Source organism: Cnephaeus nilssonii (genome assembly GCF_951640355.1).
Source record: "Cnephaeus nilssonii genome assembly, chromosome: X".
In the NCBI taxonomy this organism is placed as follows: Eukaryota; Metazoa; Chordata; class Mammalia; order Chiroptera; family Vespertilionidae; genus Cnephaeus; species Cnephaeus nilssonii.
In genome coordinates, this window is record NC_137071.1 from 114,187,978 (window position 1) to 114,260,066 (window position 72,089).

The 72,089-nt window shown below is 40.2% G+C and overlaps 1 pseudogene across 1 annotated transcript; it reads left to right on the plus strand.

Moving 5' to 3' along the window:
- The first annotated feature begins 23,504 nt into the window (after window positions 1-23,504).
- LOC307095196 (glyceraldehyde-3-phosphate dehydrogenase-like) lies at window positions 23,505-33,573 on the plus strand (annotated as a pseudogene). Its single transcript has 2 exons — window positions 23,505-24,341; window positions 33,228-33,573. The product of its transcript is annotated as a glyceraldehyde-3-phosphate dehydrogenase-like (transcript).
- Window positions 33,574-72,089: the final 38,516 nt, after the last annotated feature.

Consider the following 72,089-nt stretch of genomic DNA (forward strand, 5'->3'; position numbering starts at 1 on the left):
TAAAGAATTAAAATTACAATAAATAAGTACCTATCAATAATAACCTTAAATGTAAATGATTTATGCTCCAATCAAAAGACATAGGATAGCTGAATAGATAAGAAAAATTGACCCAAATATATTCTGTCCACAAGAGACCCACCACAGAACAAGAAGACTCACACAGAATGAGAGTGAAGGGATGGAAAAATGTTTTCCATGCAAATGGAAAAGAAACAGATGCTGGGGTAGCAATACTCATATATGGCAAAATAGACTTCAAAATGAAGACCATCACAAGAGACAATAAAGGTCATTACATAACATTAAAGGGATCAATCCAACAAGAGGATATAAAACTGTTAAACATATACGTATGCACCCAATATGGGAGCACCTAAATATATTAAAAAAAAAAAAAAACTTCTGCAGGACTTTAAGGGAGAGATTGAGAACAATATAGTCATAATAGGGTACTTTAACACTCCACTGACTTCACTGGATAGATCTTCCAGACAAAAACCTAACAAGGAAACAGTGACTTCCAAAGGACACACTGGATCAGATGGATTTATTTGACATTTACAGAACATTTCACCACAAAGTGACAGAATATACATTCTTCTTGAGTGCACATGGGTCATTCTCAAAGATAGACCACATGTTAAGACACAAAAGAAGTCTCTAAAAGTTCAAGAAGATTGAAATAATATGAAGCATCTTCTCAGATCACAATGGCATGAAATTAGAAATCTACAGTAAAAACATTCAAAAACATTCAAACACATGGAGCCTAATTTGCATGCTGTTAAACAATGAATGGGTTACCAATGAGATCAAGGAAGAAGTAAAAAACTTCCTGGACACAAATGAAAATGAACCCACTACAACTAAAAATCTTTGGAACAGAGCGAAAGCAGTTTTGAGAGGGATGTTCATAGCACTACAGGCCTACCTCAAAAAATAAGAAACATTTTAAAGAAACTATCTAACCCTACAAATTAAAATATTAGAAAGAAAACCCCATAGTAATTAGAAGAAAGGAAGTAATAAAGACAGAACATAAATGAGTGAGATCATGTGGTGTTTTTCTTTCACTGACTGTCTTATTTCACTTAGCATAATGTTCTCCAGTTTATGGATAATAAAGAACATTATAAACTGATGAACAAAAATAGATACAGAGGCAGAGAAACATCCAACAGACTGTCAAACGACAGCGGGAAGGCTGGGGAGGGTTGAGGGGGGAGGTAAGAGATCAACTGAAGGACTTGTATGCATGCATATAAGCACAACCAAAGGACGCAAGACACTGGGAGGGGGGGAGGGCATGTGCAGGGGGGGAGGGGAGGCTGGGGGAAGGTCAATTGGGAAAAAAAGGAAACATATGTACTACTATTTAAACAATAAAAAAGACAAAACATTAATAAATGCATGAAAACTAAAAAAAACAAAAAAAGCAAAATATCAATGAAACCAAGAGCTGGTTTTTGAGAAGATAAACAAGATTGATGAACCTTTAGCCAGACCCATCAAGAAACAGAGAGAGCCAAAACCGGTTTTGCTCAGTGGATAGAGCGTCGGCCTGTGGACTCAAGGGTCCCAGGTTCGATTCCGGTCAAGCTGATCGATGTTTCTCTCTCATCAATGTTTCTAACTCTCTATCCCTCTCTCTTCCTCTCTGTAAAAAATCAATAAAATATATATTTTTAAAAAAGAAACAAAGAGAGAGTATCCAAGTAAATAAAATCAGAAATGAAAGTGGTGAAGTAACAACTGATACCACAGAAATACAAAAAAAAAAAATTGTAAGAAAATACTATGAACAACTATATGCCAACAATCTTGACAGTGTGGGGGAAATTGACAACTTCCTAGAAAAATGCAATTTCCAAAACTAAATCAGGAAGAATCAGAAAACCTGAATAAGCCAGTAACAAATTATGAAATACAAGCAGTGATTAAAAAAAAAATGAAACAAAACTTCCAGCAAGAAAAAGCCCTACTCTGGACAGCTTCAAAGGGGAGTTTTGCCAAACATTCAAAGAACTAATACCTATCTTCCTTAAACTATTCCAAAAATTCAAAATGAAAGAACACTTCTAAGATCTTTTTATGAGGCCAGCATTATCCTAATTGCAAAACCAGAGAAAGATACTACAAAGAAAGAGAATTATAGGTCAACTAGAGGCCCAGTGCATGATTGAATCATGCATGTGTAGGGTCCCCTACATGCTTTCGCTTTCGATCGTGAGGGAGCTGGGTGCCTGTCTGCTGGTGCCGAGCCGGAGGCTTCCGAAAGGCCTGGTGCCGGAGCAGACAGGCACCCAGCTCCCCCGCTTTTGATAGTCCGCGGCCAGACGTGAGCTCGCTGCCCCAGAGGCAACTTCTGTTCTGCAGCACAGCCATGGTGCAGACGCTGAGCTCGCGCCGCCGCTGGTGACGCGAGCTCAGCATCCCGCTGGCCAAATCGGCTACCCTGGCCACCCCGAGTCCCGCCCCTTGCGCCTCCCGCTGGCCCAATCGTGGGTGTAGCGGAGTGATGGTAATTTACATATTACCATTTTATTAGGTAGGATATCCCTGATGAACATAGATGATAAAATCCTCAACAAAATATTAGCAAATCGGACCCAGCAATATATTAAAAAGATTATACACCATGAACAATTGGAATTTATTCCAGGGATGCAAGGCTGGAACAATATTCACAAATCAGTAAATGTGATACATCACATAAACAAATTAAAAGACAAAAAATCACATGACCAAAGATGCAGAAAAGGCATTTGACAAAATCCAACACCCTGTCCTGATAAACACTCTGAGCAAGTCTGAACAGTGGGATCATAACTCAACATAATAAAAGCCTTATATGAAAAACCTACAGCCAACATCATACTCAATGGGCAAAAACTAAAACCATTTCCCCTAAAAACAGGAACAAGAGAGGCCTGTCTGCTTTTACAACTCTTATTCAACATAGTACTGGAAGTCTTAGCCACAGCGATCAGACAAGAAGAAAACATAAAAGACATCCAAATTGGAAAAGAGAAAGCAAAACTGTCATTATTTCCAGTTTACATGATATTGTACATAGAAAACCCTACAGACTCCACAAAAAAATATTAGATTTAGTAAATGAATTTAGCAATGTAGCAGGATACAAAATTAACATCCAGAAATCATTGGCATTTTCATACACCAAAAATAAATTCTCAGAAAGAGAAATTTAAAAAAACAATCCCATTTACCATTGCAACAAAAAATTAAGATACCTAGGAATAAACTTAACCAAGGAGGTAAAAATTCTGTACTCAGAAAACTACAGGACATTGAAAAAAGGATAGAGAAAGACATAATCAATTGGAAGAATATACCATATTCCTAGGTTGGTAGAAATAGCATCATTAAAATCTCCATATTACCCAAAGCAATCTATAGATTCAATGCAGTCCCTATTAAAATACCAATGGCATACTTCACAGATCTAGAACAAACACTCCAAAAATTTACATGGAACTAGAAAAGACCCCGAATAGCTGCAGCAATCTTGAGAAAGAAGAACAAAGTTGGAGGGATCACAATACCAGACACTATGCTATACTACAAAGCCACTGTAAACAGAACAAACTGGTATTGGCACAAGAACAATCATATAGATTAGTGGAACAAAACAGAGACCCCAGAAATTGACCCAAGTATTTCCCTCAGTTAATATTTGACAAAGGAGACAAGAACATACAATGGGGTACAGAAAGTCTCTTCAATAAATGGTGTTGGGAAAACTGGACAGGTACATGCACAAAAAATGAAACTAGACCACCAAATAACACCATACACAAGAATAACTAAAAATGGACTTAAATGTAGGTCACAGAACCATAAAAATCCTAGAAGAAACCATAGACAGCAAAATCTCAGAGATCTCTTGTAGCAATATGTTTGCCAATACATTTCATAGTGCAAGGGAAACAAAGGGAAAAATAAACAAATGAGAGAAATAAAAATAAAAAGCTTCTACAAAACAAAAGACCATCAACAAAATGAAAAGTATTCCACTGTATGGGAGAAGATATTTGCCAAAAATACAACTGATAAGGGGCTAATACCCAAAATATATTAAGGAATTCATGCAATTTAACAAAAGGAAGACCAATCCAATAAAAAAATAATGGGCAAAGGGCCTGAATAGACACTTCTCCAAAGTGGACATACAGAAGGCCAAGAGACATATGAAAAAAAAATGCTCCAAATCATTAATCATCAGAGAGATTCAAATTAAAATGATAATGAGTTATCACCACACCTGTCAGAATGGCTACCATCAACAAATCAACAAATGGCCAGTACTGGCAAGGATGCGGAGAAAAAGGAACCCTTGTGCACTGCTGGTGGGAATGCAGACTGGTGCTGCCACTGTGGAAAACAGTATGGAGTTTCCTCAAAAATCAAACATGGAACTGCCATTTGACCCAGCGAACTTACTTCTAGGAATCCCAGGTATATTCTAAGAAATCAGAAACACTAATCAGTAAGAATATATGAATCCCTATGTTCATAACAGTACAATTTATAATAGCTAAGATCTGGAAACAGTCCAAGTGCCCATCAGTAATTGAGTGGATAAAAACCAGTGGCACATTTATACCATGGAATACTATGCAGTTGTAAAAAAGAAGGATCTCTGGCCCTTTGATACAACATGGGGGGACCTAGAGAGTATTGTGCTAAGTGAAATAAGCCAGTCAGAGAAAGACAATTATTACTTGATCTCACTCATATGTGGAATCTAAAGAACAAAGGAAACAGATGAACAAAATAGATCCAGAAACATAGAATCATCTAACAGACTGTGAAATCTCAGAAGGAAGGCAGCAGTGAGGTGGTAGGTAGGACGAGATTAACCAAAGAACTTATATATTTACTAGGGGCCCGGTGCACGAAGATTCGTGCACGGGGGGCAGAGGGGTACCTCAGTCCTACCTGCACCCTCTCCAGTCTGGGAGCCCTCAGGGGAGCCCTCTCCAATCCGGGAGTTTCTGTCTGTCTTTGCAATCATATGAGCGAATTGTCTGAGACCCCAACCCAGTTTGGTTTGTTGCTCACAGAATAATAGAGGCATTTTTTTCTTTGCTTTATTGGTGGAGATTTCCTGGAAGTTTTAGGATATCTTCCCTTTAATTTTTCCTAGACACTCTGATTTTACTTGTGTCTCTCACCTTTGCTTTCCCTCCATCCCCCATCACAACAGTAACTTGCTCCAGGCTCACTTTGCTCTAGAGTCTAGGAGATTTGTCTGCCACCAGAACTACTATTCCCAGAATTCCTGGTGCTCTCCGAGCTCTTGGTTTCCCCTTCCTGCTCTGTCTCTGTCCCATGGCCTCCTGCTCTGCCAAGTCCTCCAAGCCGCCAGCTCTCCCTCTCTGCTCTCCATCTGGTGGCTTGGGGAGCCAAGTTCCCCAAGCCACTCCACTCTCCACCGGCTCTCCCGCTCTGCTCTCTGCCTGGCGCCTGTGTATCCAAATTAACTCGCCATATTTGTTTGGTTAATTTGCATACTCACTCCTGATTGGCTAGTGAGTGTAGCAGAGGTACGGTCAATTTACATGTTTCTCTTTTATTATATAGGATAACCCATGGATACAGACAATAGTATGGTGAAGGCTGGGGGGCAGTGTGGGTGAGAGGGGCTTTATGGGGGGGGGAGGGACATCTGTAATACTTTGTACAAAGATAATTTTTTAAAGTAGACACACATAAATGTAGTCCAAAGACAATTAAGTGACAGTCATTTCAACAAATGTGTTCAAACAAGCAAACAAAAAAATATGTTCAAACAATTGAATACCCATAAACCAAGGGGGAGAGAGAGAGAGAGAGAGAGAGAGAGAGAGAGAGAGACTGAACTGAACTTGAAACACACACCTTAACCAAACTAAAAAATTAACTCAAGGTGGATCACAGATCTAACTAAAAAATGTAAAACTATAAAACTTACAGAAATCACAGGGGTTTCTGAGCCTAAGTTAGGCAAATTTTTTGAACATGAGACCAAAAGTATAGTCCATGATAGAAAAAAAATGGTAAACTGTGATTTGTAAAAATTAAAAAATGTTGTTCTATGAAATACATTGATTTAAAAAATGAGAAGACAAGTCACAGGCTGCGACAAAATATTTGCAAGTCACATATCTGATAAGTGACTTTTATCCTAGCCAGCTTGGCTCAGTTGATAGAGCATCGGCCTGCGGATTGAAGGGTTGTGGGTTTGATTCAGGTCAAGGGTACATGCCTGGGTTGCGGGCTTGGTCTCTGGTGGCAGGCGTGCAGGAGGCAGCCAATCAATGATTCTCTAGCATCATTGATGTTTCTTTCTCCCTCTCCCTTCCTCTCTGAAATCAATCAATCAATATATATATATATATATATATATATATATATATATATATATATATATATAATATTTATTGAACTCTCAAAACTCAATAAGGAAATAAACAACCCAATTACAGACATGCACAGAAACTTTTATTCCTTTGAAAATTCTCAAACTGCATTAACTTCCCCTACCATCCAAAGAGAAAGAGTGTCCTATGGTTGGAAGTTTTTGCTGCCATTTTTCTACCATTTGAGTCTTTAATTCTAAAGAAGGATCTTGGTGGTTTATCTTTACTCTCCTACAGTGACTGTTCTCCTTCCTCCTGGAGTCCTTTGCAATGAGAAATGCATTTTCAGGACTTTTGCTATTCTAACCCAGTAGGTTTGTGGAGAATATGTATAGCCTTAAAGGGTTCTACATTCTTGGCTAACCCAGACTTGGATTTTACCAATTTGTTAGCAATTTCAGCTAAAATATCCATACTCATATCTGACTATGTCTACTTCAGGTAAGAAAGTACTTATGTCCTGTCCACTCTTGAAAACATCTGAGTTTTCTTAGATTATAGGTTAATTGCTTTCCTGGTAACCTCAGCTTCCTGATGGGATCAAGAAAATTTTTGAATTTCCAATTTGTCCCTGTTTTTTGTTGGTGTTGAAACTGTGTAAGTCAGTGAAGGGCAACCTTTTGAGCTTGGTGTGTCAAACTTCGCCAAAAAACTGAGCATAACTCGGGCAGTGTGTCACTTTGAGGAAAAAACATTATTTCGCGATATTTATAGTTTAAATAACATAAATGTATAATTGTTATATATAATTGTATTAGTAAACCAAAAACTAAATATTTAACTTACCTGCTTAGTGACTTCTTTGTTCATCCGTCAGTTGGTTTCTTTTGTTGGTCTTGATATTATTTAGCTTGTGTGGGGTGCCGTGAACTAAGATAAGTGAGGGGGAGGGGGATTCTTTAACTAACCTGCCTATTAGTGACTTTTTTGTTGCTGAATTTCATTGGATAAATCTTCAATTGAAGGTTGGTATTTTGTACACTTCAGGCCCAAGCAAGCACTCCTAACTTCATCTGTCAATCTGTTTCTTTTGTTGGTTTTGATATTATTTAACACTGAGAATAAGGCCTCAGTAGAGGGGAAAATTGTGAGTAAAGCCATTGCTATATTTTTCAGGGTGCTAAAAGTGTCTGGTAGTCAGTTCCAGGCACTCCAAATTTCCTGTTCGTAGTGGCACTCCTCTTGATTCTCCAAGCGGCACCTTTCCAGATTCTCAAGCTTTGACCTAAAGTCGACAAACACCTGAGCCCAGATACTGTCTTGAAATTCTGCAAGTTGCATCTCCAAATCATCAATTTGCATCCATTGGAAACCATTTAATTCCAAACTACTGTAGTTAAGTACATCAGGATACTTAATTATTTTCATGGTCTGTTCTAGACTTCTAAATTGACTAAATCTATCACTAAACTGGTCAAGTAACGAGTCTAAAACATGCTGGTACTTCATATGCAAGAGTTCCATTTCATTTTGTACAGCTGCACTGGCCTTCTCAAAATACTTTGTTACTTGAGGAAAATACTTATAAGTTTTAGTTTCCACATCTCACTTGAAAATTTTAACTTTACTTTCAAAAGCTTTTATGTATCCAAACATAACGTCAATACTTTTGCCAAAACCTTGTAACTTTAAGTTCAGTTCATTAATATGAACAGAGAGATCTGTAAAAAACATCACGGTGTTGACCCACTTATCATCATTAAGCTGAGGAAAGTTTCCCAGATCCTTATCGTCAAGAAATACCTTAATATCTTCAAAGCACTCCACAAAGCGCTCAACAACTTTGCCTCGGCTCAGCCATCTTACATTATTGTACATCAGCAGTCCACTGTAGGTGGAATCAACCTCCAGTAAAAGTGCCAAAAATTCTCGCTTGTGAAGGGGGCGAGCAGCTATTAAATTAACTATTTTTGTAACAACTGACATTAAGTCGTTTAAGTCGGTGAATCCTGCCTTGGCACATAAAGCCTCCTGATGGATAATACAATGAAAAGGCACAATCGGATGTCCAATAGCTTCTGTAAACAATTTGACAAATCCGACTTTTCCCCCCACCATATTTGGTGCCCCATCTGTCGTCACTGACACAACTTTAGAGATATCAATGCTTAGGTCACGAAATGTTTGTATAACAACCTTACATATTTCACTTCCTGATTTACTTGTTGACACTGATACTAACTTTATCAACTCTTCTCTCATTGTGAGACCATCAGAATATCGACCAATAATGGCCAACTGAGCATGTGATGTGACATCAGTAGTTTCATCAAGAGAGATCGAAAAATATTTACGCTTCCTTATGTCTCTCTTTAATTGATGTTGTACGTTTGTGTTCAGTCTCATTATTCGGACTTTTATGATATTTCTACTGAGTGATAACTCAGATATTCTCTTAATAATTGCATCTTTATTCTGCATATCGTGAAATAGAACTGGTGCACATATTAGGAGAGTTTCTTTAATAAATTCTCCCTCACTGAGTGCTTGTTCATGCTGAGCTATAGAGTGAGCAATGCTCAAACTTGCAGATGTTAAATTTGTAGAGCCTTTCATAAATTTAAGGATGGAATTAGATTGGCTCTTATAAAGATGTAGCTGCCTGGAAATGTATTCCTTCCTTTCATCCTCACTTTTTTCCAAGAGCTGGGAATGATTAGTTTCAAAATGTCAATTTTATTCCACGTTCTGCTTACTACCGTTTCAGTACATAGAACGCAAAATGATCTGCCATTTTTTTTCTATAAAGCCATACATCTCGGTCCATATCTCTTGAAATGGTTGGCCACTGCTACTACCACTTCCTTTACTTAACCTTAGGTTTTTTATTGTTTGGGTTCTCCATCAAGGGGGCAATGACAGAAGATAGAATTATAGATAGCTTGTTAGGCCTGCAGGCAATTAGGGGTTAACTAGCCTATCTAACCACAAAATGGTGCATATAACTGTCTTTTAGGAAAGGGCAGGGTTAATAAGCAGAAATAGGGGTTAATAAGGATGCACAACAGTAATAGTGGTGAAATGGAGTCTACACTATGGATAAGGTGACCGGTGACCAGATTTTAACATTGGTAAAGCGGGACACCATTGACCAGGGGAAGGGGGGGGTGTCTTTTTTTTAAAATATATTTTATTGATTTTTTACAGAGAGGAAGAGAGAGGGATAGAGAGTTAGAAACATCAATGAGAGAGAAACATCGATCAGCTGCCTCTTGCACACCCCCTACCGGGGATGTGCCCGCAACCAAGGTACATGCCCTTGACCGGAATCGAACCTGGGACCCTTGAGTCCGCAGGCCGACGCTCTATCCACTGAGCCAAACTGGTTTCGGCCCGGGGTGGGGGGGGTTCTTGATTAAAAATTTGGTCCATATTGTAATTGCTTTTGGTTTTTTTAATAAAAGGAAATTCACTTCTTAGAACATTATTGAATTTGCATCCTCTTTTCTTACTCATTATGTTAAAAATCTAAAAAAAATAATTTAAAATTATATTATAAATTATTATATACATATTGCTTAAAAACACAGTAAGTAGGTACATAATTACATGAACATATTTTATTGTTAGTTTATAAATTAAATTAATTTGATTGTTATAAAGTAACTATACTTTAAAAATTATTTTAATCCTATATTTCTTTCTAAATAATAACAATACTAACTTGTATTATTTTTCCTCTGAATTTGCCATAACATAAGTCGTGTCACTTTCAAGGCCTGCGCTAGACTTTTTGCTGCCACTAAAAATATAAATAATACAAGTACTGTCTGCTAAATTCAAGAAAATTTATGTATTTATGAAATAAATAAATAAATTACTTACCTAAATTATCTGAATAGCTGATTTGTAATGACATTACTTGTTTTACTAGCTTACTAGCACGCCGTATGTGTATCGTCTGAGAGACAGTTATAAAATGTTTTCATCGTTGCCAATCCCAAAAAATGCCATTGTTCATTAAGTCCAAACAATGGTGGTCGAATTCTAACAACTGATCACAATGCGAACTTTGATAAGCAGTTCTCGATAATCAGTTCTCAACAATTATTTGTTATTATTAAAGTTTAACATTATAAAATTAACAAAAATAATATAAAACTCATATCCTGGCTAAATAGCCACATGGCCACCGAAAACCATATATTTCCTTCCCGTTCTCCCGCCATTCCCTAGCTTGTCTTGCATTCTTTCCAAAAATCGGGACTTTTTTAAAACACCGTGGGACGCGGGAGAAATTGTTAAAAATCGGGACTGTCCCGCCAAAAGCGGGACGTCTGGTCACCTTAACTATGGAGAACGATGGTGTTCCTTATGTGAATTAAAATGGCTGCTGCTATTTCTAATGGTGGGAAATGGCACCCATAGCACACCACAAACCCTCACCTCTCCCAGCCTCCCCCTCTCTTATCTCAGTAATGATGGATTAGAAATCCATGACACCCCAGAACAGTAGATAATGGTTGCTGTGGTTAACTGTTATTTGGTTACTGGTAATGGCAGGGCCCCCAGAGATGCGTCCCCTGCTGCATTCCACTGCTCCCTGCTCTGCCGGCGGAAGTGAAGGCAAAGATCCCAGCTTAACAGGAAGTCCCAGAACTAGACGCTCTGTGCCGGACTTCTGTTGTTTTGGCCTACAGACCTCTGGCACAAAGTGTCTAATAGGGGAGGATGAAACATTTGCGACTAGAGTCTAACTTCAAGACTCTAGTCGCAAATGTTTCATCCTCCGGAGCAGCAAATGTTTCATCCTCGGCATGCGGCCACAGTGGCCGCATGTCATCAGAAATGGCTACATGTGTCAGTCCTGACATGCGTCATAGGTTCGTCATCACTGGTGTAAGTGATACCCTTCCTAGGTTTTCACATCCCAAATGAAGACCAGAAATTCCACTTAGATTTAAATGTACTTTTTGTATATACTATGCTTCATTTATTGAATACCAGGTACTGTTCAAGGCACTTTAAACATGTTATGTCACTTAATCTTCATAGTAGTCCATAAGTTGGGCCCTATCCCCATTTTACAGATCATTTTATTAAGTTGAGAAAATTTATATAGCTTGTTCTTGCTGGTAGAGGCAATAAAGAGAAGAGCCTAATATCAAAGATACTTCTGCTTAGTTCATGTCTGCCTTTTATTTATCCTCCTTATTACATTATATTGCTTCTCTTTAGGAGTTCAGAGAATTTAAGATCCAGTCTCCTCTACTGCTACTTGGTAAGAAATATAACCTTTTTTTTAGAAATGACAGGAGGCACAGGGGATTGCAAAGGGCTAAGGACTCATCTGTGTTGACAGAGTTTACTCTGGGGGGTTTGCAGTAGGAGGTGGACTTTTGACAGCTTTCTCTAGGTGAGCTAGGAGGCATAGGTCTTTTGAAATGAGAACTTTGCAACATAAAATTGATATGACCAATACTTTACAGATGACTGGTTCCCCCCAAGAACAGGATGCAGTTTGGATTAGTCAAAGATTGGAGAGTGACACAGCAATCATTACAGGGTCTGAGTCCAGCTGCTAAACCTGGAGAGATTAAGGCCACGTCAACAACTGCCAAGTAAAGCTTCCTGTTAGTAAATCTGTGTGACAACCTAGTTTTTTCCCTTCCCTTTAAATGAGTAATAGATTTGCCATGGCCAAAATTGAAAACATATTGGCATATCAAACTGGATTAGAAACCTGGAAAAAATTCCACTGCCCTTAGAGAAAGTGCAGATATACATATATCCTCTCTAATAAAAGAGTAATATGCAAATTAACCATCACTCTGTTACACCAGCCATGCCCACCAGCCAAGCCACGCCCACCATCCAATCAGGGCAAGTATGCAAATTAACCCCAGCCAAGATGGCTACCAGAAGGGAGGCTTGGGTTTCCCCGGCAACAGAAGAAGCCAAGGTTTCCACACACTCTGGCGGGCCCAGGCCTCCAATCAAGGATACAAAGTTTCAATTATAGAAGGTAAACAAATCCAAACGGCAGCCAGGGATCAAGCAGGAGGCTTGGCTCCGCTCCAGGCTACAAAGTTTCAATTGTAGAAGGAAAATAAATTCCAGATACCAGGGCCTCTGCTTGGGTCACCAGGGGCGTGGCTGGACTGCAAACCACCACAGGCCTCTCGTCCAGGCCACTCCACACCTCAAGGGAACCCCACCCTGATCCAGGACACCCTTTAGGGCAAACCAGCTGGCCCCACCCATGCACCAGACCTCTATCCTCCTATCTAATAAAAGAGTAATATGCAGATTAACCATCAATCCAACACACAATATGGCTGCCCCCATGTGGTCAAAGATCCTGCCCCCATGTGGACACAAGTTGGCCACCACAAGATGGCCAGCAGGGGAGGGCAGTTGGGATGCACAAGGCCTGCAAGGGAAGGCAGTTGAGAGGCACCAGGCCTGCAAGGGAGGGCAGTTGGAGGCAATCAACCCTGCAGGGGTTAGCAGTTAGGGGTGACCAGGCCGGCAGAGGAGGGAAGTTGGGGGCAAACAGGCTGGCAGGGTATCAGTTAGACATCAATCAGGCTGGGATGGGAGTGGTCAGTGGGTGATCAGGCTGGCAGGCAGAAGCAATTTAGGGGCAATCAGGAAGGCAGGCAGGCAAGCAGTTGGGAGCCAGCAGTCCTGGATTGTGAGAGGGATGTCCCTCGAGGGGTCTCAGATTGGAGAGGGTGCAGGCTGGACTGAGGGATACCCCCCACCCTCCGTGCACGAATTTCATGCACCGGGCCTCTAGTCTAATATATAAAATGCTAAGTGACCATCGCATCCAAAACAACAGAACAGATGGCCGAACAGGCTGTGTGGGGCGACGAGGCTGGCAGTGGGTTTAGTGAGGGCTGACCAAATGACCAAGCAACAGGCTGCATGGGGCAACCAGGCTGGCAGGGGAGTTAGTGAGGGGCAACCAAACGACTGAGCAGCAGGCTGCATGGGGCAACCAGGCCAGCAGGGGCGTTAGTGAGGGATGACCAAACAACTGAGAAGCAGACTGCATGGGGCTACCAGGTCTGCAGGGGGGACAGTTGGAGGTGACCAGACCGATGGGGGGGCAGTGAGGGGCAACCAGGACAGCAGAGGGGGGCAGTGAGGGGCGACCAGATTGGTGGGGGGGGCAGTTGGGGGCCACCATGCTGGCAGGGGGAGGGACAGTTGGGGATGACTATGCCTACAGGAGGGGCAGTTGGGGGTGACCAGGTCAGCATGAGAGGCAATTAGGTGCTATCAGGCAGGCAGGCAGGTGAGCAGTTAGGAGCCAGTGGTCCCGAATTGTGAGAGGGATGTCCAACTGCCGGTTTAGACTGGGATCGGGCCTAAACCTGCAGTTGGACATCCCCCGAGGGGTCCCAGATTAGAGAGGGTGCAGGCTGGGATGAGGGGACCCCCCCATGCATGAATTTCGTGCACCGGGCCTCTAGTATTAGATAATTTGGGTGGCTCATATTTTCCATTTATTGGCCCTGACTTTATTGATGCACCCTTCTATTTAAATAGACTTTCAGTGGGACCTGTGTTTACACCTGAAAAAAATAAGATCAGGGTAGTAGATCGGGAATAAATGTAGTACATGGTTTAAAATTAATAAGCAGAAGTTCTGGCTGATGTGGTTCCTCAGTTGGTTGGAGCCTTGTCCTGCAAACCAACGGGTGGCAGGTTTGATTCCTGGTCAGGGCACATACCTACATTGCAGTTTTGATCTCTAGTCCCGGTTGGGGCAGAAGAGTTTGATAGATCAATTCAGGAAAACTTAATAATTAGCTGTGAAATTTCATCAAGTTACTTAACCTCTCTGTTATTCCAGTTTCTATAACTCCAGAATAATAGTAGTAATCTACATTGTGGATATTCAAAATTAAAGAAATCAGTACATGTAGAGCACTTTAAAAGAGGCCCTACAGAAGATGGCGACCCACAAGAAGGTAGGGAGGGAGAGGGTGTGAGAGAGTGAGAGAGCGATAGAGGAGTGTGTGGACGTATGTGTTGTGTGTGAGATATGGACAGTCATATCCTACGGGTATTCCAGGGGGCTACCACACCAGGCAGTCTTGGACGGTGAAACTCTACTGCCACCACAAACAATCCCAATCCGGGGAAGACACCGGCAGCACAGAAACCATGCCATCTTGAAGAACAAAGCTGCTTGAGACTAGGAACCTGGACTCACCACCACCCAATCTGGTCTAAGACGCAAACCGGGACCCTATAGCCACTTGAGTAAAAGAGCTGTGACCACAGCTGCAGAACTAGGGACACCAAGACTCCAGGCATCCCAGCCGCAAATTTCTATGAGTCACAGAGCCCATCCCCCTCCCTGCCAGCCCGCTGTAGCAGCATAGGAACTGCTAGATCCTCTCTGTGTAGGCAGGCCTCCTGCCCACACAGGAAGGCTGCGCTGAATTTGAGCCTGGGTGCGCAGACACAGGCAGTTTGTTTCCTGCAGCTCGCACTCCCATGAACAGACCCCAGGCCCACACAGGGAGGCTGCACTGGGTTTGAACCTGGGCACACAGACATGGGGAGTTTGTTTTCCATGGTGCGCACTCCCATGACCAGATCCCAGGCCAACTCAGGGCAGCTGTGCCACCTGACTTTGATTCTGGGTGAGGGAACACAGAAGTCTGTCTCCCACAGTGCAGGGCGGCTGTGCAACCTGATCCCCCAAGCAGACCAGGGACCCTCATTCTCCACGCAAGAGTCAGCACTGAGCACCAATGACTTGACTCTGTTTCTCATCACCAGCGCACAGGATCCCTGATTCCGAGTACACACACACTAAGACCCAGTGACTCCAATACTTAGCGGATGCACACACAGGGACCTAATTCTCAGTGTGAGACTGCAGTAACCTACAGAGACTCAAATACTAGTTTCTAGGTGTGGGCACAGGGGGACACTGACTCCTGGCATGTGTTAGGGGACTCTGATTTTCAGCTCACAACAGCAGGGTCTCTTTTTCAGCATGGCACAGGAGGGGTCCTGGATTCTAGGTGTACACGAGGCTGCACTGAGCACCAGTGACTCTGATCCTGGGCAAGCAGGCCTCCCACAGACCCACAATAGCCATGCATATGGATCTCAGATCTCTTCAGTGACACTTAGGTGGTGCAAAGCATCCATAGCACATGGCCCCGGCCACCACAGCTCGGTGATTGGACCTTCTGGTGATAGTTAGAATGGGGAGACAATGAAAAAATCCCCAGAGGAAAGAAAAAGAGGAATCTCCAAGAAAGGAAATAAGTGAAACAGGGGCATGCAACATGACAGAAAAAGAATTCAGAGTAATGGTTGTACAGTTCATACACGGGATGAACGAGAAAATCAACAACCTATGCAAAAATCAGGAAGAAATCAAAAGCGATATAGCTACAATCAAAAACACCATGGAAGGTTTCAACAGTAGACTAGAAGAAGCAGAGGACCAAATAAGTGAGTTAGAAGATAAGGTACAGAAACAAGTCCAATATGAACAGCAGCTGGAGAAAAAAATTAAAAAGCAGGAGGAGAGCCTAAAGGAGCTTTGGGACAACAGGAAACAAAGTGACATATGTATAATAGGGCTGCCAGAAGGACAAGAAGAGTAGCAATAATTAGAAAATCTATTTGAAGAAATAATGACAGAAAACTTCCCTGAAATGGGGAAGAAAAAAGTTACACAAGTACAGAGAGTCTCAAGCAAGATGAATCCCAAAAGACCCACACAAAGACACATCATAATTACAATGGCAAATGGTAACGACAAAGAGATAATCTTAATGGCTCCAAGAGAGAGACAGAGAGTTGCCTACAAAGGATCCTCCATCATATTATTAAATGATTTCTCAACAGAAACACATCAAGCTAGAAGGGAATGGAAGGAAGTATACAAAGTGATGCAAAGCAAAGGACTGAGTCCAAGAATACTTTATCCACCAAGACTATCAATCAAAATTGAAGGGGAAATCAGGAGCTTTGCAGACAGAAAAAGAAGGCTAAGGGAATTTATCACTACTAAGCCAGCAATGCAAGAAATGCTAAAGGGACTCCTGTAAAAAGAAGAAATGAAAAAGGAGGAAGGAACACAGGCATGCATTACAGAAATGGGTACAAACAAGTACCTATCAATAATAACATTAAACATAAATGGATTAAATGCCCCAATCAAAAGTCATTGAGTGACTGAATGGATAAGAAAACGTGACCCATATATATGCTGTCAATGGGAGACCCACCTCAGAACAAGGAACTCACACAGACTGAAAGTGAAGGGATGGGAAAATATCTACCAGGCAAATGGAAATGAAAACAAAGCTGGGATAGCAATACTTATATCTGAAAAAATAGACCTCAAAGTGAAGACCATAACAAAAGAAAACAAAGGCCACTTCATAATTCTCAAAGGATCGATACAGCAAGAGGATATAAATCTAGTAAACATTTATGCACTCAATGCAGGAGCACCTACATACATAAAAAAAAAAAAACTTCAGGAAGATATCAGGGGAGACATTGACAGCAACACAATCATAGTAGGAGACTTTAATATCCCATTAACATCACTGGATACATCCTCTAGACAAAAAATTAGCAAAGAAACTTCAATCCTAAACGACTCACTAGATCAGATGGATTTATTCGACATCTTTAGAACATTCCACCCCAAAACTACAGAATATACATTCTTCTCTAGCACACATGGGACTTTTTCAAAGATGGACCACATATTGGGACACAGACAAAGTCTCTCCAAATTCAAGAGGATTGAAATCATATCAAGCATCTTCTCAGATCACAATGGCATAAAATTAGAAATCAACTACAGTAAAAACAATCAAAAAAATTCAAACACTTGGAGGCTGAATAACATGCTATTAAACAATGAGTGGGTTACCGAAGAGATCAAAGAAGAAAAAATATCCTGGAAACAAACGACAGTGAAAACACAACTATCCAAAATCTTTGGGACACTTTGAAAGCAATCCTGAGAAGGAAGTTCATAGCATTACAGGCCTACCTCAAAAAAACAAACAAACAAACAAAAAAAAAAAACACAAGAAAAACTGGTAATAAACCATATAACTCTGCAACTTGAAGAATTAAAAAGAGAACAAGAAAAACCAAGTATGAGCAGAAAGAGGGAAATAATAAAGATTAGAGTGGAAATAAATGACATAAAAAACAAAAAACAATACAAAAGATCAATGAAACCAAGAGTTGGTTCTTTGAAAGGATAAACAAGATTGATGAACCTCTAGCCAGGCTCACCAAGAAGCAAAGAGCGAAGACCCAAATAAACAAAATCAAAAATGAAATAGGTGAAATAACAACAGACCTCACAGAAATACAAAGAATCATTAAAAAATACTAAGAGCAACTCTACTCCAACAAACTGGTCAACCTAGAAGAATAGGACATATTCCTAGAAAAATACGACCTTCTAAACCTCCACGAGGAGGAATAAAAAATTTTGAATAGGCCAATAATTATGGAGGTAATTGAAGAGTAATAAAAAAAACTTCCAACAAACAAAAGCCCTGGACTAGACGGCTTCCAGGGGAGTTTTATCAAACATTCAAAGAAGAAATAAAACCTATTTTCCTCAGACTATTCAAAAAAATTCAAGAGGAAGTAGCAATTCCAAGCTCTTTCTACGAAGCCAAAATTACCCTAATCCCAAAACCAAGAGAATTACAGGCCAATATCCCTCATGAACATCGATGCCAAAATTCTCAACAAAATTCTAAAACAGAATCCAGCATTACATTAGGAAGATCATACACCATGACCAAGTGGGATTTATCCCCGAGATGCAAGGATGGTACAATATCCACAAATCAATAAACATGATACACCACATAAACAAACTGACATATAAACACCATATAATCATATCCATTGATGCAGAAAAAGCATTTGGCAAAATCCAACACCCTTTCTTGATAAAAACTCTCAGCAAGCTGGGAATAGAAGGATCATACCACAACATAATAAAAGCCATATATGACAAACCCACAGCCAACATCATACTCAATGTGCAAAAACTAAAATCATTTCCCCTAAGAACAGGAAAAAGACAGGGATGCCCACTCTCACCAATCCTGTTTGAAATAGTACTGGAAGTACTAGCCATTGCAATCAAACAAGAATAAGAAATAAAAGGTATCTAAGTTGGAAAAGAAGAAGTAAAATTGTCCTTATTCACAGATGACATAATATTGTACATAGAAAACCCCAAAGACGTTATCAAAAAACTACTAGACTTAATAAATGAATTCAGTAATGTAGTCGGATACAAAATTAACACCCAGAAGTCTATGACTTTTCTGTACACCAATAATGAATGCACAGAAAGAGAAATTAAAAAAGCAATCCCATTTACCATTTAAACAAAAAATTAAGATACCTAGGAATAAACTTAACCAAGTAGACAAAGGACCTGTACTCAGATAATTTCAGGACGCTGAAAAAAGAGATAGATGAAGATATGAACAAATGGAAGAATATACCATGTTCATGGATTGGTAGAATCAACATCATTAAAATGTCCATACTACCCAAAGCAATCTATAGATTCAATGCAATCTCCATTAAAATACCAATGACATACTTCAAAGACCTAGCACAAATTCTCCAAAAATTCATCGGGAATAAAAAAAGACCCTGAATAGCCACATCAATCTTGAGAAAGAAGAACAATGTTGGAGGGGTCATAATACCAGATATACTACAAAGGCACTGTTCTCAAAACTACCTGGTACTGCCACAGAAATAGACATAGAGACCACTGGAACAGAACAGAGAACCCAGAAATCAACTCAAGCTAGTATGCTCAGTTAATATTTGACAAAGGAGGCAAGAGCATTCAATGGAGACAACACAATCTCTTCAATAAACGGTGTGGCGAAAACTGGATAGATGCTTGCAAAAAAAAAAAATGAAACTAGACTACCAACTTACACCATACACACAAATAAACTCAAAATGGACTTAAACATAAGATGGGAAACCATAAAAATCTTATAAGGAGCCGTAGGCAGCAAAATAGACATTTGTCATAGCAATATCTTTACCAATACAGCTCCTAGGAAAATGGAAACTAAAAAGAAAATAAACAAATGGGACTACATCAAAATAAGCTTCTGCTCAGCAAAAGAAACCATCTACAAAACAACATGAAAGCCCACTGCATGGGAGAACATATTTGCCAATGTTATCACCAATAAGGGTTTAATCTCCAACATTTACAGGAAACTCATACAACTTAACAAAAGGAAGATAAGAACCCAATCAAAAAATGGGCAACGGACCTAATTAGATCCTTTTCGAAAGAAGACAGAAGGAAGGCCAAGAGATATATGAAAACATGCTCAAAGTCACTAATCATTTGAGAAATACAAATCAAAACAACAATGAGGTACCATCTCACACCTGTCAAATGGCTATCATCAACAAATCAACAAATGACAAGTGCTGGAGAGGATGCGGAGAAAAAGGAACCCTTGTGCACTGCTATTGGGAATGCAGGCTGGTGCAACCACTGTGGAAAACAGTATGGCGTTTCCTCAAAAAATTAAAAATGGAACTGCCATTTGAGGAATATATCCCAAGAAAACAGAAACACCAAGCAAAAGGACATATGCACCCCTATGTTCATGGCAACACAATTTACAATAGCTAAAATTTGGAAACAGCCTAAATGCCCATCAGCAGATGAATGGGTTTCAAAACCATGGTACAGCTACACAATGGAATACTACGCTCCTGTAAAAAAGAAGGAATTCTTACCATTTGCAACAGCATGGATGGAACTGGAGAGCATTATGCTAAGTGAAATAAGCCAGTGAGTGAAAGAAAAATACCTCATGATCTCACTCATTTATGGATAATAAAGAACATTGTAAAGTGATGAACAAAAATAGATACAGAGGCAGAGAAGCATCAGACTGTCAAACTACAGTGGGAACGCTGGGAGGGTTGGGGTGAAGAGGTAAGAGATCAACCAAAGGACCTGTATGCATGCATCCTATCTAATAAAGACAGAATATGCAAATTGACCACGACATCGTCACAAAGATGGTGGCGCCCATAGCCACAAGATGCTGGCACCCAGTCCCCTCAGTCCCGCCAGAGTCCCCCGTCCTTTCAGCCCCACTGGGGGGCGGCCAGAGTCCCCCAGTCCTTTCAGCACCATGGGGGTGTGTGTGGGTGGCCGGAGTCCCCCAGTTCTTTCAGCCCAAACTGATTACTATGGCAAGTGGACCGAGAAGGTTTTCAGCAATTGTGAGAAGCAAGTCTTGGCAGGATCGAGGGAGAGCCGGTGGGCGCAGAGCCGCTCCCGCCTGGGGAGGCCCTCAGAGTTCAGTTCTGAAACTGCAGGGACCCTTTCCAGCGCAGGCTGGGGAGGAAGTGCCACTGCCACCCGCCCAGTGTCAGGTCCCTGGTTAAGGAAGCAGGTCCAAGTTGCCGCCATGGGGCCTGGTGGAGCTGTCTCACTCCGGACCATCGTGGCTGAGCTCTGGCAGGGACAGCGAGCACCTCCGGGATCACTGTCTGACCCCAGGCCGCCTGTGGACACAGGTGGAGCAGGCGCAGGTTGAACATTTTAATAAAAGTGGGATGCCTGCGCCGCTGCACCTCAGTCCCCAGCAAGGAGAGGGCAGTGGGATTGGGGGAGCAGCCTAGGGACCCCATTAGGAGGCACCGGGGCTCAGGATGGGCTGGTAGCAGAGGGCCCCAGTTGCCGGGCTGACAGCAGGATGGACCAGAGACGGCCGTCAACCGCCCAGCGCTGGGCCACGGGCCCTCTCTCCAGAGCTCAGCCATAGGAGGCACAGGCCCCAGGATGTTTTTCCTGTTATCTGGCTGGAAGTACAGGAGGCAGTTGAATTAGAGTCATGATTGTATTTTAATTTCTCCAAACTCAGAGCTATTTTCTTTCCAAATACATCAGGGGCCAGGAAAGATTCAAAGAACTGGGGAACCATTCCCAAATCAGAAAGGGAAGTCACACTACTTACAACATATACAATGTAATGTATTAAATGCCTTCCTATCACATGAAGTATGTATTCTCATAGAGTAATACTGGTAGATATGTTATAGTTATGGCAGTATGTCATATCCTATCTATACTAATAAAAGGGTAATATGCTAATTATACCAGAGACCTTCCGGGAGACCTTCCAGGTGTCCTTCTGGACAAAGCCATGGTGGCAGGGCTGAGGCAGAGATGGTTAGGGGTGATCAGGCCAGGAGGGGAGGGCAGTTGTGGGTGATCAGGCTGGCAGGGGGGGCAGTTGGAGGCAAGCAGACCGGCAGGGGGAACCAGTTGTGGGTGAGCAGGCCAGCAGGGGAGGGCAGTTGGGGGCAATCAGGCTGGCGGGGTGGGGGTCAGTTGGGGGAAAGCAAGACAGCAGTGGGGGCAGTTGGGGATGAGCAGACCAGCAGGCGGGGGCAGTTGGGGGCGAGCAGGCCAGCAGGGGGGACTGTTGGGGGCGATCATGATGGCAGGGGGGCAGTTTGGGGCAATCAGACCTTCAGGGGGGGCAGTGGGGGTGAGCAGGCCGGCAAGGGGGGCAGTGCGAGAAGGCCAGTTGGGGGCAGTTCAGGGTGAGCAGGCCGGCAGGTAGAGTGGTTAGCCGTGATCAAGCAGGCAGGAAGGTGAGCATTTAGGAGCCAGTAGTCTCAGATTGTGAGAGGGATGTCTGAGGGGTCCCAGATTGGAGCGGGTGCAGGTTGGGCTGAGGGACACCCCCCCCCCCCCGCATGAATTTTGTGCACCAGGCCACTAGTATAATCATAACCAATGAACGCAAGACACTGGGGGATGGGTGAGAGCATGTGCCGGGTGTTAGGGGAGGCCGGGGGAAGGTCAATGGGGAAAAAAAGGGAGACATATGCACTACTATTTGTAATACTTTAAACAATAAAAAAAATTTTTTTAAATAACATTGTTAAGTATTATGTGAGTATCAGTTGTTGTTAAATTTTATGTTCAAAATAATGGAAAGAAGGAATGATCTGATAAAAATTTCAGTTACCAAGGATGCTTTTCACAATTACATAGCATATAGTGGAGTGAAGAGATGCTAAAGTTGACTTTATTGCTGTAATCTAAAAATTGGATGATAAGGCCTGGAAGGGTAACTCAAATGTTGAAAGGAAGAAAAGAAGCCAAAATTTATTTGGGGGCAGAAATGGACCAATCTTGATAGTGTGAAAGATGAAGGATGGTAGAATTTGGGAAGCTGGGAGATTGGTGGAGCTAATTGTTGTAATGGGAAAATTAGTACAGAGCTGTCTGTTGGCAGGATGGTAGGGAGTCTATTAAATTTGAAGTATAATTTAGATTCCAAAGAGGAATGTCATGTGGATGGCAGACAATGTGGGACAAAACAGGAAGAGAGATTAGCATTAAAGATGTATGTCTAAGAATGATCTATATTTAGGTAGTTCCTAAAATCATGCATGTGTCTCAGCTCCCTTCTAAAAGCTTCCAAAAGCTGTACTTGTTCCAAAATATATACTTGGACATGAAAATGAGTATGAGAATGAATAAAGAATGCTGATTTACATAAAATTATTCAAACAACTGAGGAGAAAATGAGATGCATAACATAGGCATAATAAAATCAACAAGAACAAGTTGCCTGGTAGCATATTCTGATCCCTGTAACAATTTCCCAAATTATACTCCAATGTAGAAATTGCCTCTACTTGAAAAAAGTAAACAATAATAAAGTACTCACGTTGAAATATTGTGTCATTCAACTAAAGTAAAACTACATTTGAAAAGTTAGAGTTGCAATATACTATAAAATATTATTTTCTCATTCCTTGGAAAAATTATTATTAATGCTACCCTTTTTATAACTCTCTAAAGATGCACTTTGTTTTGTGAAATACAAATGAATTTCTAAAAATTTGCAAGCAAATACATTATATTGTAAATGTATTGGGATATAATTTATAAGAAAAATTTTATGTGATTGATCATAACCTAATTTATCTGTGTACTTAATTTAGAAATCTATTTTTTTAAATGAGGCATATAGTCTAAAACAAAAATGATTAAAGGCTATAATAGCTCTCTGCTCCTCCTGTTCGTCAGACAGCCTCTCCTCCTGCGCTGTGCCAGAAGCCACAACCCTGAGACGCGATGGTGAAGGTCGGAGTGAACGGATTTGGCCGCATTGGGCGCCTGGTCACCAGGGCTGCTTTTAACTCTGGCAAAGTGGATATTGTCGCCATCAATGACCCCTTCATTGACCTCAACTACATGGTCTACATGTCCCAGTATGATTCTACTCATGGCTAGTTCAAAGGCACCGTCAAGGCTGAGAATGGGAAGCTTGTCATCAACGGAAAGTCCATCTCCATCTTCCAGGAGTGAGATCCCGCCAACATCAAATGGGGTGATGCTGGTGCTGAGTATGTTGTGGAGTCCACCGGTGTCTTCACTACCATGGAGAAGGCTGGGGCTCACTTGAAGGGTGGAGCCAAGAGGGTCATCATCTCTGCCCCTTCTGCGGATGCCTCCATGTTTGTGATGAGTGTAAACCATGACAAGTATGACAACTCCCTCAAGATTGTCAGCAATGCCTCCTGCACCACCAACTGCTTGGCCCCTCTGGCCAAGGTCATCCATGACAACTTTGTCATCGTGGAGGGACTCATGACCACAGTCCATGCCATCACCGCCACCCAGAACACCGTGGATGGCCCCTCTGGTAAGCTGTGGTGTGATGGCCGCGTGGCTGCCCAGAACATCATCCCTGCTTCTACCGGCACTGCCAAGCTGTGGGCAAGGTCATCCCTGAGCTGAATGGGAAGCTCACTGGCATGGCCTTCCATGTGCCCACCCCCAAAGTGTCGGTTGTAGATCTGACCTGCCGCCTGGAGAAAGCTGCCAAATACGACGATATCAAGAAGGTGGTAAGATGGCAACCAGCAGGAAGGTAGAGAGGGTGAGTGTGTGATCGAGTGAAGGAGTGATAGAGGTGTGTGTGGACATGTGTGTGTGTGTGTGTGTGTGTGAGTGAAATAGGGACAGTTAGACCCTGCAGTTCTTCCAGGGGGCATCCAATCCAGGAAGTCTTGGTTGGCAAAACCCCGAGGCCGCTGCAAACACTCCAGGGAGGACATGAGTGGCACAGAGACCCCGCCATCTTTAAGAATGGAACTGCTAGAGACTAGAATCCTAAACTTACCACCACCCAGTCTGGTCTCAGAAGCAAACCTGGTCACTACAGCCACTCTGGTAGAAGACCTGCCACCCCAGCTGCAGATGCACGAACGCTGAGACCTCCACCTCCAAAAGCGCGCCGCTGAAAGCAGTAAGTACAACCTCCCCCTCCCCAGCGCCGCAACTCAGGATTCGCCGAATCCCCAGCCCATAGGCACTCAGGCACTCCACTACCCAGACAGTGCTTGGGAACCACTGAGAGCCACTGAGTGGATGATTCTGCACAGTCAAGGGTGCGCGGCCCTGCAGTAGAATCTCTGAACTGCCTTTTCCTAAATAACTGCCCACGGACAGCCCTGCAGTACAACTTCAGTGCCAGGGTGCATCAGAGCTTTGCGCAGGCAGGCGCGCCACCAGTTCGCGCACACTCAAGGGCAGGCAAACTCACAGCCACAGCAAGGGAAGGCGCCCTGAGCCCATATATCCACAGGGTCCTCTGAGGAGCTGCTCTGAGCCCCTGCTTGGTGTGATTCTATACAGCCAAGGACGTGCTGCCCCACAGCAGAAAGACTGAACTCCTTTCTCCTGAATAACTTCCCACATAAACCCTAGCTGTTTAACTTCATTGCCAGAGTCCCTCAAAGTGTGTCAGAGCTGTGCGCCTGAAAACACACCTCCACAGAAGGGAATTTACAACAGGCAGGTACCCTGAGCCCATCTACACACAGGGTGCTAGTGGGAGCCACTGGGAGCTCTCCCAACAGACGGTTCCTGGGTGCCACTGTGAGTTCCTACTGAACACGCGCGAATTCAACTAAGGGTGCAAGACAGCAAAAACTGGGACACTCCACTCCATAGCTGCTGACATTTAGACACAACAGTTGTGCATCTGAAGCTTCCAGGCCTACATCAAGAGAACCCAAGTAGCTCAAGTAGGGAGCTACACTAGATTACCAAGCCCAGGAGAACTGAGAGATTACACCAGTAGCGCCATCCCCAAAAGAACCTGCATAGCAAAGCAAGTGGATCTACAATTAAAACATTACAGGAAAACATGGGGAGACAAAAAGGAAATTCCCAAAGGGAAGAAAAAGAGGAATCACCAGAAAGGGAGTTAAATGAACTTGAGGATAGCAGCTTAACAGAGAAAGAATTCAGAGTATTCGTCATAAAGATGATTAAACGGATGGATGACAAATACACACAACTCAATGAGAACTATAAGGAGCTGAATGAAAATGTCACCAACATGAAAAGAAACCAAGAGGAGATGAAGAACGACATCGCTGCAATAAAGAACACAATGGAAGGCTTAAAGAGTAGAGTAGAAGAGGCTGAGGACCGCATCAGCAAATTAGAAGACAAGGTAGGAAAAAAAACACAAACACAGCAGCAACTGGAAAGAAGACTTAAAAAGCAAGAGGAGAGCCTAAGGGAGCTTCGCGACAACACAAAACGAAACAACCTTCGAATAATAGAGATAAAAGAAGGAGAGGAAGAGAAGCAAGGAATAGAAAACCTGTTGGAAGAAATAATGACAGAAAACTTCCCTGATATTGGCAAGAAAAAAACTATCCAAGTCCAAGAAGTACAGAGTCCCAAACAAGTTGAACCCCAAAAGACTGACACCAAGACACATCATAATTAATTTGAAGAACACAAATGACAAAGCAAGAATCTTAAAGCCTGGAAGAGAGAAACAGAAAGTTACCTACAAGGGATCTCCTATCAGAATATCAACTGATTTCTCAACAGAAACACACCAGGCCAGAAGGGAATGGAATGAAATATACTAAGTGATGCAAAACAAGGGACTGAATCCAAGAATACTATAGCCAGCAAGGCTATCATTCAAAATTGAAGGTGGAATCAGAAGCTTCACAGACAAAAAAGGACTCAGAGAGTTCATCACTACCAAACCAGCAATGCAAGAAATGCTAAAGAGGCTGCTGTAAAAAGAAGAAAGAGAAAGGCAAGAAGAAACACAAACACTAAGGAAAAATATGTCAACAAACAGATACTAATCAATAATAACAGTAAACGTAAATGGATTAAATGCACCAATCAAAAGACATAGGAAAGCTGAATGGATAAGAAAACATGACCCATATATTTGCTGTCTACAAGAGACCCACCCTAATGCAAAAGACTCACACAGACTGAGAGTGAAGGGATGGAAAAACATTTTTCAGGCAAATGGAAATGAGAAAAAAGCTGTGGTTGTGATACTTATATCAGATAAAATGACCTCAAAGTAAAAGCTTTAATAAGAGATAAGGAAGGCCACTACATAATACTAAAGGGAGCAATCCAGCAAGAAGATATAACTCTGGTAAATGTATATGCACCCAATGCAGGAGCGACAAATACATAAAAAATCTGCTGGAAGATATCAAGGGAGAGATTGACATCAATACAATCATAGTAGGGGACTTTAATACATCACTGACATCAATGGATAAATCCTCTGGACAAAAAATCAGCAAAGAAACAGCAATTCTAAATGACACACTAGATCAGATGGACCTAATTGACATCTTCAGAGTATTTAACCCCAAAGCCATGGAATATACGTTCTCCTCAAGTGCACATGGGACATTCTCAAAAATAGACCACATATTGGGTAACAAGCAAAGTCTCACCAAATTCAAAAATATTGAAATCATATCAAGCATTTTCTCAGACCACAATGCCATAATATTAGAAATAAACTACAATAAAAACATTCCAAAAAATGCAAACACTTGGAAACTAAATAGCATGCTACTAAACAATGATTGGGTTATCAATGAGATCAAAGAAGAAATTAAAAACATCCTGGAGACTAATGACAATAAAAACACAACATTGCAAATCTATGGGACACAATGAAAGCAGTCCTGAGAGGGAAATATATAGCACCACAGGCATATCTCAAAAAAACAAGAAAAAATGGTAATAGATCATCTAACTCAACAACTCAAAAAATTAGAAAGGGAGCAACAAGAAAAGCCCACAGTGAGCAGAAGAAAAGAAATAATAAAGATCAGAGCCGAAATGAATGACATAGAGAACAAAAAACAATATACAAGATCAACAAAACCAAGAGCTGGTTCTTTGAAAGGATAAACAAGATTGATGAACCTCTAGCCAAGCTCACCAAGAAGCAAAGAGAGAGGAGCCAAATAAACAAAATCAGAAATGAAAGAGGTGAAATAACAACAGACCCCACAGAAATACAAAGGATTGTCAAAAAATACTATGAACAACTCTACTCCAACAAACTAGACAACCTGGAGGAAATGGACACATTCCTGGAAAAACACAACCTTCCAAAACTTACTCAGGAAGAGACTAAAAATCTCAATAGGCTGATAACTATGGAAGAAATTGAAGCAGTTATCAAAAAGCTTCCAGCAAACAAAAGCCCAAGGCAAGACAGCTTCACAGGGCAGTTTTATAAAACATTCAAGGAAGAGCTAAAACCCATCCTCCTCAGATTATTCCAGAAAATTAAAGAAGAAGGATCACTTCCAAGCTCATTCCATGGAGCCAGTATCACCCTAATACCAAAACAAGGTAAAGACAACACAATGAATGAGAATTACAGGCCAATATCCCTCATGAACATAGATGCCAAAATCATCAACAAAATTCTAGCAAATTGAATCCAGCAATACATCACAAAGATCATACACCACGAACAAGTAGGATTTATCCCGGGGATGCAAGGATGGTACAATATCCGCAAATCAATAAACGTGATACATCACATAAACAAATTGAGAGATAAAAATCACATAGTCATATCAATTGATGCAGAAAAAGCATTTGACAAAATCCAACACCCTTTCTTGATAAAAACTCTCAGCAAGCTGGGAATAGAAGGATCATACCTCAACATAATAAAAGCCATATATGACAAACCCACAGCCAACATCATACTCAATGGGAAAAAACTAAAACCATTTCCCCTAAGAACAGGAACAAGACAGGGATGCCCCCTCTCACCACTCCTGTTCAATATAGTGCTGGAAATACTAGCCATTGCAATCAGACAAGAAGAAGAAATAAAAGGCATCCAAATTGGAAAAGATGAAGTAAAACTGTCCTTATTTGCAGATGACATGATACTGTACATAGAAAACCCTAAAGACTCCATCAAAAAATTACTAGACTTAATTAATGAATTCGGCAGAGTAGCAGGATACAAAATAAATACTAAGAAATCTATGGCATTTCTATACACCAATAATGAAATTACAGAAAAAGAGACTAAAAAAGCATTCCCATTTACCATCACACCACAAAAATTAAGATACCTAGGAATAAACTTAACTATGGAGGTAAAAGACCTATACGCAGAAAACTGCACAACACTGAAAAAAAAGATAGAGGAAGATATAAACAGATGGAAGAACATACCATGTTCATGGATTGGTAGAATCAACATCAACAACATGTCCATACTACACAAAGAAATCTATAATTTCAATGCACTTCCCATTAAAATACCAACGGCATACTTCACAGACCTAGAACGAACTTTCCAAAAATTCATCTGGAATAAAAAAGACCCCGAATAGCCACAGCAATCCTGAGAAAGAAGAACAAAGTAGGTGGGATCTCCATACCAGATTTCAAGCTGTATTACAAAGCCACTGTTCTCTAAACAGCCTGGTATTGGCACAAGAACAGACATATAGATCAATGGAATCGAATAGAAAACCCAGAAATCGATCCAAATCACTATGCTCAATTAATATTTGACAAAGGAGGCATGAACATACAATGGAGTCAAGACAGTCTCTTCAAATAATGGTATTGGGAAAATTGGACAGATGAATGCAAAAAAATGAAACTAGACCACCAACTTATAACATACACAAAAATAAACTCAAAATTGATCATGGACTTAAACATAAGACAGTAAACCATAAAAATACTAGAGGAATCTACAGGCAGAAAACTCTCTGTCATATGCCAAAGAACTTCTTAGCTGATACTGCTCCTAGGGCAATGGAAGCTAAAGAGAAAATAAACTAATGGGATTACATCAAAATAAAAAGCTTTTGCACAGCAAAGGAAACCATCAATAAAACAACAAGAAAGCCCACTACATGGGAGAACATATTTGCCAATGATGTCAACGATAAGGGTCTAATCTCCAACATTTACAGCGAACTCATGCAGCTTAACAAAAAGAAGATAAACAACCCAATCAAAAAATGGGCAACTTATCTAAATAGACACTTTTCAAAAGAAGACAGAAGGAAGGTCAAGAGACATATGAAAACCTGCTCTAAATCACTAATCATTAGAGAGATGCAAATCAAAACAACAATGCAGTATCATCTCACACCTGTCAGAATGGCCATTATCAACAATTCAACAAATGACAAGTGCTGGCAAGGATGTGGAGAAAATGGAACGCTCGTGTACTGCTGGTGGGAGTGCAGACTGGTGCAGCCACTGTGGAGAACAGTATGGAGTTTCCTTAAAAAACTAAAAATAGAACTCCCATTTGACCCAGTGATCCCACTTCTAGGAATATATCCCAAGAAACTGGAAACATCAATCAGAAAGGATATATGCACCCCTATGTTCATAGCAGCACAATTCACCATAGCTAAGATTTGGAAACAGCCTAAGTGCCCATCAGCAGATGAGTGGATTAGAAAACTGTGGTACATCTACACAATGGAATACTACGCTGTGGTAAAAAAGAAGGAACTCTTACCATTTGCAACAATATGATGGAGATGGAGAACATTATTCTTAGTGAAATAAGCCAGGCAGAGAAAGATAAATATCACATGATCTCACTTATTTGTGGAATATAATGAACAACATAAACTGATGGGGGGAAAAATAGATCCAGAAACAGAGAAACATCAATCAGAACATCAAACCTCAGGGAAGAAATTGTAAGGTAACCAGAAACCCAAGAATGCACAAAAAAGCCTTTCTAGCCACTCTAGCAAACATCAGATGTACGGTAATTTTACCTGGGACAAGAGGGTAAGTATTTTGGTCTTATGCTCCTGACCCTTCATGGGTAAGACCCCTTACGTGGGCTGATCCCCTGACTAATGTAGTTACCAATAATACCAAACACCCTGGACATCGGGAGGTCCATGGGTGGGGCAAGAAAGTATAAATACACAGGGGTCTCCACCTAGCTTCCCTTTTGTATGACATGAAATCAAACAATGCCCCTTTGTGTGTACAATTAAAGAGAGGTTTCTGGCTTGTGTGGACACCAAAGAAAGGGTGTCACTACTATCACTACGTGCCCCCGGTAGAGGTGCAGAAAATGTAACTAAGACCTTGTCTATACAAAAAGAAATGGAAAGCAAGTTTGAAAGGGAATTTCCATAGACTAGAACAAAGAATATCCTTACATGATATTATTCTATACTGTTATTAAAATTTTTCCCAGATTTGGATCACCCCCAGTACTTATAATAGTTCCTCGCACCCTTGGGGATAAAAAAAAAATCATCTGTTTGGTGCTTGGAGACAAATTTAACACATCTCTTGATACTTTAGAATTACAACAGCATAATATACAATTATCCCAAGCAAACTTACAAACTAATTCTTTGAATGTCTGGCAGCAATTTAAAAAGGACATGTAAGGATTTAATCCTTTTCATTGTGTAGAGGGCCTCCTGGGAAGGCACCTGAGCATTCTATATTGGTCCCTCTTACCCTTTACGCCAAGAGAGACCCACTTCTCAAAACTTAATTGCTCAGAGCTGCTGCATGAGCTCTCTGTTCATGTCGAGGTTGAAGTCTTGTGATGACTGGTGCCATGGATCTGTCTCTCGCCCAGTGGGGCGAACTGAGCCCTCCCTGGAGAAGAAACCTGGGTTCCCCAAGATATGTGATCAGTGCTGGGGCCCCGCAAGCAGGCGAGGGGATCCCAAGGCCGATGCTGGGCATGGAGGCCACGGGGGCATAGGCTACAAAACTGAAGGAGACAAAACTGAACCTCACATCACCCTGCTTGGCCCTGGAGGATGGCTGGTTAGCCAGAGACGGGTAAGATTCCTCAAGGAAGGAACAACCTAAGAGAGGCACAGTCACAGAGGGGCCATCAGGAGAGAATTTGGGGATCAACAGAGGTGGGGCACAGACCCTCACCCCCCCCAACATTGCAGGGGCCTGAACCCTAGCCCCTTCTGAGGGAGGTCTCCTGCCCCTAGGGCTGCTTCATGCTTCCCATGCCCAGCTCAGATCAGGACCCAGGTGACCGACAGAGACTTGGCCGACAGCAGCTGCCCTCTCACTCCAACAAGAATTGTTTGAGTCGTCTTGTACCCATGGTGTGGGGAAGTGGGTTTACGATATCTAAATCCAGCCTACCACCAGGAATGCTCAGGACCTACTCAAGAAGGCAAATAATCCCTTCCACCAATATTTACAGGGTAAAATAAGATTGTTGTTAGAGTAATAAATTTGACAGTAAAATAGTAGTCAAGTTTTCAGACAAATTTAAATTGGCTAGTTGAAACAAGCGAATATTCTAGAAAAATTAATAGTACTGGACAAAAGGTGTACCTAAAGTGTCAACTAAAATTTTTATTGGTACTTCATCTCATGATAAAATTGTGCACCATGTAATGAACCTAAAACAGTAATATTATAGTGCAAAAAATTAAAATTTAAAAGCCATCAAGACTCCATTATAAAATTTTCAAAAGCCTCCTAACATTTAAATTAAAAAAGGAGGGGATAGTAGAGGAATATCATGTAAGGAAAAATATCCTGTAAGTAAATTACATCTAGAAAATTAATACTTTAGAAAATTAATTGTAAGGCTAAAAGCAAGACACCCATGAAAAACATACAAGGTGACAAAACAAGCCAGAGGAAAATCATTTGGGCAAAAATTGAAAAAGGATCCCCAGTCAAATTTATAGAAAATATTCCTTTATTAACTTTTGTTCGAGAATATGTTTGTATATTTTCAGAAAACAACTCGGAGACCATGTGGATTCCAGCAACAGAGAGGAATCGACAGGACTACTCCAGCCATGAAGACAGAAAAGAAGCAGTCCAGAGATGGAAGACGCTGATGTGGCCTTCCCATACTAGCAGTTAGCAGCTGTGCATCACTGCAGATTGCCCAGGACCAAACCGGACAGAGTCAGACCTGCATTACCACCATTTGTCCACCATCCAGAACTGAAATGTCAGTGCTGACATGTACACATAAGGAACTGTTGGACATTGAAATTGGGTCTCAAAAGAACTGTTGGCCCAGAAAGAAACTCACTACACACTGATTCATTTGCCTGTCACCATAACCATTATTGCTTGTCTCATTTTTGGTTCTTATAAGTGTATTTCTAATAGCACATGATCTCACTCATCTAGGGGAAATAATGAACAACATAGACTGATGAACAAGAACAGACCCAGAAACAAGGAGGCATGGATCAGACTGTCGGGCCTCAGGGGGAGGATAGGGAAGGGTGGGGGAAAGGGGAGAGATCAACCAAAGGACTTGTATGCAAGCATATGAGCCTAACCAGCGGTTAAGGGCAACAGGGGGGTGGGGGCATGTGTGGGGATGGGTGTGATATGGGAATGGGGAGATGAGGACAAATATGTGATACCTTAATCAATAAAGAAAAAAAAAGAAGTTGGTGAAGCAGGCGTCAGAGGGCCCCCTCAAGGGCATCCTGGGCTACACTGAGGACCAGGTTGTCTACTGCGACTTTAACAGTGACACCCACTCCTCCACGTTTGATGCTGGGGCTGGCATTGCCCTCAATGACCACTTTGTTAAGTTCGTTTCCTGGTATGACAATGAATTTGGCTACAGAAACAGGGTGGTGGACCTCATGGTCCACATGGTCTCCAAGGAGTAAGAGCCCCCTGTACCACCAGCCCCAGCAAGAGGAAGAGAGGCCCTCTGCTGCTGGGGAGTCCTTCCCCAGATCAGTCCCCTGACACACTGAGAATCTCCTGACCACCGTTTCCATTCTAGACCCCTGAAGAAGGTGAGGGGCATAGGGAGCCCTAACTTTGTCGTGCACCATCAATAAAGTTCACTGTAGCCAGCCAAAAAAAAAAAAAAGGCTATAATATATGTCTGCTCAGCCCATTTAACTTTCTCTGGGAAAATCTGGTTTCTACTCCCACCACTAAAACACAGGGGTGGGCTCCCAGAAGCCATTAATTTTACTTTGTGACTGCACAATCCTAATCACATCTAATTGAACTAAGTGTAGAAGCCTGATTATAGCTATTCAAAAAAGAATCTTTCCCCTTGGAATTTGGAATTAGGACTTAACATTAGTCAGTCTCTAGCTGGAAATGTAACGTGTACTTCTGGAACTGAAGGTCATCCAGAGTTTTTTAATCCTCACCCGAGGATATTTTCTCCATTGATTTCCAGAGAGTAGAAGGAAGGGAAGAGAGGGGGAGAGAGAGAAACATCGACATGAGAGAGACACATTGATTGGTTGCCTCAAGTTGAGTCGAGATAGGATTCATGCTTCTCTAGACTGGAAGTTTGCTATCCATGTAAAGAGCTGGAAAAGCAGATTTTTAGACTACTGTCTCATCTCTCTTGGCATAAGACCAATTATAACACATGAGTGATATTCAATGGAAAATGGTTACAAATTTCAGGATAAGAAAATACCTTGGGTGGGGGACAAAATGGCGGTGGAATAGACAGACATGTCCCGAGCCTTGTCCTGGAACAAATAGAATGAGCAGCTGAAACGAATAACATCCAACCCGAATTGGCAAAGGAGATTCAGCTGGTGAGAATTTACAGCTGAGAAGGGCAGAGGACCCCTGGAGAAAGGTGAAATCAAGGATCTGGGCAGAAGAGTCTGCCATACCTCTAAGCCCAGAGGGTCAGAGGGAAACCGCACAGCACTGAGATGCATCCATGGGGACAGGCACAGCATCTGACTGTGGAAAGAAGGTCCACAGGACTGCTTGAGGCAGGGGATTTTAGATCTGGGTCCACAGTCATGAAAGGCTGAGCCCAGATGGGGCAGCCTGAAGGGCTGACCAGACTGCACAGTGCCAGCAGGAGAGGAGATGCAGAGGTGCAGTCTTTCCCCTCTCTGTGGCCTGAGCCTTTCTTCACTGAACCTAGTTCATAGGACCTTTCAGATGTAGACACTCACCCATGGCTGAGGCGGACTTGTGGAGTCTAGGGAGAGGCTGGGGAGAGGAAAGGGTCCAGGAGAAGTGGCAGTGAGTCTGGCGCTGAGTCATACCTGAGCCCGGGACCTGGGCAGCCATTTTGTCCTAAAGCAATAGCCCCTCCCTCCAGTCTCCAGGCAACCAATACAGCCACACCCAGATTCCATCCTGAATGGTACAAAGGATTTAAAAAAATCTGAATAGTCCCTGAGAGTCCACAAGGACTGGCCTAACGAGAGGTCTTCAGTCCCACCAACAGAAACTGAGAAACCACAGACACTACAGAAGACTGGGATCTTAACCCTTTGAACTTGGATGTCAAGTGCAAATTACTCTTTGAATGTATCAATAATTCGAAATATAAAAAAATCCAAATAAATAAGTTTGTATGAAAAGAAACTCCAGTTTTTTATTCTACTGCTGAGCTTTGTAAAATCTGGGGTATTTAAAAAATTAAATCCCGAGTAGAAGAAAGGAATTGAGAAAAAAGCAAGCGAGTGCAAAGGGTTAAGCCAGCCAAAAGAACAACACTTCACTTTTTCATTTTTATTTTTTTTATTATTATTCTGTTATATTTTTTCTTCTTTTTTCTTTTTTTGTTTGTTGCTTTATTTTCTATTTCTTTTTTGAATTATTTTTCCATCCCCCTATTTTATTTTATTTTTATTTGCTATTTTTATTTTGTATATCATTTTGTAAATCAATTTTTTTGTAAATTTATTATTATTATTATTTTCTTCTCATTCTCTTTCTTCTTATCTACTCATCCCCTTTCTACTTCCTCTATACTGAATTAAGGTCCTCCCCATATTCATCCAATTCTTAACCTTATTTTAGTATGTAAGCTCAGCCTCTACAGATTCTGACCCCACCATCTTTGCTGGGTGTTTGTATTTTTTTTGTTTGTTTATCTATTGATTTTGTGGTGTTTTCTCCATATATATATATATATATATATATATATATATATATATATATATTCATTCTCCTTTTTCTTTTCTTTTCTCTCTTATCTTTTTTTCTCTCTTCAATATCATTTGAGCTCTCTTTTCTCTCCCCTAATTCTCTTTTCTCTGGTGGTCACTTATATTGGGGTTATCAGTGTTGTGAGTACATTCATGCTTAGTTCCCTTTGTGTTGTGTCTTGTTGAGGTGAATTTTATCCTATCTGGCCAATGTGCTAGAGAGTGAGTCACATAACCAGAAACCTGGAGTGGAAACTCCATCCACCAATGGGTTAATAACACCCCAGATGCAACTACAGAGGCAGGAAGAAGGCAGCAGTGAGGGAGAGAGTGTAAGTGAGTGAGGGAACAAAATAGGAGTGTGTGGTCATGTGGTGTGTGTGGGGGGGGGCACAGGTAGATCCCGCAGGACCTTCTGGGGCAGGCTAACTGAGCTCGCTTAATAAGGCAGCCTTTTCTACATTTGCAAAGATTACCAGGAGCCCGGTTCTTCCTCAGAGGCCTAGCCTTTTTGAAGGGGAGAGGTGCTGTAACTGAGAGCCCGTCTAACCTCTACCCAAGGTGCACTCAGATAATACCTGGGACTCTACAGCCACTCCTGTCAGGGACCTGCTACCTTGGCTGTGGTCCCACTGTCACCGAGTCTCCAGCCACCCCAGGCTCAGGATCCTGTGAGTTCTTAAGCACACTCCCTTCTGACCGGCCCAATGCTTTAGCCCAGGGCACTGCAAACATGCAAGCAGCAGACACATGAGCAGCCCACTCCTGTCCAAGGAGTAGCAGCCCTGCAAGCAGCCCATTTCAGGCCTAAGAGCAGCAGCATCATGTGGCCTTTCCCTGTCCAAGGAGCAGCAGCTGTGAGAGTGGCCCGCTCCTCCATCCAAGGAGCAGCAAACATTCGATCAGCCTTCCTAGTCCGAGGAGCAGCAGCCAAATGAGCAGCCCACTCACAACTGAGGAGCAGCAGCCCCACGCAGCCTGCCCACATCCAAGGAGCAGCAGTTGCATGCAGCCCACACCCTGCACCTGTCCAAGGAGCAGCAGCTGTGTGAGCAACTGGCCCCCATCCAAGGAGCACCAGACCCAGGAGCAGCCTCCCCCTATCCGAGGAACAGCAACTGTGTGAGCAGCCTTCCCCCACCAGCCAGAGGAGCCACCACTGCTGCAAACAGCACCCACCAGAGGAGCCACTGTCAACTGAGGAGCAGCCGCTACCATGACTGCCCGAGGAGCAAATGCAGCCCAAGGAGCCACTGCCACCCAAGGGGCAGTCCCTGCATGACTCGACACCTAGATCAGTCAGTGAGATAAAAAAAATGGGTAGAAAAAGAAATCCCCAAAGGAAAGAAAAGGAGGAATCACCAGAAAAGCAGCTAAGTGAAACAGAGGCATGCAATATGTCAGAAAAAGAATTCAGAATAAGGGTCATACAGTTCATAAACCAGACAGAAGAAAAAAAACCAACAACTTATATAAGAATCAAGAAGAAATGAAGTGACATAGCTGCAATAAAAAACACCATGGAAAGTTTCAACAGTAGTCTAAGAGAAGTGGAGGACCGAATTAGCAAATTAGAAACAGGGAAGCAAAACACACTCAAACTGAACTGCAATTGGAGAAAAAAATTAAAAGACAGGAGGAGAGAGCCTAAGGGAGCTATGGTAGAACATGAAATTAAGCAACATAGGGGTGCCTGAACAAAATGAAGGGGAACAATGGTTAGAAAACCTATTTGAAGAAATAATGTCAAAAAACGTCCCTGATGTGAGGAAGAAAAAAAGTAACACAAGCACAGAGAGTCCCAAACAAGATGAACCCAAAAGGACTCACATCAAGACACATCATAATTACGATGGCAAATGTTCAGGACAAAGAGAGAATTTAAAGGCACCAAGAGAGAGACAGAAAGTTACGTACAAGGGATGTCCCATTAGATTATCAAACGATTTCTTAGCGGAAACACATCAGGCCAGAAAAAAATGGAAGGAAATTTACAAAGTGATGCAAAGCAAGGGACTGAATCCAAGAATACTCTATTCAGCAAGGCTATCATTCAAATTTGAAGGGGAAATAAGGAGCATCACTGACAAAAAAACAGCTAAGGGAGTTTATCACTACCAAGCCAGCAATGCATGAAATGCTAAAGGCACTGGTGTAAAAAGAAGAAATAAAAAAGTAAGAAGGAACAAATGCACAAAAAATAAAAATGGATACAAATACCTTTAAATAATAACTTTAAATGTAAACAGACTAAATGCTCCAATCAAAAGACATCGAGTGAGTGAATGGATAAAAAAAAAGACCAATATACACTGAGTGGCCAGATTATTATGATCTCTGAAAGCATAATAATCTGGCCCCTAAGTGTATATCCTATATAATAATCCTATATAATAAAAGGGTAATATACAAATAGTCCCTTCGACCAGGAGTTCAACCAGCAGGCAGGCCAGCCAACTGCCCATGTCCCCTCCCCCTGGCCAGGCTGGCCAGCCAGACCCCACCCATTCATGAATTAATGCACCGGGCCTCTAATATATATATACTGAGTGGCCAGATTATTATGCATTCAGAGATCATAATAATCTGGCCACTCAGTGTATATGCTGTCTACAAGTGACCTGACTTAGAAGAAGGGACTCGCATAGAAAGTGAAGGGATGGAAAAATATCTATCAGGAAAATGGAAATTTAAAAAAAGCTGGGATAGCAATACTTATATTTGACAAAATAGACCTCAAAGTGAAAGCCATAACAAGAGATAAGGAAGGTCACTTCATAATACTATAGGGATTGATACAACAAGAGGATATAACCCTGATAAACATATATGCACCCAATGCAGGAGCATACAAATACATAGAAAAATTCCTGGAAGATATCAAGGGAGAGATCAACAACAATACAATCAGAGTAGGGGATATTAATACACCACTGACATCACTGGATAAATCCTTTAGACAAAAAATCAGCAAAGAAACAACAATCCTAAATGACTCACTAGATCAGATGGACTTAATTGACATCTTCAGAACATTTCACCCCAAAGCCATGGAATATACATTATTCTCAAGTGCACATGGGACATTTTAAAAAATAGACCACATATTGGGTCACAAGCAAAGTCTCCCCAAATTCAAGAAGATGGAAATCATATCAAGCATTTTCTGAGACCACAATGGCATATTAGAAATAAACTACAATAAAAACTATCTAAAAAAGTCAAACACTTGGAAGCTGAATAGCATGCTATTAAACAAAGATTGGGTTACCAAAGAGATAAAAGAAGAAATTAAAAACATCCTGGAAACTAATGACAATAAAAACTCAATATTCCAAAATCTACGGGACACAATGAAAGCAGTCCTAAGAGGGAAGTTTATAGCTCCACAGGTCTACCTCAAAAAAAAAGAAGAAAAAATGGTAGTTAATCATGTAACTCTACAAGTTAAAGAATTAGAAAGAGAGCAACAAAAAAAGCCCAGAGTGAGCAGAAGGAAGGAGATAATAAAGATCAGAGCTGAAATAAATGACATAGAGACAAAAAAAAAAAAAAAAAAAAAAAACAATGCAAAAGAACAATGAAACCTAGAGCTGGTTCTTTGAAAGGATAAACAAGATTGATGAACCTCTAGCCAGGCTCATCTAGAAGCAAAGAGAGAGGACCCAAATAAACAAAATCAGAAATGAAAGAAGTGAAATAACAACAGACGCCACCGAAATACAAAGGATTGTTAAAAAATACTATGAATAACTCTATTCTAACAAACTAGACAACCTGGAGAAAATGGACATATTCCTAGAAAAATACAACCTTCCAAAACTCAATCAGGAAGATTCTACAAATCTCAATAGGCTGATACCTATGGAAGAAATTGAAGCAGTCATCAAAAAGCTTCCAGCAAACAAAAGCCCAGGGACAAATGTCTTCACAGGGGAGTTCCACCAAACATTCAAGGAAGAACTAAATCCTATCTTCAGACTATTCCAAAAAAATTCAAGAGGAAGGAACACTTCCAAGCTCAATCTATGAAGCCAACATCAGCCTAATACCAAAACCAGATAAAGACAACACAATGAAAGAGAATTACAGGCCAATAGATGCCTCATGAACATAGATGCCAAAATCCTCAACAAAATTCTAGCAAATCGGCTCCAGCAGTACATCAGAAAGATCATACACCATGACCAAGTAGGATTTATCCCAGGGATGCAAGCAAGGATGGTACAATATCCGCAAATCAATAAACGTGATACATCACATAAACAAATTGAGAGATAAAAATCACATAGTCATATCAATTGATGCAGAAAAAGCATTTGACAAAATCCAACACCCTTTCTTGATAAAAACTCTCAGCAAGCTGGGAATAGAAGGATCATACCTCAACATAATAAAAGCCATATAGGACAAACCCCCAGCCAACATCATACTCAATGGGAAAAAACTAAAACCATTTCCCCTAAGAACAGGAACAAGACAGGGATGCCCCCTCTCACCACTCCTGTTCAACATAGTGCTGGAAGTACTAGCCATTGTGATTAGACAAGAAGAAGAAATAAAAGACATCCAAATTGGAAAAGAAAAAGTAAAACTGTCCTTATTTGCAGATGACATGATATTGTACATAAAAAACCCTAAAGACTCCATCAAAAAACTATTAGAATTAATAAATAAATTCGGCAATGCAGCAGGATACTAAATTAATGCCAAGAAATCTATGGCATTTCTATATACCAATAATTAACTTACAGAAAGAGATATTAAAATAGCAATCCCATTTACCATTGCACCAAAACATTTAAGATAACTAGGAATAAACTTAAATAAGGAAGTATAAGACCTATACAGGACACTGGAAAAAGAGGTAGAGGAAGACATAAACAGATGGAAGAACATACCATGTTCATGGATTGGTAGAATCAACATCATTAAAATGTCCATACTACCCAAAGCAATCTATAGATTCAATGCACTCCCCATTAAAATACCAATGGTTTATTTCACAGACCTAGAATGAACTTTCCAAAAATTATTCTGGAATAAAAAAAGACCCCCAATAGCTGCAGCAATCCTGAGAAAAAAGAGCAAAGTAGGTGGGATCTCAATACCAGATATCAAGCTGTATTACAAAGCCACTGTTCTCAAAAACCCTGGTACTGGCACAAGAACTGACATATAGATCAATGGAATAGAATAGAGAACCCAGAAATCGACCCAAACCACTGCCCAATTAATATTTGACAAAGGAGGCATGAACATATAATGGAGTCAAGACAGTCTCTTCAAAAAATGGTGTTGGGAAAATTGGACAGATACAGGCAAAAAATGAAACTAGAGCACCAACTTACACCCTACACAAAAATAAACTCAAAATGGATAAAGGACTTAAACATAAGACGGGAAACCATAAAAATTCCAGAGGAATCCACAGACAGCAAAATCTCAGACATATGCCGAAGCAATTTCTTCACTGATACTGCTCCTAGGTTAATGGAAACTAAAGAGAAAATTAACAAATGGGACTACATCAAAATAAAAAGCTTTTGCACAGCAAAAGAAACCATCAACAAAACAAAAAGAAAGCCCACTGCATGGGAGAACATATTTGCCAATGTTATTACCGATAAGGGTTTATTTTTTTTTTTAATTTCTTTATTGATGAAGGTATCACATATTTGTCCTCTTCCCCCCATTCCCATCCCACACCCCTCCCCACACATGCCCCCACCCCCCTGTTGTCCTTAACCGCTGGTTAGGCTCATATGCCTGCACGCAAGTCCTTTGGTTGATCTCCCCCTTTACCCCCACCCTTCCCTTCCCTCCCCCTGAGGCCCGACAGTCTGATCCATGCCTCCTTGTTTCTGGGTCTGTTCTTGTTCATCAGTCTATGTTGTTCATTATTTCCCCTAGATGAGTGAGATCATGTGCTATTAGAAATACACTTATAAGAACCGAAAATGAGACAAGCAATAATGGTTATGGTGACAGGCAAATGAATCAGTGTGTAGTGAGTTTCTTTCTGGGCCAACAGTTCTTTTGAGACCCAATTTCAATGTCCAACAGTTCCTTATGTGTACATGTCAGCACTGACATTTCAGTTCTGGATGGTGGACAAATGGTGGTAATGCAGGTCTGACTCTGTCCGGTTTGGTCCTGGGCAATCTGCAGTGATGCACAGCTGCTAACTGCTAGTATGGGAAGGCCACATCAGCGTCTTCCGTCTCTGGACTGCTTCTCTTCTGTCTTCATGGCTGGAGTAGTCCTGTCGATTCCTCTCTGTTGCTGGAATCCACATGGTCTCCGAGTTGTTTTCTGAAAATATACAAACATATTCTCGAACAAAGGTTAATAAAGGAATATTTTCTATAAATTTGACTGGGGATCCTTTTTCAATTTTTGCCCAAATGATTTTCCTCTGGCTTGTTTTGTCACCTTGTGTGTTTTTCATGGGTGTCTTGTTTTTAGCCTTACAATTAATTTTCTAAAGTATTAATTTTCTAGATGTAATTTACTTACAGGATATTTTTCCTTACATGATATTCCTCTACTATCCCCTCCTTTTTTGATTTAAATGTTAGGAGGCTTTTGAAAATTTTATAATGTATTCTTGGTGGCTTTTAAATTTTAATTTTTTGCACTATAATATAACTGTTTTAGGTTCATTATATGGTGCACACTTTTATCATGAGTTGAAGTACCAATAAAAATTTTAGTTGACTCTTTGGGAACACCTTTTTGTCTGGTACAATTAATTTTTCTAGAATATTCACTTGTTTCAACTAGCCAATTTAAATTTGTCTGAAAACTTGACTACTATTTTACTGTCAAATTTATTACTCTAACAATAATCTTGTTTTACCCTGTAAATATTGGTGGAAGGGATTATTTGCCTTCTTGAGTAGGTCCTGAGCATTCCTGGTGGTAGGCTGGATTTAGATATCGTAAACCCCCTTCCCCACACCATGGGTACAGGGCAACTCAAACAATTCTTGTTGGAGTGAGAGGGCAGCTGCTGTCGGCCAAGTCTCTGTTGGTCACCTGGGTCCTGATCTGAGCTGGGCATGGGAAGCACAAAGCAGCCATGGGGGCAGGAGACCTCCCTCAGAAGGGGCTAGGATTCAGGCCCCTGCAATGTTGGGGGGGTGAGGGTCTGTGCCCCACCTCTGTTGATCCCCAAATTCTCTCCTGATGGCCCCTCTGCGACTGTGCCTGTCTTAGGTTGTTCCTTCCTTGAGGAATCTTACCCGTCTCTGGCTAACCAGCCATCCTCCGGGGCCAAGCAGGGTGACGTGAGGTTCAGTTTTGTCTCCTTGGTAGCCTATGCCCCCATGGCCTCCATGCCCAGCACCTGCCTTGGGATCCCCTCGCCTGCTTGCGGGGCCCCAGCACTGATCACATATCTTGGGGAACCCAGGTTTCTTCTCCAGGGAGGGCTCAGTTCGCCCCACTGGGTGAGAGACAGATCCATGGCACCAGTCATCAGGAGACTTCAACCTCGACATGAACAGATAGCTCATGCAACAGCTGTGAGCAATTGAATTGTGAGAAGAGGGTCTCTCTTGGCCTAAAGGGTAAGAGGGACCCATATAGAATGCTCAGGTGCCCTCCCAGGAGGCCCTCTACCCAATGAAAAGGGTTAAATCCTTACATGTCCTTTTTAAATTGCTGCCAGACATTCAAAGAATTAGTTTGTATGTTTGCTTGGGATAATTGTATATTATGCTGTAGTAATTCTAAAGTGTCAAGAGATGTGTTAAGTTTGTCTCCAAGCACCAAACATATGACTTTTTTTATTTTATTTATTTTTTATCCCCAAGGGTGCGAGGAACTATTATAAGTACAGGGGGTGTTCCAAATCTGGGAATAATTTTTAATGACAGTGTAGGATAATATCATGTAAGGATATTCTTTGTTCTAGTCCATGGGAATTCCCTTTCAGACTGGCTGTCCATTTCTTTTTATATATACAAGGTCTTAGTTACATTTTCTGCACCTCCACCGGGGGCACATAGTGATAGTAGTGACACCCTTTCTTTGGTGTCCACACAAGCCAGAAACCTCTCTTTAATTGTACACACAAAGGGGCATTGTTTTGATGGTGTCCACACAAGCCAGAAACCTCTCTTTAATTGTACACACAAAGGGGCATCGTATCATACAAAAGGGAAGCTGGGTGGGGACCCCTATGTATTTATACTTTCTTGCCCCACCCATGGACCTCCTAGATGTCCAGCGTGTTTGGTATTATTGGTACCTACATTAGTCAGAGGATCAGCCCACGTAAGGGGTCTTACCCATGAAGGGTCAGGAGCATAAGATCAAAATACTTACCCTCTTGTCCCCAGTAAAATTACCGTACATCTGATGATTGCTAGCGTGGCTAGAAAGGCGTTCTCAGGCATTTTTGGGTTTCTGGTTACCTCACAATTTCTTCCCTGCGGTTTGACGTTCTGATTGATGTTTCTCTGTTTCTGGATCTATTTTTCCCCCCATCAGTTTATGTTGTTCATTATATTCCACAAATGAGTGAGATCATGTGATATTTATCTTTCTCTGCCTGGCTTATTTCACTAAGCATAATGTTCTCCATCTCCATCCATATTGTTGCAAATGGTAAGAGCTCCTTCTTTTTTACCACAGCGTAGTATTCCATTGTGTATATGTACCACAGTTTTTTAATCCACTCATCTGCTGATGGGCACTTAGGCTGTTTCCAAATCTTAGCTATGGTGAATTGTGCTGCTATGAACATACGGGTGCATATATCTTTTCTGATTGATGTTTCCAGTTTCTTGGGATATATTCCTAGAAGTGGGATCACTGGGTCAAATGGGAGTTCTATTTTTAGTTTTTTAAGGAAACTCCATACTGTTCTCCACAGTGGTTGCACCAGTCTGCATTCCCACCAGCAGTGCACGAGGGTTCCTTTTTCTCCACATCCTCTCCAGCACTTGTCATTTGTTGACTTGTTGATAATGGCCATTCTGACAACTGTGAGATGGTACCGCATTGTTGTTTTGATTTGCATCTCTCTAATGATTAGTGATTTAGAGCAGGTTTTCATATGTCTCTTGGCCTTCCTTCTGTCTTCTTTCGAAAAGTGTCTATTTAGGTCAGTTGCCCATTTTTTGATTGGGTTGTTTATCTTCTTTTTGTTAAGCTGCATGAGTTCCCTGTAAATTTTGGAGATTAAACCCTTATCGTTGATATCATTGGCAAATATGTTCTCCCATGTAGTGGGCTTTCTTGTTGTTTTATTGATGGTTTCCTTTGCTGTGCAAAAGCTTTTTATTTTGATGTAGTCCCATTTGTTTATTTTCTCTTTAGCTTCCATTGCCCTAGGAGCAGTATCAGCAAAGAAGTTCTTTTGGCATATGTCAGAGATTTTTTTGCCTGTAGATTCCTCTAGTATTTTTATGGTTTCCTGTCTTATGTTTAAGTCCTTGATCCATTTTGAGTTTATTTTTGAGTATGGTGTAAGATGGTGGTCTAGTTTCATTTTTTTGCATGTATCTGTCCAATTTTCCCAACACCATTTGTTGAAGAGACTGTCTTGACTCCATTGTATGTTCATGCCTCCTTTGTCAAATATTAATTGAGCATAGTGATTTGGATCAATTTCTGGGTTCTCTATTCTATTCCATTGATCTATATGTCTGTTCTTGTGCCAATACCAGGCAGTTTTGAGAACAGTGGCTTTGTAATACAGCTTGACAGCTGGTATGGAGATCCCACCTACCTTGTTCTTCTTTCTCAGGATTGCTGTGGCTATTCGGGGTCTTTTTTTATTCCAGATGAATTTTTGGAAAGTTCGTTCTAGGTCTGTGAAGTATGCCGTTGGTATTTTAATGGGAAGTGCATTGAAATTATAGATTGCTTTGGGTAATATGGACATTTTGATGATGTTGATTCTACCAATCCATGAACATGGTATGTTCTTCCATCTGTTTATGTCTTCCTCTATCTCTTTTTTCAGTGTTGTGTAGTTTTCCGCATATAGGTCTTTTACCTCCTTAGTTAAGTTTATTCCTAGGTATCTTAATTTTTTTGGTGCGATGTTAAATGGGATTGCTTTTTTAGTCTCTCTTTCTGTAAGTTCATTATTGGTGTATAGAAATGCCATAGATTTCTTAGCATTTATTTTGTATCCTGCTACTCTGCCGAATTCATTTATTAAGTCTAGTAGTTTTTTGATGGAGTCTTTAGGGTTTTCTATGTACAGTATCATGTCATCTGCAAATAAGGACAGTTTTACTTCTTCTTTTCCAATTTGGATGCCTTTTATTTCTTCTTCTTGTCTGATTGCAATGGCTAGTATTTCCAGCACTATGTTGAACAGGAGTGGTGAGAGGGGGCATCCCTGTCTTGTTCCTGTTCTTAGGGGAAATGGTTTTAGTTTTTTCCCATTGAGTATGATGTTGGCTGTGGGTTTGTCATATATGGCTTTTATTATGTTGAGGTATGATCCTTCTATTCCCAGCTTGCTGAGAGTTTTTATCAGGAAAGGGTGTTGGATTTTGTCAAATGCTTTTTCTGCATCAATTGATATGACTATATGGTTTTTATCTCTCAATTTGTTTATGTGATGTATCACGTTTATTGATTTGCGAATATTGTACCATCCTTGCATCCCAGGGATAAATCCCACTTGGTCGTGGTGTATGATCTTTCTGATGTATTGTTGGATTCGATTTGCTAGAATTTTGTTGAGGATTTTGGCATCTATGTTCATGAGGGATATTGGCCTGTAATTCTCCTTCATTGTGTTATCTTTACCTTGTTTTGGTATTAGGGTGATGCTGGCATCATAGAAGGAGCTTGGAAGTGTTCCTTCTTCTTGAATTTTCTGGAATAGTCTGAGGAGGATAGGTTTAGTTCTTCCTTGAATGTTTTATAAAACTCCCCTGTGAAGCCGTCTGGCCCCGGGCTTTTGTTTGCTGGAAGCTTTTTGATAACTTCTTCTATTTCTTCCATAGTTATCAGCCTATTGAGATTTTTAGTCTCTTCCTGAGTAAGTTTTGGAAGGTTGTGTTTTTCTAGGAATGAGTCCATTTCCTCCAGGTTGTCTAGTTTGTTGGAGTAGAGTTGTTCATAGTATTTTTTGACAATCCTTTGTATTTCTGTGGGGTCTGTTGTTATTTCACCTCTTTCATTTCTGATTTTGTTTATTTGGGTCCTCTCTCTTTGTTTCTTGGTGAGCCTGGCTAGAGGTTCATCAATCTTGTTTATCCTTTCAAAGAACCAGCTCTTGGTTTTGTTGATCTTGTGTATTGTTTTTTTGGTCTCTATGTCATTTATTTCTGCTCTGATCTTTATTATTTCCTTTCTTCTGCTCACTGTGGGCTTTTCTTGTTGCTTCCTTTCTAATTCTTTGAGTTGTTGAGATAGATGATCTATTACCATTTTTTCTTGTTTTTTGAGGTAGGCCTGTAGAGCTATACATTTGCCTCTCAGGACTGCTTTCATTGTGTCCCATAAGATTTGCAATGTTGTGTTTTTATTGTCATTAGTCTCCAGGATGTTTTTAATTTCTTCTTTGATCTCATTGATAACCCAATCATTGTTTAGTAGCATGCTATTCAGTTTCCAAGTGTTTGAGTTTTTTGGAATGTTTTTATTGTAGTTTATTTCTAATATTATGCCATTGTGGTCTGAGAAAATGCTTGATATGATTTCAATCTTTTTGAATTTGGGGAGACTTTGCTTGTTACCTAATACGTGGTCTATTTTTGAGAATGTCCCATGTGCACTTGAGAAGAACATATATTCCATGGCTTTGGGGTGAAATACTCTGAAGATGTCAATTAGGTCCATCTGATCTAGTGTGTCATTTAGAATTGCTGTTTCTTTGCTGATTTTTTGTCTAGAGGATTTATCCATTGATGTCAGTGGTGTATTAAAGTCCCCTACTATGATTGTATTGATGTCGATCTCTCCCTTGATATCTTCCAGCAGATTTTTTATGTATTTGGGCGCTCCTGCGTTGGGTGCATATACGTTTACCAGAGTTATATCTTCTTGCTGGATTGCTCCCTTTAGTATTATGTAGTGGCCTTCCTTATCTCTTATTAAGGCCTTTACTTTGAGGTCTATTTTATCTGATATAAGTATTGCAACCCCAGCTTTTTTCTCATTTCCATTTGCCTGAAAAATGTTTTTCCATCCCTTCACTCTCAGTCTGTGTGAGTCTTTTGCTCTAAGGTGGGTCTCTTGTAGACAGCAAATATATGGGTCATGTTTTCTTATCCATTCAGCTACCCTATGTCTTTTGATTGGTGCATTTAATCCATTTACGTTTACTGTTATTATTGATAAGTATCTGTTTGTTGACATATTTTTCCTTAGTGTTTGTGTTTCTTCTTGCCTTTCTCTTTCTTCTTTTTACAGCAGCCCCTTTAGCATTTCTTGCATTGCTGGTTTGGTAGTGATGAACTCTCTTAGCCCTTTTTTGTCTGTGAAGCTTCTGATTCCACCTTCAATTTTGAATGATAGCCTTGGTGGGTATAGTATTCTTGGATTCAGTCCCTTGTTTTGCATCACTTAGTATATTTCATTCCATTCCCTTCTGGCCTGGTGTGTTTCTGTTGAGAAATCAGTTGATATTCTGATAGGAGATCCCTTGTAGGTAACTTTCTGTTTCTCTCTGGCAGCCTTTAAGATTCTTGCTTTGTCGTTGGTGTTCGTCAATTTAATTATGATGTGTCTTGGTGTTGGTCTTTTGGGGTTCAACTTGTTTGGGACTCTGTGTACTTCTTGGACTTGGATAGTTTTTTTCTTGCCAATATCAGGGAAGTTTTCTGTCATTATTTCTTCTAACAGGTTTTATATTCCTTGCTTCTCTTCCTCTCCTTCTTTTATCCCTATTATTCGAAGGTTGTTTCGTTTTGCGTTGTCCCGAAGCTCCCTTAGGCTCTCCTCTTGCTTTTTAAGTCTTCTTTCCAGTTGCTGCTGAGTTTGTGTGTTTTTTCCTACCATGTCTTCTAATTCGCTGATGCGGTCCTCAGCCTCTTCTACTCTACTCTTTAAGCCTTCCATTGTGTTCTTTATTTCAGCTATGTCGTTCTTCATCTCCTCTTGGTTTCTTTTCATGTTGGTGACATTTTCATTCAGCTCCTTATAGCTCTCATTGAGTTGTGTGTATTTCTCATCCATCCGTTTGAACATCCTTATAACGAATACTCTGAATTCTTTCTCTGTTAAGCTGCTAGCCTCAAGTTCATTTAACTCGCTTTCTGGTGATTCTTCCTGTTCCTTCCTTTGAGAATTTCCTTTCTGTCTTCCCATGTTTTCCTGTAATGTTTTAATTGTAGTTCCAATTGCTTTGCTACCCAGGATCTTTTGGTGATGGTGCTACTGGTATAATCTCTCAGTTCTCCTGGGCTTGGCAATCTAGTGTAGCTCCCTACTTGAACTACTTGGGTTCTCTTGATGTAGGCCTGGAAGCTTGAGAGGCACAACTATGGTGTCTAAAATTCAGCAGCTATGGAGTGGGGTGTCCCAGTTTTTGCTGTCTTGCACCCTTAGTTGAAATCGCGAGTGTCCAGTGGGAACTCACAGTGGCACCCAGGAACCGTCTGTTGGGAGAGCTCCCAGTGGCTCCCACTAGCACCCTGTGTGTAGATGGGCTCAGGGTGCCTGCCTATTGTAAATTCCCTTCTATGAAGGTGTGTTTGCAGGTGCACAGCTCTGACGCACTTTGAGGGACTCTGGCACTGAAGTTAAACAGCTAGGGTGTATGTGGGAAGTTATTCAGGAGAAAGGAATTCAGAGTTTTTGCTGTGGGGCAGCGCGTCCTTGGCTGTACAGAATAACTCCCAGGAGAAGCTCACAGCAGCTCCCCAGAGAACACTGTGGATATATGGGCTTGGGGCGCCTTCCCTTGCTGTGGCTGTGAGTTTGCCAGCTCTGGAGTGTGCGCGAACTGGTGGCGCACCCGCTGGCGCACACCTCTGACGCAATTTGAGAGACTCTGCCACTGAAGTTAAACAGCTAGGGTGTATGTGGGAGGGTATTTGGGAGAAAGGAGTTCAGATTTTCTGCTGTGGGGCAGCGCGCCCTTGCCCGCACAGAATCACGCCCAGCAGGGGCCCAGAGCAGCTTTCCAGAGAACCCTGTGGATATATGGGCTCAGGGCGCTTTCCCAGGCTGTGGCCGTGAGCTTGCCAACCCTTGATTTTGCCAGCCCTTGAGTGCGCGCGAACTGGTATCGAGCCCGCCGGCGCAAAGCTCTGAAGCCCCCTGGCACTGAAGTTGCACCGCAGGGGTGTCCCTGGGCAGCTATTTAGGAAGAGGCAGTTCAGAGATTCTACTTAGGGCCGTGCACCCTTGGCTTTAAAGAATAACCCCCTCAGGGGCTCTCAGTGGTTCCCAAGCACTGCCTGGGTAGTGGAGTGCCCGGGTGCCTATGGGCTGGGGAAGCGGCGAGTCCTGAGTTCCGGCGCTGGGGAGGGGGAGGTTGCACTTACTGCTTTCAGCGGCGCACTTTTGGAGATGGAGGTCTCAGGGTTCGCGCTTCTGCAGCTGGGGTGGCAGGTCTTCTACCAGAGTGGCTGTAGTGACCAGGTTTGCTTCCGAGACCAGACTAGGTGGTGGTAAGGTTAGGATTCTAGTCTCTAGCAGTTCCATTCTTAAAGATGGCGGGGTCTCTGTGCCACTGGTGTCCTCCCTGGAGTGTTTGCAGCGGCCTCGGGGTTTTGCCAACCAAGACTGCCTGGATTGGATGCCCCCTGGAAGAACTGCAGGGTCTAACTGTCCCTATTTCATTCACACACACACCCACACAGGTCCACACACACCTCTGTCACTCCTTCACTCGATCACACGCTCACCCTCCCTACCTACCTGCCGGTCGCCATTTTCCCCGATAAGGGTTTAATATCCAACATTTAAAGGGAACTCATAGAACTTAAAAAAAGGAAGATAACCCAATAAAAAATATGGGCAACCGTCCTAAATAGATCCTTTTCAAAAGAAGACAGAAGGAAGGCCAAGAGATATATGAAAACATGCTCAGTCACTAATCATCTGAGAGATGCAAATCAAAACAACATTGCAGTACCATTTCACACCTGTCAGAATGGCTACCATCAACAAATCAATAAGTGCTTGCAAGGATGCAGTGAAAAAGGAACCCTCGTGCACTGTTGGTGGGAATGCAGACTGGTGCAGCCACTGTGGAGAATAGTATTGAGTTTCCTCAAAAAACTAAAAATGGAACTCCCATTTGATCCAGTTATCCCACTTCTAGGAATATATCTTAAGAAACCAGAAACACCAATCAGAAAGGATATATTCACCACTATGTTCATAGCAGCACAATTCACCATAGGTAAGATTTGGAAATAGCCTAAGTGCCCATCAGCAGATGAGTGGATTAAAAAACTGTGGTACATCTACACAATGGAATGCTATGCTGCTGTAAAAAGGAAGAAACTCCTACCATTTGCAACAGCATGGATGGAGCTGGAGAGCATTATGCTAAGCAAAATAAGTCAGTCAGAGAAAGATAAATATCACATGATCTCACTCATTTGTGGATTATAATGAACAACATAAACTGATGAACAAAAACCGATCCAGAGACAGAGAAGCATCAATCAGACCGTCAAACCTGAGAGGGAAGGTAGGGGACGGTGGGGGTAAGGGGGAGAGATCAACCTAAGGACTTATATGCATGCATATAAGCCTAACCAATGGACACAGACAACAGAGGGTTGAGGGCATGAGTGGGGAGGTTGGGGGTGAATGGGGGGATAAGGACACATATGTAATACCTTAATCAATAAAGAAATGACAAAAGAAAATACCTTGGCTGTTCCATGCAGTGATTAATAAATTGCAATAAGAAAGTGGAAGGGTAAAATCTAAGGTTGTCAAACTAGAAACAGACGGATAAAAGTGAAATTATCTAACTGATGTCTCTGAAGTCAAAATTAATGATGAAAATATTTCACATGTAGATTACTCTACTAAATGAGCCAAACTTCTGATTTCCCCTATTTCTAGGAATAAGATTGATGTATCTACCAGGAAACTGTGGAATCTTGGCAATTTCAATGGGCAAATCTAAGAGGAATCTGAGATTGTAGAAAGCTCAATTCCAACAGATTCCTCCACTGGACTTTTCTCTGTGCTCCTTAGAATTTATCTATTCCACCCAATGTTAAGTATGTTATACCACTTAAGTTGGAATACGACATGGATGCATGATCATATTCTGAGAAAATTTAGAGTAGAAAAACCTGTAACTAAATTATAAATTCATTTTCACTTTAGATTGAGGTTAAGAGCACTATCGCTCAAACTAAATTGCCAGGATTCTTGTTATACGTATATCCACTCCTTAGCTGTGTGATCTTAGGTAAATCATTGACTCTGTTTTTCTTAGTTTCTCTGCCTGTAAAATAGATCAACAAATTGTATTAATCTCATTTTTAGTGGAATAATATGGAAAAATGGCTCAACACAATACATATTATGCAGTAAGAATACAACAAATAATTATTATTATCGTCATCACAATCCAATATAATTTCTATGTGCCTCCTTTGTGCCAGTGACTATTCTGTGTTCTACAGACATACAATTAAAATACAGACAAGGTTCTTATCTTCCAGAAGCTTAGACTGTAGTGGAGATAGGAGGAGAAAACAAAAACAAATAAATAAAAATAAGAAATATTTATAAATAGCATTAAATGGCATGAGTTAAATACAGAAGGATACTGGGATACAAAGTGATGATGATGGGGGTAGAATGGTTGGATAGGATGATCAGGGAAGTCCTCTCTGAGCTAAGTTCTGAATACAGACCAGTTATGAAAAAAACTAGGGGAAGTTTTCAAGAGGAGAAATAGCAAATACAAAACTCTAATATGGAGTTGGAGGAGGTAAGTAATTGGTGTTTTAGATAAATAGAAAGAAGGTCTGTATGGCTAAAATGTTATTAGTGAAAGGAAAAGAGGTACCAATTGAAGTTGGAGATGATGCAAGGCCTTGAAGGCTATGCTGAAAGTTTGGATTTTATTCTAAGTGCAATAGAAAACCAATGAAGGGATTTTAAGCAAAATGTTGACCATAACTAATTTATATTTTGAGAAAATCATTAATAGGGTGATTATGTGTACCTTGCATAATCCATTTCTTGTAATCAAATTTTGTTGGCCTTCTTTTTCTGGAAATACATGTAACATAAGAGTTGGTTAACTTTGTCAGTTACTAGCAGTGTAGCCTTAAGCAAGTTACTTAACATCTGTGAATATTAGTGTCTTTGCTGATTTTGAAGCCATGGGAATAATCACACTGACCTCACACAGCAGTTGATGTTTAAATTTGATACTTTATTTATTCATTCAACAAATACTTATTGAGTACTACTTACTATGTGCCAAGTACTATTCCATGTAGAGAATATAGCAGTGATTATAATGAAGTCCTGGCCTTCATGGAGCTTACATTCAAATGAATGAGATATATTATAATAAATACTAATAAAGGCTTATGATCATGTGAGACATGAAGAAGAATAAAGGAAGGTAAAATAATAGAGAGGGATCAAAGAAAATTTATCAAAGAAGTTGACAGATCTCTTAAGCAGAGTTCTGAATGCAAAGAAACCTTGAGCCATGCAAATATCTGGGGAAGAGATTACCAGACAGAGAGAAGTATGATTTTAAAGCCTTAAGACAGGTTCCTGCTTGGTGTATCTAAAATACATCAAGGTCTACTTGGTGTGAGGTCAAAGAACAAAAGGAAGAGTGGTGTAGGAGATGAGATCAGAGAGATAACTTGGGGGCAAGATCATGTAGAACCATGTAGGCCAGTGTAAGATGATCTGAATTACATTTTCACAGAAACACTGGCTACTGAGTAGAAAATAGATTTTATACGTTAGTAAGAAGGGGCTGAATCTCTAAACTCAATATTTGGACCCTTTGGTCTCTGAAGGTATAAGCAGGAAGAAATGGCACAGAGCTCCATTCCTTTGGATGAACAGAAATTGAACCCTCCCCACACTGACTAGTGTATCTGGAAGCTGGGTATCCGAAGCACAGCCTCCACTACCTCCTCATAACATGGCTACAAAATTCTGGGGTCACTGTTAGTAGCTGTCACCAGTGTCAATCTGTTGCCAGGGGAGGCAGAGTGGAGCAAGTCACCTTTTGCTTTAGAACCAGATCTATAATTTTCATCCAGGATGAGAGATCTCCAACCAGTAACTTGAGACCTGTTTTTGATCTGAGAAGTCTAGTGGGCTTGATCAAAGAAAACAAAATCCCTAGACATGAAAAGATAAGATCACACTGGCTGGTGTGACTCAGTTGGTTTGAGTGTTGTCCCATACACCAAAAGTGGTGGGTTGATTCCAGGTCAGGGCACATACCCAAGTTGTGAGTTGATCTCTGGATGGAGTGTGTATGGGAGACAACAATTGATATTTCTTTCTCACATCAATTTATCTCTCTCTCTCTCCCCCTCTCTCCCTCTATCCCTCTAACCCTCTCTCCCTCTCTCCCCCTCCCTCCATGCCTCCCTCCCTTCCTCTCTCTAAAAATCCATGAAAAACATGTCCTCAAGTGAGTATTAAAAAATAGAAGATCAGGGAAGAGCAGGAAGAGAAATGTTCATCAAAAAATTAAAAAGAAGAAAGATCTACCCAGGATAAGCCTGTAAACTAAAATTTCACAGCAGGAAGGAAATCAGTGTCATGAAAAATAGCTAACAAATAGATAACAATTTCTCATAAAGAATATTCAAATGAATATATTTTAAAAGAAATATTTTTAAAAGAAATGATAAAGCATATACTAGTATACCAACATTCTACACCCAACATCATAACTAATGCTGAAGAGTATGCTTAGGGAAATCAGAATACAAGAAGGATTCCTGCTAACATCATTACTAAACAATGTTTTAGTAGGCATACTAGCTAATACACAGGAAAAGAAGAAATATTATTTGTAAGAATTAGAAAAACTAAATTGTTACTTGTAGTTGAAAGCATTTTTACATTGCAAATGTAAAAATTTATAGACAATTTTTTTATAAATAATAAGACAATCAAATTTTCTAACTACAAAATCATCACAGCAATCATCATTGCTATACATCAGCAATGACCAATAAAACACTGTAATAGTAATAAAGTACCATTTTACAACAGCAAAAAAATATTTCAGAACTATTACATATTTAGAAATAAATTTGAAAAGATTCTATATTATAAAGATGTTAATTTTTCCCAAATTGTCTGTAAACTTAATGCAATTAACACTTATTATCCTAACAGGGGGCTTTTCATGGAACTAAATTTACTAATTCTAAACTATATCATATGGAAGAGCAAAGGTCCAAATATCTATAACAATTCTGAAAAGGAAAACTGGTTCTACCACAAATAAAGACTAATTACAAATAAAGACTAATTACAAATAAAGACTAATTATAAGAATACAATATTCGGTACAGGGATTGGCAAATAAACCAATACAACAGAAGGTATAACTGGAAATAGATTCAAACTTATGAATATATGAGAGAATGTATATGAATATATGAGAAGTAGTATTACAAATGAAAGGGAAGAATAAATCATTCAGCAAACTATATTATGGAAATCAGTTCCCCATTTAAAAAAACAGATTCCTTTCTCAAACCTCAAAATAAATTACAGATGCTTGAAAGATTTACATATGAAAAATAATTAAGGCCCTTAGAATGAATGTCAGAAGAATACTCTTTTAATCAATGGTAGGGGTCCACACACTTTCTCTAAATAGGGCTTGATAGTAAGTAATTTAGGTTTTACATACCACACACAGTTTATGTCACTTTATTTTCTACCCTCAAAATGAAAAAAAAAATGTTAGCTCATGGGCTATTTGTATACAGACTGCTGCCTAAATGTGATCCGCCCAAATGTACACGGATAAAAAGTGGTCAGCAGGGTTCAGGTTTTCTTTCCATGCCTTGGCTCTGCTTTTCCCTCTTGGCTTTATTCTCAGACTAGCTTCTGCCATGCAGTAGCAAAAATATCTACCAGAAGCCCTAGGAATAGTACATTATCTTTACACTTAGAAATGCCAAAAAAAAAGAGAATTTATTTTCTAGTCATGTCTTTCATTAGCCTAGCACAGACACAGGCCCTTCTTCAATCCAATTACTCCAACCAGAAGAGAGCAATGATCAGGGCCATGCCCAACCCTTAGACCAAGGCATGAGATCAGCCCTCTCCAATCATATGGATTGAAATTCAAAGAGGTGTGTGATTGGCTCAAATCGACCATTCATAATGCAGTTAAGAAAGGTGCCTCTTCAGAAAAAATCCAGATAGAGAAAACAATAGAAAAACAGGCTCTTTTCAAAGAAAATCTGAATAAGGTAGCACCTAATTTATCATTCTTAATTACATCAGGTAATTTTATACTCCATGTTTTGTCACCTACCAAGATAATTCCAAATTTATTCTTCAGTATTTTAGTCCTCCCAAGTAAAAACTTGGTCTAAAGACCTCCAAAGTTCATGAACATAGAATATAAGAGTGAGGGATTTAAGGGACAGTTTCTAAATAAGAAATACTTTCGGTTCACTTTATTTTGGTTGCAAATTTCCAAATAATTGTATTTTAAAAGAGTTCAAGGTATATAGATGTGACTAAAATTTATTAATCTGTTTTCAGAACATTTTAATGTAAAATCCGTTTTCAGAGAAAACTATAAAACATATATTACATAAAGAAATAGTGCCTATATATCAAATAGATCCAAATGACAACTACATCTTTACTAAGATTTAAAAATTAATTCCTCTCTTGTAGTGATTTTGGGGAAAACAATGAATACAAATAGATCTTATATTGCTTAATATATTTTTTAGTTTTTGAATTCATGTTAGGTTTCAACTTGAGGCACACGAATTTTCTTGAGTACCATACTCAAACATTCAGTATAGAAAATGTCCTTTGAAAGTACAATATATCTGAATAGATTAGCTATTTTCTTTAATGTAGCTTTGTCATTAAAATAAGCCATTTGTGAGATGTGATTCAATTAGCCCAGCCTTTGAAAAAAGGACAGAGCCACAGAATTAGTACAGGGTATTAGTTGTACCTAATAAAGACGTTTCCATTTGTGCCTTTTGACCTATTAATCAAAGTCCTTGTATTTTAATAAACCAATATCATTTCATACAATTTAAGAAAAAATTCTTAGTAACATTAATTGAATTATAGGGAAAGCAGTATATTAGTGGCATTATAGGTAAAGAAAAAAATGTCCAAAAATGTTGGGAAAATGTTTACCAAGTGGATGTTCTAAGCAGTAGGAAATCCTCAAGCAAATATTTTTTTTAATCTACAATATATTGTCTTGGGTGTTGAAGATCCTCACCTGCCTGAAGGCCAGGGACTGGATATGATGATCTCTTGAGATTTTTTTTCTAGGTGTGATCCTATTTACTAATCTCATGTTGATTTTAATGTTAGGTCAGAAAAGTCAAGAGTAAATTTGCCTGCTCTTTGTTGTTGCTCTTCTCCCAAAACACTCTGCCCTATGTCCTGAGTAACATCCTGGAATATTTAATGCACCCCTTTCACCTACCTTGTCATTTTTTAATTCAAAAGAAAAATCTTTCTGATAACTATACATGTTTATTTCTTCTTTCTGAACTAGATTATGTAAAAGTAGCATGTTTCTGTGACTCTTGTTATATGACTAGTACTATGCTATGTTATTGAAAGAAGATAAATGGCATCTTGTTTATAGGCCAATGTAACCAATAGTTTCAGTTTGATGGAGTACAAATGTGAAATGGTTTTGCATATTTTTTCTCCAATCTTTGCCTGCACCTGAGCTATGTTGCATCTCAATTTCCTGTCCTTTAATGACACCTTGAGTACATTACACAATTCTCAGTCATGTGTGGTCATTAAAGCTCAGTTTAGACAGGTTTATAAATGATTCAGATCTTCCTCCCATTGTTAACCAGGATTGTGGACACACAAGAACCTAAAATGGGGAGAAATGTGTCTTACATTTTTCTCCTATATCTCTTCTTCACCTTGAAGTGGTCAACCTCTATAAGACCTACTCCCTTGTTCTCCCCTGGGCTCTGATACTTCACATGTGTTGAATATTAGGAAGATGATAGATGATGATAGATTATAGATAGATGAAGAACAGGCAGGTATTGTCTGTAATCAAATCTTGTAATCAAGTGTCCATTGATTACAGTCTTCTTTCTATTATCGTTGCTTCTCTGGCTAAAACTAAATGGTCATCAGAGCTAGGATTGTAGTGAGATGAATGAGGCATTCTACTGGGTGGTTAATCTAAGGGAACAGAAAATAATAATCAAAAAGAAATAATTTTTAGTGTAATTTTTTAAAAAGTCAAAATTAATGCAAAATGTATGATGAAGAATCTATAAACTGTAAGGTTGATCATCCTAATGAAGCATTCAGTGAGAATATGAAAACAGAGTGGGGATAACCATGCAGAAAAATTCTCAATGATATTGGAAAGGGAATTTTATTTCTCAAAGAATGTGGGATGACGATTCAAATATGTTTATTTGGATACTAGAGGCCCAGTGTACAAAAATTCATGTACTGGGAGGGGGGTCCCTCAGCCCGGCCTGTGCCCTCTCACAGTCCGGGAGTCCTCAGGGGATGTCCTACTGATGGCTTAGGCCCGCTTGCCCTAATCTGCAGTCTGGCCTCCCTCTACGGGAGGCAACTGGGCCTGGCCAATCAGGGGACGGCACCACCCCCATCACCCCGCCACTGCTACTTCCCAGCCTCCCTCTGAGGGAATATGACTGGATGGGCTGATCAGGGGACTGTACCCCCCCACCCCCGCCATCACCTCTCCACCACTGCTGGTCACCGCCCCCCACCCCCCGTTGCCATTCCCTCCCTCTGCCCACTGGCACGTGTCTTGGCTGGACTGGCCCTGCCTGCTTGCTGGCCCCACCCACCGCCGACTGGTTGTTCTGCTGTTCAGTTGATTTGCATATTATGCTTTTATTATATAGGATTAAAGGAAAGGTTGACCAGAGAAGCCCAGAGAATGTGGAGTCATTTGGATTGCATACATAATGTTCGAATGAATAATTTTTAGTTCAGATGAATTATTTATTAATCATAACTTCTTATTAGTGGAATTGCTGAGTTAAAATCTAAGAATGTTTTATGACTTTTTATAGGCATAATTTAATGGAAAGAACTTGGCCATTGGATTCAAACAAACTTGATTTCAATTTCTATTCCATATTTGTTATTTTTGTAACTATTGACAAGTTGTTAACCTCTTTTAGAATCAGTTTCTTGATCAATAAAATAAAAGTGATGATTCCCACTTGATGGAATACGACATGCATTTTGGAGAACCTACCTTGTGATTCCCTCACAGGGAATCTACTCTTTCCTACAGTCTTTTGCTAAGCAGTCAGTGTGCCATATGGCCATGCCCCATAACCAATCCTTTATTTTTGCCAAGAGTGAACATGGCTTATCCATAACATGGTTAATATTGTGTGCCTGATGGGTACTGCCTTAAGAAGATAAAATAAGTTTATTAGGATATATTTTTGAGAAAGTTGAATGAAGAGCAGAAATAAGCAATTAGCTATAGAAAGTTTAACTTTATGGTATTTCTCTTAGCAAAAGAAGTAGTCATTTTGGGGCCATATTAAAAATAAGCAAGGGGATGTAAAGACAGAAATACACAGAAAGACATGTATATCTATGCATACATATCTACATATACCTAGAAAGAGACAGACAGAGACAGAGGGAGACATAACCACACAAATAAATACAGAGGGAGATTCAGGGAAATACTCAGAGAAACAGCCAGAGAGACATTTGGAGGAAAACGGACTCAGAGAGATGGAAATACAAAGAAACAGAAGCACACAGAGACACTCAGAAACAATAGATACATAGAGAGTGACAGAAAGATACACAGCTGAAAGAAAAACAGAGGGTATGTGTGTAAGAGGGGTGAGAGAGAGAAAGAGACAAAGAGAAAAAGGAGAAAGACACAGGGAAGAGCACCAGAAGGAGACAAAGGGAGAGACACACAAAGTGAAATATAGAAGAATAGAGAACTGGAGAGAAAGAGAGAGAAAGTAGAAAACACATTCTCACACAAAAATATACTGAGAGTGTGACCACATAAACAGAAAATGACAGCCACACAAAAACAGAGAGAGACAAAAAGAGAGGCACAGACACAAAGATAACTGAAGCTGACTCGGAGAAATGAGACACCCTCAAAGATACAGGTAGAAATGGGAAGAACACCAGCCATGGGGGTAATTTGATTTCTAGTCTTCCTGTCACTTGGACAGTTCTCTCTTACTGGATTACTTTGGGACCTCCCTAGGTATACTTCTCATCCTTCCCCAGCTTTGACTTGCACTAGGTTTAGTTTTCTGTTCCTTGACTCCAAAGAGCCCATAATAGCATGATAGGCACAGGGCCTGGTTCAATGTCACTATTAGCACTGAGGTAATATTAGTCCCCATGTTTCATGTGATTGCACTGCTTTCTGAAATGGCCAGCAATTTCACAGAGCAACCAGCAGTGAGTGAATGAATACTGAAACAAATTATCTGAACTAAGACTTCTTTCTTAATTGAAGGACAGTCACTTTCTCAGAAACCACTGAATACTAAAAACAAACACAAACAAAACCATTTTTATCTCAAAGTGAGTAATCAATCAAACAAGTATTAGGCATTCTTATTCTCCTTTGAATCAATTTAATATGAATCTCCAATTCTTATATGAGAGTATACTTCTACAGTAACCCTTCCCTTCCTTTGCTTTCAAACTTCTGGTGCTCTTCTTCTCCCTTTCTCTGTACCCTCTCCACCCATGCATTTTTCCTCCAGCCTGTACATTGACTTATATCCAAAATGACAATTTAACAGTCGTGGTGGTGAGGGTTCAGGATCAGAGAAAGTAAGAGGGACACACACACTCTCTCTCTCTCTCTCTCTCTCTCTCTCTCTCTCTCTCTCTCTCCCCGGATTTCTCTTGCACCACAGAGACTGACTGTCCCTACTGAAGTCCATTGCTTTGGGGAACTCTTCAGGCTTCCCTTACGACTAGTCTGAGTTAAACATGCCCTTGATTTTGCTATAATTATTGATAAGCTTACTGATTAACACATGATCTTTACATTTCTGTATTCTCTACTGAATTTATGAGTACCCCAAAGGATTTGACAATATCTTATTCTCCAATTTTTCCCATATTGCATGATATCATGTCTGAAACACTGTTGAAATTTAATAAACACTTGAAAATTAAATGGGACTCTCCAAATAAATAAATGTATACCCCTTTAAACTCCAAAAAAACATTTATTTTAAGCTACTTTTTAAATGAAAATATTTTAAAAACAAATTGTATTCCCCCTTTTTTAAAAAAAGAAAATACTTAACACAAGAGACAGTGTGTCACACTGTTCATATTGGATAAAGAGCATGTGTTGTGGGAGCAACCAAACTGAGCTTGAGTCCTTATTCTGCACTTCCTAGTCACACAATCTTAACCCCTCTAAGTTTCATTTTCCTCATCTTTAAATGGCAATAATAGAGTACACATATAAGGCATTCAGAAGTCAAAATGAGTCAATAAATAAAAAACGCTTAGAAAAGTACTTGACACATAGTAAGTGTTCAATAAATGCTATTTGTTACTATCTTCACCATTTTCTTGATGACTCAAAAGCACAATATAAGTCTAGGTTTTATGCTGTGCTTTAATAAAGTAATACACTACCAAAATATGTAAGAATGATTGTCCTTATATTAAATGACCTCACACTGCTGAAGTTCCAAAATCCTTGTGTATCCTTCTCCTATTTTCTTCCTTATATCAGCTAATGCCAATGTGTTTCTTATGGCATTTGCATTCCCACTCCAGTTTTTAAAGCATCACATTTAACAGTCTATATACACTAGGAAAATATATGACTTGATTTCTTAGAATAGTGTGTAAAGTAATAGGAAAGGGGCTATGAACAAAATCCTAATCATAAGGAATTTTCATTCAAAGAAAAAAATGTATGTATTGCACAGACATACTGATTTCTCAGATGCATTTTCTTCTTTCTAATTGTCAAGGAAAAATACTCTAAATTTCTGAATAATAAATTTCTGGGATAATTAAAGTATATCTCACTAGGGTGCCATCTGTATAAGGATAATACAGCATAGTGGAAATAGTAAAGACAACACAGATCTGGGACCAAAATGTATATGCCCATGTGAACTTGAGCAATTTGTTTAGCAAATCTGAACCTCATTTTTTTTTCACATGAGAAAAAAACAGTCCCAGAATAGTAAGAGCTATTGGATTAGAAATTGTCTATGTACATAACCAGAGTGCCAATATACAATAGGGTTCAACATACAATAATTGTTAAACTTATGTTTTGTCTACCCACAACTGTCTTTATATTTCCATCTAAATGTTTTAACTTTTCACAGTTTTCTATTTTACTCTCTGAGATAACTCTATTTTGGTTTATAACATTTTATAAATATTTTACTGGCTTTATAATATCTTGATAAAATGAACTATCTCACTATGCTTTTTTATCTCCATTTTTAAATAACATTGAATATTAAAATTTTATTCCAATATGTCTAAATTATTTACAGGTTGTTTTGGTAAAAGAAGAATTAAAACTTTCATCCCTTTTCTTCCCTGACTTGATTTGAATCATTTGAATGGTCCTGGCTTATAGGCTAATACTCATCCACTATGTATTCTGCTGATGGTTTTCTTTGAACAGTTCTGTTCCCATCTGTCTCCAAATCTGTCTTGCATTTTTCAAATAAATATTAATAAAATATAGATGTTTTTGTTAAACAGACTGAATCTTACTAAAAGAAGACATAAGATGGGGTTAAAGGAAAACCCATGCCAATTACTATGACATCAACATTTTATCTAATTTTTAGGGGACCAGTAAGCATAGTTTATATAATGTGCTTTGTCTATTGCTTGTCTAGCCATTTTTCAACATTTATGCACAAATGGTGATATTTGATGTAAATAAAAGGTTATAAATTCTCATTTAGATCACAACTTCCCATTCTTGGAACAATGTAATATTTATGATTATGTCACATTCGAGACACAATGGAATATCTTTTTTGATCCACTTCCAAATCTAGCCTAACTGAGGCAGAACTGTCTCTTTAATACTCCTAAAAATATTTGAGAATTTAAGGGTGAGCAAGGGAGGGAACTGATATATTATGACTGGATGTCTATCTCTGTCTGATTCATTACTTTTTATTTAGAGATATATCCATTTTAAACTAATCATTACTTGTCCCCTCAAACAAAATATATCTTTCAAATCTCTGGAACACAATTAAAATTAAATTTTAGTCCTTTAATATTTGAAAGTAGAGTTTCTACTACCTCAGATTCAGTACTAATTGTGCTATGTCACCTAAAATCCTATATAATAAAGAAGTAATATGCAAATTGACCATCACTCCAACACACAAGATGGCCACCCCCATGTGGACATAAGATGGCTGCCACAAGATGGCCGGCAGGGGAGGGCAGTTGTGGCAATCATGCCAGCAAGGGAGGGCAGTTGGGAGGGACCAGGCCTGCAAGGGAGGGCAGTTGGGGGCAATCATGCCTGCAGAGGAGGGCAATTAGGGGTGACCAAGCCAGCAGGGGAGGGAAGTTGGGGGTGACCAGGCCTGCAGGGGAGGACAGTTTTGGGCTACCAGGCCTGCAGGGGAGGGCAGTTCAGGGCTACCAGGCCTGCAGGGGAGGACAGTTAGGGGTGACCAGGCCAGCAGGGGAGGGCAGTTAGGGGAAATCAGGCCAGCAGGGGAGGGCAGTTGGGGGTGACCAGGCTGGCAAGGGAGGGCAGTTAGGGGTGACCAGGCCTGCAGGGGAGGGCAGTTGGGGGTGACCAGACCAGCAGGGGAGGGCTGTTGGGGGCAACCAGGCCAGCAGGAGAGGGCATTTGGGGGTGACCAGGCCTGCATGGGAGGGCAGTTGGGGGCAACCAGGCTTACAGGGGAGGGCAGTTGGAGGGGTTCAGGCCTGCAGGGGAGGTAAGTTGGGGCAACCAGGCCTGGAGGGGAGGACAGTTAGGGGCGACCGGCCAGCAGGGGAGGGCAGTTAGGTGCAATCGGGCTGGCAGGGGAGGGCAGTTAAGAGTGACCCAGGTGGCAGGGGAGGGCAGTTAGGGGCGACCAGGCTGGCAAGGGAGGGCAGTTAGGGGTGACCAGGCCTGCAGGGGAGGGCAGTTGGGGGTGACCAGGCCAGCAGGGGAAAGCAGTGGGGGGCGACCAGGCCTGCAAAGGAGGACACTTAGGGGCAACCAGGCCAGCAGGGGAGGGCAGTTAGGGGTGACCAGGCCGGCAGGGGAGGGCAGTTAGGGCAATCAGGCAGGCAGGCAGGTGAGTGGTTGGGAGCCAGCAGTTCTGGATTGTGAGAGGGCTGTCCAACTGCCCGTTTAGGCTCAATCCTTTGAGGGGTTCTGGATTGGAGAGGGTGCAGGCTGGGCTGAGGGACACATACCCCCCATGCACAAATTTCATGCACCAGGCCTCTAGTTTAATTATAAAGATGAAACTTTAATCCTAGTGAAACTGGTTGGTATATTGTAAGTGAGGAACAAAAATATCAACAGACAGATCAGAGCTCCAGAAATATTTTTTTTTCCAAAAGAATGAGTTACATTAACTTGAAACTATGAGAAAAACTTCAAATGTTATTCTTGCAGCAGTGGACATTCATAAGGGCAATGATACCTGACATTGTGGTTCCTTTTTAGACACTTAATGACTTATTGGATCATTAAACATCATTCACTCCCTGCTTTTCATGGTCCTTCGAGCTAGTCATTAACTCCATAGGAAAGAATGTGAACAACGGAATTACTGCCTAATTGCAGTTACAATATTTTCTCCCCTGTTTAACATGTGCCTGTGTAACATATCAGAAACTATTATTTTGACGACTTCCGCAGTGACTGATGCCTTCACTGAATGATTTTCAAATCTACATGTTTTATTAGAGAAAATTTTTACAGATATAAGTTGGGTATACATAATTATATTTTTCAGTTTTTTGGACAATAAACAAAAGTTACCAATGAAATAATCCACATAAAAATGAAAACTAAAATTTAAACAGTACTGAAACACAACTAAAGTAGAAGGCTATATTTGAAACATGTGTTCTTTTAAAGATACTGTTGGGAGAATGAAAAAACAGGCAACAAACAGACTAAGAGAAAATACTTTCCAAATCATAAATTTCATAAAGGACTTGTATCCAGGATTTATAAGACGCTGTCACAATTCAACAAGTAGAAAAATCAGCAACCCAATTAAAAAAATAGGCAAAGGATTTAAACAAAACACTTTACCAAAGAAGATATACAAATGGAAAATAAGCACATACAATTATATTCAATATCATTAACCATTAAGAAAATATAAATTAAAGCCACAATGAGATTTTACTGCAAGCATATCATAATGGCTTTTTTCAAAAGGCAAACTAAGTGCAAGATGTGGAAGCAACTAGAATTTGCATTCATTGGATGGATCTCAAAATATTTTTCCAAGTGGAAATTTCATATATAGTTAAACATAAACTTACCACACAACCAATAAGTGTTCACTCAAATGTAATGAAAACTTACATTTACACAAAAATCTGCACATGGATATTTATTAGTAATCACCAAAATATGCAACCAGCGCAAATACTGTTAAACTAGGAAGTAGGTATCTAAACAATGGAATGGAATAATCCTCCCAATAAAAAGAAACAACTTACTGATAAACGCAATAACCTGGATGAATCTTAAGTGCATTATTCTAAGTGAAAGAAGCCAGAGTCAAAAGGTTACCTACTATTCATACTATATAGGATTCTATATGACATTGTGGGTAGGACAAAACTACAGATACAAAAAACAAAACAAAACTACTGGTTGCCAGGATATAGTAGACAACAAAAGGACATAGGAATCTCTATCTTTGTTGTGGTGGTGGTTACATATCTGTACACTCTTGTGCATTCTCAGAACTTTACAATTAGAAAGGCAAATTTTACTGTATGTAAATTATACTCTTAAGAAAATATGGGGAATATAATGGTTCAATAATTCAGAAATCTAGCATGTAATTATTTTTCTTTTGCCTGGGACAAAAAGTGGAAAATCTGTCAACACTAGGATAAAATTTATTCAACAAATATTAATGGAATCCCAACTATAAGTCAGATACTATTCTAAACAACGAGAATGCATGCAGTTGGGAATAAAGCAAACAAAAATCCCCAGATTTATGGAACTTATATTCTATAATGTGAATGGGGAGAGAGACAATGACCACCTATATATGTAAAATACATAGGAAGTCAGATGCAGATGAGTGCTATAGAAAATGATAAAGCAAGGAGTTGATGGTGTCAAAAGTGGAGGACTGAAATGTAAAATAAAATATGTAAGGAAAACTTTACTGAGAAGGTACATTTGAAGGTGAGATAGCTAGATATGCATTTTTCTGTATTGCAGTAAGAGGAAAGTCAAGGGCAAAGGCATTATGACAGGAGTATAGCAGGCATGTTCAAGGAACAATACATTGGTCAGTATGCCTGAATTAGAGAGGAAGAATAGGAGATGATGTCAGGAAGTTAAGAGGAGCCAAATTGGTCATGGCCTTGTTTTCATTGCTATGGAAAAACCATTAAAGTATATTCAGGACAGAAATGGCATGATCTGGCTACTATAAAAAGACTAGAGTATGGGTGGGAAAGGTAGAAGTAGCAAGATCATGATACTATTTCAAAATAAAAAATGAGAAATAATGATGATTTGGATCACAGTGGAGACAGTAGAGAGAGTGAGATGTTATTCAATTATGATATAATTGGAAAGCAAAACCAATAAGATGTGCAAATATTTGTAGGACATTGGATGAGGAGTCAAAGATGACTATAAGTTTTTTATTTAAGCAATTATAGAAGTGAAGATATCATTTACTGAGAAGCAGCAGGTTTGGAGATAAGGACTATATAGAGTTGTATTTTAAATATATTTCATGTATAATGCCTAACAAATATATAGAGTTGTATTTTAAATATATTTCATGTATAATGCCTAACAAATATCAAATTGAAGAAGTCAGCTAAGCAATTGGGTATATGATTTGAGAGATCAAGGTATGGGGTAGAAATATAGATAGCATGTAAATCTAAGATCAGATGAGATCACTGAAAGAATGAGGACAAATAAAAAATAATAACTATGCCCTGATCAATGTTGCTCAGTGGGTGGAGCATCATCCTGTGTAACAAAAGCTTGTGAGTTCAATTCCTGCTAAGGGCACACACCTAGGTTGTGGGTTTGATCCCAGGTCAGGGTGTGTACAGGAGGCAGCTGATCTCTCTCTCTCTCTCTCTCTCTCTCTCTCTCTCTCTCTCTCTCTCTCTCTCTCTCCTGTCTCTGAAATCAATGAAGAATATCCTCAGACTGAGGATAAAAATAAAATAAAACATAAAAGTAATAACTATGTATGGTGCCAGGCAGATCCTGGAAATATCAAGGGGAATACTTTGTATAGTATATGGTTGTCTAACCACTATACTGCACACCTGAAACTAATACAAAATAATATTGAATGTAAACTGTAATTGAAATATACATCTTTTAAAAGTGAAGAGTTCCAAGGACTAAGCTCAGGACCAGTCCAAAGTTTAGATGCCAGAGTGTTGAGAAGGAACCAGCAAAGGATATTAAAAGGAGCAATTGCTAAAGTGGGAGGAAAACCAAAAGTATGTTTCCCCAGAAGCCAAGTGAAGAATGTGCTTCAAGGCAAGAGGAATAATCAGTTGTGTCACACACCTTTGATATGTTAGGACAGATAAGGATTGCGAATCAAAAATGGATTTAATATAATGGTGGTCATAGTTGACCTTGATAAGAGACATATCAGTGGAGTGATAGGGTCAAATGTCTCATTGAATTGGGATGAGGAATTGAAGACAGCAAGTAAATAACATTATTTAAATAGTGTTTTGTTTGTTTGTTTGTTTTTGTCAAGAGGAGGAAAATGTGATGGCAGCTGAAAGGGTGTTAACGGATGTGGTGTCAAAAGAGGTTTTTAATTTTTGTTTTTTCCTCAAGATGAAAGAACATCTGTAGTTTGAAGCAAATGATACTATAGAAAGGAGAAATTAGTAATGGGGGGAAAACTTGGAAAATTGCTGAAAGCTTGTCTTTGAACATGCCAGAGGGACTAAGATCTAGTGGACAAGTAGAGAGTTTAATCATCTCTAGAAACATACTTCTCCTAGAGAACAGAAAGGCATCTGGGTAAAGTTACTGGTATAGGTGGAAATTCATTTCTGATTGCTTCTATTTTCTCAGTTAAATTGGAAAGAAGACTCACCTGAGAGTGAGGGAGAGAGAAGAGGTGATAGAGGTATGTGAAGAAGATGAATGAATCTAGCCTGTCCTGACAAAATTTTTAAAAAGGGGAAATTTTGACCCACAGTCCCAGTCTTATTTTTAATTGTACCTTTTCATGTGTTGTGAGGGTACCTAAACAAACATACATAAGAAAGGACTAAATCTCAAGTGATAGTGACGATGCTGATGCAAGCTATTATTGAGCACCTACTATATGCAAACCATTTTACACAAACTCTAATTTTCACAATAACCCTGAAAAGTGCATAAATATTATTTTCTTGCATTCACAAAGAAAACACAAATTTCAGAGAAGGTAATTTAGTTGCCATTCCACATCCAAATGCATCAGTTATCACTTAAACCCAGATCTGTTTCTTTGAAAGATGCTTCAAGACTAGGAATGACACTTTACCCCAAACCCAAGAAAGTCTGAAGAGATTGGCATCAATCCTCAGCAATATTTTATATTATTAGTATAAAGAATCAAATCACTTGGAAAAATAAATGGAGACTCCTAGAAGCCGACATTGGTTCACTAAAAACCTGTCATATTAGGTTATTCTTTTTTTTCTGACTGGTTTCAAATGTATTTGAAAAACAGTACATTTTTTCAAAAGGAATTTGACTAGGCTTTTCAGGTTATCTTTATGAATAAGATTGAGAAGTATAGTCTTTACGATAGTGTAAACAAGTGAATAAGTAAATATTTAAATGACCACGACTCAAAGGACACAGATTAATTTGGGTGATTGGCAAGGGAAACGGGTCAATCACTTATGTTCTACTTTATGGGGGTAGGGGTGGATATCTACATATGTTATTCGGAATTCTGTGAGGAAAATTTGTCACTTCAACCCCAGTTATGTATTTATTCAATCATTTATTTGATTTGGTGCCAACCTGAAGTACAAATGGCAGCTCAGAAGTATAGTTGTCCTGTGTGCAGAAGAGGAATTACAAGCAAGAATGTTGCTATGGTCACATTTTTTTTCCTGCACTATAAGTAATAAATCATGTTGCTATCACCAAAATCCCTACATCATGATGCTGACTGTGTACTGCAAATTGACTTCTGCCTTATATATTTATTTATGCTGTGAAAATAAGGTTGTGCATCTGATAAATATTGTAACAAAACATTCTTTTTTCATTTCAAATAAACATTTATAAAGCAAAAAATAAAATAAAATACTGCATCCAATGAAAGTAGAATAAACATTACCTTAAAATATACATAGAACATTAGTCAAAACAGATCATATGCTAAACCAGAAAACCCCAATAAATTTAAATGCAAGTTATGCAGTATATGTCTGGGGACCACAGAAAAATTATATTAGGAATTAATACCAAAACGATATCTGGAAATTTTTGAAACTCTTATAAATTAAACAACATACTTTAAAATAAACCAAGGGAAATTAGAAAAAGTCTTGAATTGAATGAAAATGAAAACACAACAAATCAAAATTTGTAGAATGCAGCTAATACAATACCTAGCAAGAAACCCATAGCTTTAAATGCTTACATTTTTTAAGAAGATTAAAATCAGCAATATAAACTGCCATCTTAGGAAGCTAAAAAATAAAATAGCAAGTTAAACAGAAGTAAGAAGGAGAAAAATAAATTTAAGAATGATGATCAGACCTGACTGGTTTGACTCAGTGGCCAGAGCGTCGACCTGCGGACTCAAGGGTCTCAGGTTCAATACCAGTCAAGGGCATGTCCCTTGGTTGCAGGCACATAACCAGTCGGGAGTGTGCAGAAGGCAGCTGATCAATGTTTCTCTCTCATCGATGTTTCTAACTCTCTATCCCTCTCCCTTCCTCTCTGTAAAAAATCAATAAAATGTATTTTAAAAAAAGAATTATGATCAGTGAAATAGAAAAACATACAAATAGAGGAAATTAATGAAATCAAAAGTTGGCTCTTTGAAAATATAAATACATTGACAGACCTCTAGCTAATGGTCAAGAAAAGAAAAGACTCAAACTAGAAATATCAGAAATAAGAAAGCATAATTATCCATCATGTTGAATTTAAAGAATTACATCATTATAAGAATTATGACAGGCTTGGGGGGCGGGGGGGGGGGGCTCAGTTGGCTAGTGTGTTATCTGGTACACCAAAAGGTTATGGGTTCAATACCCAGTCAGGGCACATACATAGTTTCCAAGTTTGATCCCCAGAGAAGGCGCATATGGGAGGTAGCAGATTGATGTTTCTCTCTCATATAGATCCCCCCCTCTCTCCCCCTAAGAAAATCAATTTAAAAAACACATATGTCCTTGGGTGAGGATTAAAAAATGAAGCTATGAGAATAAATTTGACAACTTAGATGAAATAAACACCCTTAGAAGATTTAAATCACTAGAACTGATGAAAAAATAGAAAATATGAATAGCCTTATATTTATCAAAGAACTGAATTCATAATTTATAACAATCTTATAAACAAGACTCCATGCCAATATTGCTTCACAGGTGAATTCTTTCAAATAATAAAAATCTCTTCCAGTTAAGTTGACAACATAGGTAAACATGGTAATCACCTACTCCCACAACCACATCAAATGGTTCTTCCAGAACAACAGTCATTCAAAACCACCTGAAATCTGGCTGACTGAAAATCCTACAACTAGGGAATTAAAGAAGAAGATACATCAAGACTGGTAGGAGGGGTGGGAGATGCAGAACAGCTGGTCCCACACCAACGTGTGGTGGATAAAAATTGGGAGGGATATCTTGGGTGTAGAGGTACTCCCTGAGGAGCGAGGGGTCCCAGGCCCACAGCTCAGGGTTCCAGTGCCAAGAAGAGAAGTCCCAATAACATCTATGGTAAAAAAAAAAAAACAGTGGGGATTGAGGTTGAGGGAAACAAGGGATGCTGAATTCACAGGCAGTTCCTCTTAAAGCAGCAGTCGCCAACTGGTGGTCCACGGACCACTGGTGGTCAGTGAGGTCTGAAAGGTTGGTGATCACTGCCTTAAAGGGCCCATGCATGGACATAGGCTCACACTGCCTGAGCTCAAGCTCTGGGGCAGTGGCTTGAAAGGTACTAGAGACATACATGGAGGAACTAAATTAACTGGCATCAGGGTGAGAGCTGGGCTGGTAGCTTTCTCCCAGACAGAAGTGCTGGCAGAAGCCATTTTTTCATTTGGTAAGCCTTCCCCGCCTCAGAACTGGCAGGCTAGGATGCCATATCTGAGACTCCATCAACCTGGCTCACCCTGTTTACCCCACCCTGGTGATTCCCTGAAGCACTGCCCCACCCAACTTGTGGGCCCACCCAAGTTCTTTCCAGTGGCTTTTCCATACCAATAGTGTGTCTTGTCTCATGCTTCAGATTATCCTAAAGTTTCACAAACAAGCAACACCTGGCCTCAAGGAGTCTGGCACCTCTCACTAAGTGGCCCATGCCCAGCATTAGCAGCAGCTGGCCATGTATCACAGTTTGGCCTAGACTGGGCACCTCCAAGCCCAGTACAAGGAACAGCCATCTGCATATCACCTTGTAGCTCATGCTGGGTGGAACCAAAAGAACACCAGTGGTGTCTGACCTTGCCCTGAACCTTGAGAAAGCCCCAGAGCCAGCACACCAAGTGGACAGCTTTGCACCACATTAAAGCATCACCACCAACCACCTACCAAAGGGAAACAAGAACTCCAGTGAAATAAGTCCTGCTCTGAGTTGGTGCTTGCATAGATGATAATCCAAGGTGGTTGGAGGTCAGTGATTGAAGCCAATCCTTGAAGCTGATCGGCCTGTGGGTAAAACTCTCCCACTGACTTGCCAACAACAATCAAGGCTCAATTACAAAAGGAGAGTTACACAGCCCACACTGGGAGGTGTACCTTGAGTGCCTAGCTTGGTTAATCAAG